Raw genomic sequence first — 72,089 nt, 5'->3', positions numbered from 1 at the left:
CCATGGACTCCTCTGCTGTTTCCATGGATGGCGCTATAAATAATGGGTCTGAAAGGGTGTAAGATTGTGATTTGCTCTTGCCCTGCTACAATGCTGCGGAGGACTGCATCACTGATCCCAATCCCTGCAGTATATCCAGACCAGTCTCCTCACGTTGCTCTATGTAGAACATGACATTAATAAACTCATATATCACAAACACTCTTTTATGTGGAAGCAGCTTGCGTGTTGGCCGCTATCTTCTCAGGTGTGAATTGTTCTGATAATGCAGCTGCCAGTATTCTTACCACTAATCCCACCACATGTGCTGCTATTATTTGTATTCTGTGACTGGCTTGTGTCATTATCATACCTGCAAAATGTAATTATCTTCTTATTCACCAGTTCTTAGGCAGCAGATGGAGCATTCACATCAAGCGCTGATTCTTGTTAAACCTGGGTGACCTGATTAAGTTCTGATTTCCTCAACGGCTGCGCAGAAGCATTTGGTGATAGTGGATCTATTGTCTGCTCACATTTTTTAAATAAACAGAATTTGTTTGTGCAAAGTGCTTTATTAAATGAATATTTAGTACCAGTTATCTTACATAAAAGATCTGCTAAGACCATTCACAAATATATAAGTGTAGCCCTCTTGTCCACCTGTAGGGGGTGCCGATGCATTGTCCCTGACATCTTTCTTTGGAGATCCTTATACGACACCTAGACTTACTGTAGCTCAGCCCTCCCTACCCAGGATACAGGGGGTGGTTACATGGATAGGTGCCCCTGCAGGTTCAGTAACAACTCTATCTATCTCATATCTATACACACAGACACACACACACGCACACAAACACACGCCAGAACCTACCACATTGCACTACCAACCCAGTGCTGAATGACACACCAAGTTCATTTGGTGATTAAATTTCTCTCGCAAACGCACAATACAAAATCTAATAATAAATGTTTGAGGTGCCTCTACAATAGCCTTACTGGTTACAGTTCATACAGACAAGTGGCGCTTCATTAGCAGCTCTGCTATTAGGCAGCTTAAGGCAACTGCCTAGGGCGCCAGGATTTGGGGGGGGGGGGCACCACCGGCGGGCAGGGGGTAAAGCTGGTGAACTGGGAGGTATGTGAGGGAAGAGCTGGTGGGCAGGAGGCATGTGAGTGAAACGCTGGCGGGCAGGGGGGCATGTGAGGGAAAAGCTGGCAGGCAGGGGGCATGAGAGGGAAAAGCTGGCGGGCAGGGGGGCATGTGAGGGAAAAACTGGTGGGCAGGGGGCATGGTTCTGTTCTGCAGTCTGGAGAGCAGAAACACACTGCTGTCTAGGATTCCTGAGTTTGCTGTATAAGTGGCAGCAATACAAAACACAACAAATGGGGCATGCACATATAAACCTGGCCCCAGACCAGGAGACGAGCCCTGTAACAAATTTTTGGGGTGGCTCAGCGATGTGGTCCGCCCTCCCGTTGCCCAAGATCTCCTCTTCTGAGCATGCGCAGTGAAGCCTCAAGACAGCAGTGGAGGAACTACTAACATTGCAAGGGGTACTTAATAACGTCAACATGCAATGTAATAATATTCTATGATCAATGCATTCCAGTGTTCCCTGTGTAATTCTTCATAGAGGACAATTAGTCTAGTCTGTAAGCTGCTCAAAAATTGATGTGCCACAGATGTAAAAGTTGTAGGAGGGCGTACATAAGACAGTAAGTTAAAGTTATCTGAAGGTACAAGACCACTTAAGTATGGATGCAGATGTAAAGTAAAATATATAATTTTACAGACTAGCAGAAGTGCGCAGCTAGGGCTAAATAACCTTTGCTTTCAATAAAATCAGGGCCCTCTTAACAACATTTTGGGCCCCCGGGCAAAGCAGTGCACCGGGGCCCCTATATATATATATATATATATATATATATATATATATATATATATATATGAAAAAAAAAAATGATTACATATATGGGCCTTGGCAGCCCAGGGGGGCCCGTCAGAGGCAGCGCAAGAAAAAAAAAAACCTGAAAAAAAAAACCCTAAAAATAAAAACCTGAAAAAAAAAAAGATGAAAATACTTACCTTGCGGTCAGCTGGCGATCCGGCTCCCTCCCTGGTCTCCTACTCCGTCGCGCTCCGCAATGGATGTCGGGCGGGCGTGATGATGTCACGCCCGACATGCACTGCGAGCGCCGCACGGAGGAGGAGACAAGGGAGGGAGCCGGATCGCCAGCTGACCGCAAGGTAAGCATTTTCATCTTTTTTTTTTCCAGGTTTTTTTTTTCTTGCGCTGCCTTTGACGGGCTTCCCTGGGCTGCAGCGCCCCCAGGCACCTGCCCATGGTGCCCAATGGGAAAGACGGCCCTGAATAAAATAAAATACAACTTGCAGAGTTTTTAAAATAAATACCTTTTAGGATAACATCAATTGCAAAATAAAAGTGAAAATGAAAAGAACAATTATACAATTCTTACCCTTAGCATTTCCCATGAGTCCGATTGAGTTCACTTAAATATTGTTACATATATGTGTTGTGAATAATCATGTGTTTGATATGTTAGGACATTAATCTGGGTTGTGAGTGTCTGGTCTCCGTATATAAGCTGTGATATAATGTAATTATAACATATCAGACTGTGAGGAGTCCTGGAACAGATGGAAGATGTTAGTGCGGAGGAATAGCAGCGCTTATTGTGATAAATAAAACACGCACACGCGTGATAGGAGAGGTGAGGATGATGCTGGAAGGAATGTCATGGGTGTGACACTGGAATATTCTGGATGGGGAGAGAAACACAGGCTGATATATTAACCCTTAGTATCCCAGCCGTGTCTCTGATTCACTCCCTTCAGCATGCAGTGAGTGAAGTGTATGAAGAATACAACACACAAAATCCTTTACTGAACACATTAATCCAACTTGCACTGTTGTCTTACTCTGTCCCACAGTGACGAGCTTGTGTGCTTGGTGTGGCTGGCCATCCATTCAGCCGTAGTGACGAGCTTGTGTGCGTTGTGTGACTGGCCATCCATTCAGCTGTAGTGACGAGCTTGTGTGCTTGGTGTGGCTGGCCATCCATTCAGCCGTAGTGACGCGCTTGTGTGCGTTGTGTGACTGGCCATCCATTCAGCTGTAGTGACGAGCTTGTGTGCTTGGTGTGACTGGCCATCCATTCCACCGCAGTGACGAGCTTGTGTGCTTGGTGTGACTGGCCATCCATTCCACCGCAGTGACGAGCTTGTGTGCTTGGTGTGGCTGGCCATCCATTCCACCGCAGTGATGAGCTTGTGTGCTTGGTGTGGCTGGCCATCCATTCCACCGCAGTGACGAGCTTGTGTGCTTGGTGTGGCTGGCCATCCATTCAGCTGCAGTGACGAGCTTGTGTGCTTGGTGTGGCTGGCCATCCATTCAGCCGCAGTCGAGCTTGTGTGCTTGGTGTGGCTGGCCATCCATTCAGCCGCAGTCGAGCTTGTGTGCTTGGTGTGGCTGGCCACCCATTCCACCGCAGTGACGAGCTTGTGTGCGTTTTGTGGCTGGCCATCCATTCAGCTGCAGTGACGAGCTTGTGTGCTTGGTGTGGCTGGCCATCCATTCCACCGCAGTGACGAGCTTCTGTGCGTTGTGTGGCTGGCCATCCATTCAGCCGCAGTGATGAGCTTGTGTGCGTTGTGTGGCTGGCCATCCATTCAGCCGCAGTGATGAGCTTGTGTGCGTTGTGTGGCTGGCCATCCATTCAGCCGCAGTGATGAGCTTGTGTGCGTTGTGTGGCTGGCCATCCATTCCACCGCAGTGACGAGCTTGTGTGCGTTGTGTGGCTGGCCACCCATTCCGCCGCAGTGACGAGCTTGTGTGCGTTTTGTGGCTGGCCACCCATTCCGCCGCAGTGACGAGCTTGTGTGCGTTTTGTGGCTGGCCACCCATTCCGCCGCAGTGACGAGCTTGTGTGCGTTGTGTGGCTGGCCACCCATTCCGCCGCAGTGACGAGCTTGTGTGCGTTGTGTGGCTGGCCACCCATTCCGCCGCAGTGACGAGCTTGTGTGTGTTGTGTGGCTGGCCATCCATTCCACCGCAGTGACGAGCTTGTGTGCGTTGTGTGGCTGGCCACCCATTCCGCCGCAGTGACGAGCTTGTGTGTGTTGTGTGGCTGGCCATCCATTCCACCGCAGTGACGAGCTTGTGTGCGTTGTGTGGCTGGCCACCCATTCCGCCGCAGTGACGAGCTTGTGTGCGTTGTGTGGCTGGCCATCCATTAAACCGCAGTGACAAGCTTGTGTGCGTTGTATGGCTGGCCATCCATTCCACCGCAGTGACGAGCTTGTGTGTGTTGCGTGGCTGGCCATCCATTCAGCCGCAGTGACGAGCTTGTGTGCGTTGTGTGGCTGGCCATCCATTCAGCTGCAGTGACGAGCTTGTGTGTGTTGTGTGGCTGGCCATCCATTCAGCTGCAGTGTCGAGCTTGTGTGCGTTGTGTGGCTGGCCATCCATTCAGCCGCAGTGACGAGCTTGTGTGCATTGTGTGGCTGGCCATCCATTCAGCTGCAGTGATGAGCTTGTGTGCGTTGTGTGGCTGGCCATCCATTCAGCCGCAGTGACGAGCTTGTGTGCATTGTGTGGCTGGCCATCCATTCAGCTGTAGTGACGAGCTTGTGTGCGTTGTGTGGCTGGCCATCCATTCCACCGCAATGACGAGCTTGTGTGTGTTGTGTGGCTGGCCATCCATTCCACCGCAGTGACGAGCTTGTGTGCGTTGTGTGGCTGGCCACCCATTCCGCCGCAGTGACGAGCTTGTGTGCGTTGTGTGGCTGGCCATCCATTAAACCGCAGTGACGAGCTTGTGTGCGTTGTATGGCTGGCCACCCATTCCGCCGCAGTGACGAGCTTGTGTGTGTTGTGTGGCTGGCCATCCATTCAGCCGCAGTGACGAGCTTGTGTGCGTTGTGTGGCTGGCCATCCATTCAGCTGCAGTGACGAGCTTGTGTGCTTGGTGTGGCTGGCCACCCATTCTGCAGCAGTGACAAGCTTGTGTGCGTTGTGTGGCTGGCCATCCATTCAGCCACAGTGACGAGCTTGTGTGCGTTGTGTGGCTGGCCATCCATTCCACCACAGTGACGAGCTTGTGTGCATTGTGTGGCTGGCCATCCATTCCACCGCAGTGACGAGCTTGTGTGCGTTGTGTGGCTGGCCATCCATTCCGCCGCAGTGACGAGCTTGTGTGTGTTGTGTGGCTGGCCATCCATTCCACCGCAGTGACGAGCTTGTGTGCATTGTGTGGCTGGCCATCCATTCAGCCGCAGTGACGAGCTTGTGTGCGTTGTGTGGCTGGCCATCCATTCAGCTGTAGTGACGAGCTTGTGTGCTTGGTGTGGCTGGCCATCCATTCCGCCGCAGTGACGAGCTTGTGTGCGTTGTGTGGCTGGCCATCCATTCAGCCGCAGTGATGAGCTTGTGTGCGTTGTGTGGCTGGCCATCCATTCAGCCGCAGTGATGAGCTTGTGTGCGTTGTGTGGCTGGCCATCCATTCCGCCGCAGTGACGAGCTTGTGTGCGTTGTGTGGCTGGCCATCCATTCAGCCGCAGTGATGAGCTTGTGTGCGTTGTGTGGCTGGCCATCCATTCAGCCGCAGTGACGAGCTTGTGTGCGTTGTGTGGCTGGCCATCCATTCAGCCGCAGTGATGAGCTTGTGTGCGTTGTGTGGCTGGCCATCCATTCAGCCGCAGTGACGAGCTTGTGTGCGTTGTGTGGCTGGCCATCCATTCAGCCGCAGTGATGAGCTTGTGTGCGTTGTGTGGCTGGCCATCCATTCAGCCGCAGTGATGAGCTTGTGTGCGTTGTGTGGCTGGCCATCCATTCCACCGCAGTTACGAGCTTGCACTAGATTTTCGCTGTTCTACTAGATGTGGGCACAAGGTTCACTGAAAACAATATTTGTCTGGATTTCTCCTGAATATAAAATAAACTAATGTTTAAAAATGACTCAACCAAATGTTTATCAAATCAACCATGTTTTAGTAGCATCTAAGCATGTTTCCAATGCATTTAAAGTACTTATTAGTGCAGAAGAATCGCTGAAATCGTACAGCTTTATAAGATAACGTTTATTATCAATCTCAATATGGAACAAATGTTGGAGCTATGGCACACAATGTGGAATCTTATTTCCTGGAGCACTTTGGAAAGTGGCAGTCAGGGTAGATGCCACAGAACTAACCCATCTCAGAATCACATTATTAAATTCCAATACACATTATAAAAAGACTGAATACTGTAAACTGTAAGGATATTGATAGTCACCAAGGAGTCCGGTGGCTATATAAAGATACGAGACTGAAGGCTGATTTCTTTTACACAGGTCATGTGCATCAGAGGTGACTTCTAATGTCCAGAATAAATTATAGTAGGTGGTGTGTTATTCTTTATAATGAACAAGTTTCCTAATGAACAATGAAATGATATTAGAACTCACCCAAGACTTAGACTGGCCCTGTATCTGGTGCAAGAGATACGGCAGAAAAACAAGTAACTTTGAGATGCCCAAAACTGGATTCAGACGCGGCTGCGTGCGCTTGGTACGCCCTTACTGTAAATTGACTACGGCCAAACGCCTCTTCTCCGCCCCGTTCACTCCACGCCTTGTTCACTCCCCGAAATCGCATGCGTAGTAAATGTCTTTTCCGTACGTAGATAGAGCGGACATGGCTGCAGTTACTGGGGTATGGTCCGGTTCTGGGCATCCACAGAGTGATTTTGCTCAAAATCAGCAGATACTTGTAGTTATTTACGGGTTATGATACCTGCTATAAAGTAGATAGCGGAATGAAAAATCCTTTTCTTTTTTAACGGGCGGTTTTCTGTCTCTTTTCCCTTAGTGTATTTCCGCCGTCTGTACCCAGCAGCTGATGTGCCCTCCAGGTGCCATTAACCTTACATATTAGCTGTGTAAACTGAATCACATCATGTAGCTTACCCTTGGCAGCGATCCAAGACTTAGAGCCAGAAGCACGTTGGCCATTTCTCTGCTAATCTTTACTCCTCCGATGAGAAGAGGGCGGGCTGCAGAGTGCGAGCTGGAGCAAGCGGCTGGAACCTGGACCTCGGATCTGCTTCACTCCCCCAGATTCCTAATGCATTCACTGTGAGATGTAGTCTATAACACCTCATCTTGGTTACGGTTTATTAAGAAGCAGGATGATCTAACGCTCGGAGGCCAGGCTTTGCTTTCTCTGTATGTTTACATTAGTTCACAAATAGAAATCTTTCCCAAATACAGGTATTATTTCCCCCCTCAATCTCAATAGCAGAAACAGTTCTACTGTTTATTAAATACTACATACAGAGTTATATAGTGAAGCAGCCCCGGATACTACAGCAACCCCGGATAGGCTACAGCGCAATGTAGCCCAAATTAAATTTGGCGGCAGAATAGGCCATTTGCAGAGACGCCAAGTTCCAGTGGTTCAGTCTTCAAACTTCGACATTCTGCGGAAAGTCTTTGTGCACTAGAGTTATAAACTGGCTTTTTGCTGAGGTTATAGCCTATGAATGAAGCTGCAATGAGGACAAGGATGGTCAGATGATTCTGCTGCGTGGTTGAGATAGGACCGAGAACACTTCAGGCCAAATGTCGCTGCAAACTGAGCAACGAAGCAAACGCTTCCCCCAACAGTTTCTCTACCGGACATACGGACAAGGAATCATTTAGTTGTTGTTTAAACTTCCAACTGGGACCTCTCCCCCACATCCAATGTTCTTATATTTAAAGAACATACTTGTACTTTAAAGAAAACAACTTGTTTTTTCATATATTAAACTTAACATATAAAAAATACCATTTGACCTCCTAACATTGTAGATGAAATCGGGATAACGTTTGTCTATGTCCTGATCCGCCCAGACTGATCCCTCTTTTAGCCAACCACGCTAATACTTTACTGTGAATGCTGCAGAACTGAGGAGCATCTTTTTGGGTGGCAAATCGTGACTGAAAATTGTGTCCATCGCAGTGTATAATGTGACCAGTATTACTGACTAAACCATGATTTGACGTAATTCACACGGGTCAGGAGCAAACGCAGGATTTGTAGAGGGGGGTTTCCACACCACGCCACCAGTGGGCGTGGCCAGCATGCATGGGGGCGTGGCTGTAATGTTAGACAGTGCTTGGCTGCTCTCCAACTCTTCCTATCCCCATAATATACATGGACAATGCTGCATGCACTACTGTTAGGTGCACGCAGCTCTCCCTTTTCAAGCAGAGCTGTGTGAAGCGGGAGCAGGGTCCAGCCACCTCAATTATACAGTGCCCCAGGCTTGGAGGGGGGTTTCCAGGCACTAGAAACACCCCTGTGGTTTGCGTATGTGGGTATAAGACGACATGACAGAGACATAGATGGTGATATAGTGCATTGAAATAATGAACAGAAAAATAAACCCTGTAAGCAATCATTAAGGGCTAACATGCTCATGGTATTCTAACTCATGGCTTCACGGGTGTTTGCAGATGACTCTGCGTCATGTTTTGCTTCTACCAATACTTATGGCCATTTTGTATTTCCCATCCAGTTTAAATTTCTCCACTGTTGTCCGTTTGCCAAGTTATTGTGGCAGGATCCTTTGCCCGCGGTAACCGGTCTGCTGGAATGAATACGCAATAAGCAAAACACAAATCTCCCAACCTATTATCCAATAACACCATAAATGATACATAAATAGTACGCTCAGTAGTTCTTGTCTGATACAATTCTGGAAAGTGTATCACTGCAGATTAACAGTTCCAGCTCTACAACGTATTTATGGGTTTATATTACACATAATGAGATACTGCACTTCCAGCCTGACAGGAGTCTGTTAAGGAAATTAACTGTAGGTTTTTGTTTCCAAGATATGTTTTATTTTACATTTTGCAGTCACATTATTGGTTCATTGACTGTGACAGTCTGACACCGCGTCTCGCTTCTTAGACCGTAGCGCCCTCTAGTGTCCAACGTGTAAATGTTCATATGGTAGAGATGCTGCTGGGATTTGTGAATCTCAGAGCAGACTTGGGGGCAGCGTAAACTCCCAGCCTTGTTCCTGCTGTGCTCCTCGATTTATGCGAGTGCGTCTAGATTTTTGCCAAGTCGCCTGTGATTTAATGAAAGGGGTAATTGTTAAGTGGCAGAAGGCTGAATGTTGGTGTGAAGTTCCCACAGTGCAGCTTAGATCCTTCTGCCTCTTCGTACACCTAGGCTCACTCAAGAGCAGAGGAAAAGCTGGCGAGGCCGAGTGCAGTACGTATCTAGTGCGCTTCGTAAATGAGGTTGTTATTACGTATTATTGTTGTTATTTATGTACGCAGAAAATGAGTTACCATTACCCATAGTACTAGCGTGTTAAAGAGACCAGACCCCCTCTCCCCTTCTTCTGGGAGGGGTGGCACTGGTTTGTGACATCATAGCCCAGCGCCGCAGCTGGAGGAGCAGCAGCTTCACATGTAAGAAGCTGCCGGCTGTCACTCCTCCATGACAGTGGCCGGTGCTCAGTGTGGGGGGGCCACAGCGTTAATAAAAACACTGAATGAGTTACAATATGTCACTCATATAGTATTTTGGCGCCCCCTAAACAATAGCGCCCAGCTTCAACTAGTTGTAACGCCGACCTCAGAGCATTGTTTACTGCGTAGCATGGGTGTAACTATCTGCTTACCAGCCCATCCGGCTGCTATAAATCCGGCAGTGAGGGGGGGGGACGCCTGGCGATGTGTATTCAGATGCTCTGGAGGACCCTGCTCAGGGACAGTAGAGCCCGGTTGTCAGGCGCCGCCTCCGCACCCCACATAGGAAACGTTCACCTTCTGTGGTTCTCTCCCATCCCGTTGCCTATCAACGGGGACGTCCTTCCGGCCTCCTGACAATGCAGCGCGCGCATGCGCTGCAACGGGACACGCTCTCCATAGCCGATGCTCAGCTGTGTCTGATCCCCGGAAATCCTCCCTCCTATCAGCATCTGTCCCCAGGTATTTAAACCTCACTCTGGCACCATTAGGGTTCTCACCACTCCAGCGTTCCTGTGTTTATTACTGCTTATTGGTTACTGATTTCGGCTTGCCTTGACTCTCCTCTTGGATTTCCCCTCTGTACCTTGCTGCCCGTACTGGACCGTTCCCGACAATTCACTCGCTTATCTCTGTGGTATCACGCTTCCTTGTTTCCGATCCGGTCTGTCTGACTACGCTTTTCTACGCTGCACTGGTGACTATCTGAGAGAACCGCGACCTGTGCACCTCACGCAGTGTAGTCCATACCTCCTTGCGGGGGTCCCTGGTGAACACCGGGGTGCGTTAGACTCCACGCCCCCCAGTTTAGTAGCGCCAACACCAGTCAATGGTAATTCCTGTGAAATACGTGACACCGGTCTTAAGAAATACAATAATTATCACAGCGGATCTAAAACCCCAAACACGGGGTGTATGAAGCGTTCAAGATCATTGGCTGAACTGGATTTAAACCAAATCCATGTCATTCAGCCCGTCACATTTGTGTCCAGTATTACGGTCATGGTGGGTTTAAACTCAGAATAGAAGCGACATAGCCCACTAAATCTGAACCATGATAGCAGAATAGAAATCCGTGAATCATATGGTATAAATATGCTACATAAGTGCATTGTAGAACTTTTATAATAAGAGGTGGAACCAGTGTTTCATCTTGGTATATTTAACACAATAAGGATAATGCCATAGGAATAACTGTAACCTACAATAGTAAGGTTACTACTAAATAATGTAGGGCAGCAAAGTATAGAATAAGATATAAACAACTATGAGGTGTTAGGAGCCGCAGCGGCCGCGGGCACTGCCGCCACTCTCTCTGCTTCTCCCCGACGTCTAGTCTTCCCCAGCCTGTGGGCTGATTAATCTGACACTTATTTAATTAACCCTGGCCTGTGTATGATTACAGGGCTGAGCCCTGATTGGTTGGTGTCAGTATATTAGGCAGAGAGGGCTTAGCCTCCCTGCCGGTTGTAGCGCTTACTTACCAAGTTTGCTGACCTGCTCCTGTCTGTCTGTTGGACCCAGTTCCTGTGGATACTCTGCTTTGGGATTTACTGTTTTAACCTTCTGCCTGTACTTTGGACCTTGCCTGTTTGTCCGTGATCCTGACCCTTTGGCCTGTACCTTGGACTCTGCTACTTTGCCTGTGACCCTGACCCTTGGCGTGTTTACTGACCACTCTGCTTGCTTGTGACCCTTGACCTCGGCTACCGTCTGACTATCCGCTGCCTCCTGGCCTGCCGCTACGGGCCTGTATTACCAACCCACACTACACCTGGAGCTAAGTCCTGGGGGCATCTAAGTACCGGTGAGCATATAAAGCTCTAAGAAAAAGACGGCCGGCCGCTGTAGGTGAAGACCTCTGTCATCTGTTCTGTGAGTTAGTGATCAGACCGTCAGCCTAACATGAGGATACAATATATAATTGCTGTTTCCCCCAACATATAAGGGCAATTCCTGATAAATTAGAACAAGTTGATCATACAATAAAATCTAAGGGCCTGATTCATTAACGATCTTAACTAAAGAAACTTCTTATTTCAGTCTCCTGGACAAAACCATGTTACAATGCAAGGGGTGCAAATTAGTATTCTGTTTTGCACATAAGTTAAATTCTGACTTTTTTCATGTAGCACACAAATATCAACTTTAAATTTCAGTGTACAAATAAGCTATCAAGTATTTGTGTGCTACATGAAAAAACAGTCAGTATTTAACTTATGTGCAAAACAGAATACTAATTTGCACCCCTTGCATTGTAACATGGTTTTGTCCAGGAGACTGAAATAAGAAGTTTTTTAAGTTGAGATCCTTAATGAATCAGGCCCTATGTTATTATGGTGGTTGTAACACAACGTAATAGAATTGATTAATACCCATTAGAGACATCCTCCATCACTCACAGTCAGGGCCGGATTAAGGGAATGGAGGCCCCTGGGCTAAGGGGGCCTCCATTCCCACGCGAGCCCCCCCCCCCCCCCCGTGATTCGAGCCGCCCCCCCTTCCTCCCCGGTGAGCCGAGCCACCCCCAAGGCACTTACCTCCTCCTGGTATTGCAGTCCTTCCCCGGCGCGCTGCATGCTCTTTACTGAGGAAATCTCGTGAGAGTGAGACTCACGAGATCTCTTCAGTAAGGAGACTACAGCGCGCCGGGGAAGGACTGCAGTGAAAGTGCTCAGCAGCATTATTCGCGCCGGGGACGCCCCCGCCCCTGACCGATCAATAATGCTGCTGAGCACTTTCAAGGGTCCCCTGGATGCCTGAGGCCCCTGGGCTGTAGCCCAGTTAGCCCTAGGGTTAATCCGGCCCTGCTCACAGTGCGACATGTATATGCGACATGTATACACGATGGTGCGGATGACATCATCTGGATTAAGCTAAATTTTATCAGAGAAAGACGATCACTAAATAGTGTGTGAAAAGCACAAATGGAATATATGACTCAGCGATAGAAACTGAACTGAGCTCCTTATATTAATAAGTGAATTTTATTCCTACACAACTAGTAGAGACTGTATTGATAGAAAAACTAATCCGATAATAAGATTCTTGCTATGGATTAATAAACAAATGAAAAGGCTTCATCCTCTAAGTATCAAAATTGAACATAAGAGTTAACAAACAAAAAAAGGATCTGTACCATTAAGACAGAAAAAGATCATATATAATATTTACTGATTCGAAATATTAGGAACCTCTAAGGTTGATGTTTCAATTATTATAATTTCACTTTTCTTTACTCTTTCATCACATTCTTTTCAACTATATTTTAAAGATATTTTGCAAATAAATGTAAAATTTTGAAAGTTTTTAACAAGTGTTAATAAACTTTGAGAATTTAATAATCAGATATTGTGGACTGAAAAGACTGAGACTATATCAGAACCATGTTACTCCTCCTGTACACAGGATGAAGTATACTACATTGTTTATTTGTGACAGCTGATACCTTCATTATAAGCCTCATCTAGGAGCAAATCCAGCTAAAGGGAGCAAATTTGCACCTGGACAAACCACGCTGCAATGCAAGGAGGTGTAAATGCATGCAGGGAAACTGTGGCAGTGTGAGCATGGGGCACACAGATACTGAGATGCTTTATTTTTATATGGCAATTTAGATTTAACCTAGGACAAGTTCATCCTCCCAACTCCCAAATCTGTCCACGAATTTTAAATTTGCCCCTCACAGTGCAACATTGGTTTTGTCAAGATGCAAAATTGCATCTTCCAGATGAGGTGTGGAGATGTGCCCAGCAGATGCCGTGTTCAGGAAGAGGGCGAAGAAGATGTGCCCCGAGGAAGTTCCCGTGAAGAGGGCGAAGAGAGAAGAGATTGAAAACTACACACCAGTCCTGCGTTCCAGTGGTGAGTACTCCTCTTGTCTTCCTGCAGGTCCTGGCAGCAGAGGGTGAGTGAGCCAATCAGGGCTGGATAGGTGAGCCAATTCGGGCTCACCTCCGGCCATTTAAATTGTTGGCCAATCAGGCCTCGCCGCGTTGCCAGCACGCCTGCGACTATTTAAGCTGCTGAGTGCCATCGTTTTCATTTCAGTTCGCCGGCGGAGCAGACAGAAGAGGATGTCAAGCAGCAAAGAAGCCAGAGACGCTGGTGGAAGTGGAAGGGAGTCCTTTTAAGGGTTAGGAGCTACCCTGTCACGAGAAGACGACGGAGAAGACGGCGCAGCAAGAGAAGAAGATGCCGCGCAAGTCAGAAGACGTCGCGATCAAGAAAAAGAGCAGATCATCAGCGGTAAGCCCTTGTAAGGGCTAAGAGCGCCCCTGCCAAGAAGACTGCGGGGATCGCCGAAGAGGCGCCACCGGTTGGAAGACCTGGAAGACTCGAAGACACCACGGCAAGTCATCATCAGCTATTTATATAGTGTCACTAATTCTGCACCGCTGTAGAGAGAACTCACTCAACTCAGTTCCTGTCCCATTGAAGCTTGCAGTCTATATTCCCTAACACACACACACAGTTCTAGGGTCAATTTGAGAGCAGCCAATTAACCAACCGGTATATTTTTGGAGTGTAGGAGGAAACTGAAGCACCCGGAGGAAACCCACGCAAACACGTGGAGAACATACAAACTCCACATAGATAAGGCCCTGGTTGGGATTTAAACTCATGACCCCAGTGATGTGAGGCAGAAGTGCTACCCACTGAGCTACCGTGAGGCCCATAGCTAGTAGCTAGCTATGGGCCTCACGCAAGAGCCTTATGGGCATAAGGCTTTTGCGTGTAGGTAGGGCGGAAGGCCCAGAGTTAGCTGGGCATCAGCCCCATATAGTAGGAGGGCAGAAGGAGCTCAGGTGTAGAGATTAGTGGCGCACGAGGCTCCTGATAGGATAGCAGGGCAGCAGGCCCTGATTGCTAGAAGGACGCTAGGTCTTTGTTAGAAGGGCATTAGGCCCTTGTGGTTAGAGGGGCATTAGGTTCCCTGTGTTGGTTAGGGCAGTATCCCTTTACAGTCTATAGTACGGCAATAAGCCCCTGTGGTTAGAAGGGTGTTAAGTCCTTGGTAGTGAAGAGGACATTAGGTCCTGGTAGTTTTAGGAGGGCACTCTGCCCTTGATGTAAAGGGACACTTGGTTCCTTGGGTAGTGTAGTGAAAGGCTGAGAGTGACATATAAGGCCCCTCTAACCATCCGAAAAGGCACATAAAGTTCTGAGCCCCAAGACAAGACGGGTTTAACACCCGGGGTCCAGGCTGTGGCCGGAGGCCTGCAGAGTTTGACCTCGACCTGGGTGGCCTAGGACATGTGAGCAGGCGTGAGGGGTGGCTTCCGTTCGTGGAGGAGACAGGTACGGTGCGTCTCGTAGTGGTCCCTCAGGATCGGGGGAGTACCTGGGGTGTCGGGAAAGGGATTGCAGTTTGTGTGACTTTGTCCCCCTAGCACTCGTTATGAGGCATTTAACCAGGGCCGCCAAGAGAAATTTTGAGCCCCGGTACAGGAACTTCTTGGAGCCCTATCTATAACCACTAAAGGGGAAGTGGCCACACCAGGTTGGTGACTCCTCCCACTACACAAGCAGACGTGGGCCCAGGTACTATGTACCACCTCCTCCCACCGATGGCACCCCTGTATGTAGCCTCAGTACAGTAAAGTACTCCCTGATAGTTTATACTAATAATATACACCAATCACCCACAACAATAAAACCACTGAGAAGTGAAGTGAATAACACTGATTATCTTGTTACAATGACACCTGTCAGAGGGTGGGATATATTATGCAGCAAGTGAACAGTCAGTTCTTAAAGTTGATGTGTTGGAAGCAGGAAAAATGGGCAAGTGTAAAGATCAAAGCAACTTTGACAAGGGCCAAATTGTGATGGCTAGGTGACTGGGTCAGAGCATCACCAAAACGGCAGGTCTTGTGGGGTGTTTCCCATATGCAGTGGTTAGTACCTACCAAAAGTGGTCCAAGGAAGGACAACCGGTGAACCAATGGGAATATTTGTGTAAAACACCCACAAATGTACATTGTGAGCACTACATATTATCCTCTATATAAAGCAGTGCCCAGCAGGGTGAGACTATGAGCCGAGTTTATCTAACGCAGGGGTCTTTAATCTATTTCAGCCAGGTGAATCAGCTTTGTTACCTCTGCTTCAGTTATTGGCTCGAGGGCAACTGGTGAACTCATGACATTGTTTAGGAAAATAAAAACAATTAGCCAAATTCCCTGGCTCTGAGATATAGTCACAAAATATTCATGAATTCACCTGAGGCTGCAAAACATTCAGGGCAGCTATAGTACAGTACCAACATTCCTGCACTAGCACGTGAATAAACTTCTTTCTAAGGCCCTTATTCAACAATTACTTCTCATGTGTCCATCTTGGTGCAGAGTTCCAAGGTCTGTAGTTACTTGACAGATTTCATCTCTTCATCAACAGCTTTAATCTACTTTGGCTTATTATACATAGGCAATCATTGTAAAATCTCCAACAACTCAGGTTGTGGTGCTGTTTGAACCACATAGGATGGGCGTTTGTTCCGTCTTGAGGATCATCTAGCTGAAAATAGAGGTTTTACTTCTCTCTCTCCTTCGATCGCTGGATCAATCAGTTCAATTTCAATGTTACTTTTATTTTCCTTTTATTCTGATTGAATTTGTTGCTCAGAATGAATTAATTGTGAAATCTAATGAAATTTGAGTGAGAATCTTCGTCAAGCACCACACTTCTGTCCTGTGTTACCTTTTTTGGTTTCTTGGTGCAGAATTCCGTATGCTTTTTGGCTCTTGCTGAAGCCTACTGGAATTCCTCTTTTTGCATGATCTTTCTGTTTCTGTTTTTCTTTTAGAACATGTACATAGGCCTTGCTTCCAAACATTCTAATATACTGCAAGTCTTTGTTTCATTGTTTGCATAGTTTTCTCTGTAGCCCTACAGGGTAAACGATTTTGAAAACAACAGGCATCAAAGAGCATGCGTCACCTGTTGTCACAGAGAGTACAGTTCTCTCTCTGCCCTATACTGTTGTGTTAGGGGGTTGTGTGGTACAGTGGTTCGAAACACAATTTTGTTCTTGTTACAGAGAGGTGTCGTGTTACCACTTGTGTAGTCAATGCTTTTATCGGCACATAGTATCTTTGGTATCTTGCCAACCTTGTTGCTTACTTCATTATTGCTGTGAACCAGGTAGAGTGACTATTGACTGATCATCAATGAATGCGAGAAAATACTTCTTCTCAATGCTTATTGGTTCACACACATCCCTGTGTATTAAGGCAGGAGGTTTGTCGCTCTGCTGATTTTTAGAAAAGATTTCTTTATTATTTTTCCTTTGAAGTAGCTAGTGCATTTTAATCATCTAGCTGATCATATAATTATATCTAATTAGCGAGCTGCTCTTTAGCTAGCTTCCTTACTGCTTTGGGGGTGCTACGTCCTAGACGTTGGATGCTGTTCATGTCGGTCCTGCTTTGCTCTGTTGACCACTTCTTTGCACTTCAGCAAGTGCAATTAATCAGTGATTTTTATACTTCTACAACGGTGTGACTATTCTGTGATGATGTAGTTATCATCTGTCTATGTCACAACATTACCTTGTGAGTTTCATCACTGACAACAGGTTGCTTTCAATATTAAGTTATAGAATACATTATTTATTGGTAGATTCTGAGGAGTGTAGCAGACACAGGAGAGTGACAGTAAAGGAAACATTACTCTATTCCTCCAGAGGTCATATATTGTCCATAGCAACTTTTCCCATTTATTTGGCCAAGGAAAGAGAAGAGGCTTTTAGCGTTAGTCACATGACGTGTGGCTCTATTGTCAATGCCCCATGTCTGCTTTGATGACGCATCCACACTGGTGTTAACGGCAATACCTGAAGTGTTGTCATCCTCTTCAAAAGAATTCTTGGCTTCCTGTTTATTTATTTTGCTTCTTCAGCTCGTATGTTCCAGCTTCAGACCTCTGAACAGGTTTCTTGCATACAAAACATTCCCATATTACATATTACTGAAATATTTCATGGTTCTAACCCCAGTCTTGTGCCTTCAAGGCTGATACTGCTCTGGGCACTTTGTCATTCCTTGCACGCTCTGTTTTCTGCTTGCATCCGTAAGTTTTACACAAGTTTTACAGCACGGTGGCGTAGTAGTTACCACTTCTGCCTCACAGTACTGGGCTCATGATTTCAATTCCCGACCATGGCCTTATCTGTGTGGAGTTTGTATATTCTCCCCGTGTTTGCATGGGTTTGCACCGGGTGCTCCGGTTTCCTCCCACACTCTCAAAAAACATACTAGTAGGTTAATTGGCTGCTAACAGATTGACCCTAGTCTGTCTCTGTCTGTCTGTGTGTGTGTGTGTGTATGTTAGGGAATTTAGACTGTAAGCTCTAATGGGGCAGGGACTGATGTGAGTGAGTTCTCTGTACAGCACTGCGGAATTAGTAACGCTTTATAAATAAATGATGATGATGATGATGATAGAGGGATTGCTGTCTCAACAGAACCCCATTGTAAGTGATGAGTAAAGGTCGCTTCGCCTTAGCGATAATTGGTGTTTTTTAGACTCATTTGAAGAATATAAGTTGGCAAATATTGACTTATTCTTTAGTAAAAGTTTAAGCAACTAAGCAAAAAAAATGAAACACTGTCATATGAAAGAAGAAACAGGATGGTTCAATGTTATAATGTGTCAAGACACCCACTAGATGGCGATATAGGCTTTCGGTCAGAACACTGGTCTCCACCTGGTAATTCAGACTTGTGAATGTAAATTAGCTTTAAATCGCTGCAATTGTACAGTAAAACTATACTGGCTGACTTCAAGAAAACAGACACCCATCCCCAATTCAGGGCACAACCTCTGTTTTTGGCCCCTCTAAAACCCATGAGCCACTCACCACTTACTGAACACAATTGCACAGTCCTAGCTAAAGTCCCCTCCTCAGCCAGTTAAGCTGGGCGCACACCTATGAAATTATGGTGCTGATCACATGATAACCACTGTTTGGTCAGATGTCACATTAGTGTGTACTCTCCCATCATCATGCTTTATCATTCCAAAGCACAATGTGTCGTTTGATTTGATCTTCTAAACTTCATAAAAATCACAATCAGTGATGGAACAATGTCAGACAAATATGGCAGTGTGTACGCACTCACATCCTGCAGTGTAGACAGATATCTGTAGAGGGTACAGCGTCACAATCTTTATCAGCAGATGGTTATGAAAGATGAAGATCACAGATCTGAAGGTAAATCGGGGAGGTGTGTACACATGAATCTGCTGCTCATCGGGACTTTCAGTCATTGGTGAATCGTTACAGATATTGCATCTGAAGTCAGATTGCATTAGTTTAATCTCAGAAACACAGGACTCTCCTGAGCTGTCTGGTGGAATCCTCTTGCAGGACATCATATGGACTCTTTACTGAGCTTTTGCAGCTTGTGGTCATATATACAGGGCTGCTTATACAGAGAGAGGGAAGTGTACACTGATCGGGTCATCGGGGGACAACCAGGGAATATATTATGGAGGGAGACATTTGTATCTATTTAGTATAACATTATTTTGCAATTATTTGTTGTTCATTTTATTTTAATACTACTATCTGGAACGGCCACTTACAGACTGTAGTGGAGGTTTATCTCTATTGATATTACACATAAATATGCACTGATTGGTCAGATAGGTCTAATCTCCAGCACATATATCAGCTATACGGGTGTAGGGTACAATACTTTCTTCTCCTTGGTGTTTGTTTCACTAAAGATCAGAGAGACAAACTGATCATCCATGTATCATGTACTTGGTAACTTATTATATACTATGTATTTATTCCACTAATCCAATATAAAGAATGGTCACAATTTTACTGTGAAATTAAGGCTAAAAAAAATCTCAGTATTTGGAAAGTGCTGAAATAATTTTAATGTAGAGAGCTTAGACAGGATAAGAGATCCATCTAAATTAGTTCAGTGGTTAGCACTTCTGCCTCACAGCACTGGGGTCATGAGCAGGGGCGGACTGGGCCGGGGGGCAGGGGGGGAATCGGCCCAGTCTGACCGCTGTTTGGGCCGGCCGCTCCCCCCCGTGAATGCAATATTTCCTGAATATTACCGGCGGCCGCATCACAAGACACGCGATGCGGCCGCATCATCAATATTGTGTAGACTGTAAGCTCCAATGGGGCAGGGGCTGATGTGAGTGAGTTCTCTGTACAGCGCTGCGGAATTAGTGGCTCTATATAAATAAATAGATGATGATGATGATGATGAAATCATTAGTTTATTATTTAAATGGTATAGGCTTCTTATTTATTCCCCAAGACACAATTTTTCATGAATAAGCTAGTCTGATGCTACTTTTTACCCTAAAAGCTAATTACAAATAAATACATTCAGTAACTAACTTCCTATTGACTGTGAAGAACATCAAAGATGACAAAACATTACATTTGGTTGCTTTAATATGTGTAGTTAGTCCGACAATCCTCCTGAGGACAATTACCTAACAGCCGAGCTATGGAATGCTGCGTCTCTCTAGATACTACATTGTTGTTCTATGGTTGTATTTGTGATGTAAAGACAGCTAAGATGTTACTTTATAATATGTGACCCCCAGCCCCCCAGCCCAGCCTGTCCCTGCTTTGGGAGCTGTGACTATCATCCAAAGTGTTGACAATCTATATATAACACAGCTGCACTGAATCCAGGATCTGGTGTTGGATTATTATTGTGGTTGATTAGTAATGTGCCGTAGCTCTCAGCACCAGACAATGGGGAAGGCAACAATATAAGACTGGGACATACAAGGTAAGATTGAGCTAAATCCTAAGGGACTTTAGTCAGATAACCCGGCAGCAGTCCAAACTCAGCACCTGCTTTCTCTTTTATTTCAATTAATTGATTTTTTGTCATAATGCTTTCTTTTATTACTAGTTCAATACATAGACTTTTTTCTAGCCCAGATATTAGGGTAAAGGTACACATTCCGGGCCTGATTCATCTACGAATGCAACGTGAACGCAACTTCCACTTTTTAAAACACGCACCTAACCTGGACTCGTGTTCACCTGTATTCAACTACAAACACATCTGGGTAATGACATGAATGAGGCAGTTTATTTGTCCTTTTATTGGGGCCTCTGATGAAACCGCTGTTTACGATCCAGTGGGCAGAGAAATGCGTCATAGACGCCAACCAGAAATATACTGCCGGTGCACACCCGGGGATCGCTTCACATCGCGGCTCCAAACGTTATATATTGGCATAGATAGAACGCTCTAAGGATCTCTATTTATCTTTTTCAGAACTACCAGAGACTTTAGACAGACGGTTACCTTCAATGACGCATTTATGATCTGGATTACTTTACGTTTGTAGGGTCTGTACTGCGGCTAAAATCCTTCTGGCATTATTTCATCCAGGTTATTGGGGAGCCTATAGACTGATCCGTTTTTTCTGTTCACCATCTTGGGCAGCACGGTGGCTCAGTGGTTAGCACTTCTGCCTCACAGCGATGGGGTCACCATGGCCTTATCTGTGTGGAGTTTGTATGTTTTCCCCGTGTTTGCTCCGGTTTCCCCCCACACTCCAAAAACATACTAATAGGTTAATTGGCTGCTTTAAAAATTGACCCTTTGTCTGTCTGTGTGTGTGTGTGTTAGGGAATTTAGACTGTAAGCTCCAATGGGGCAGGGACTGATGTGAGTGAGTTCTCTGTACAGTGCTGTGGAATCAGTGGCGCTATATAAATAAATGGTGATGATGATGATGATGATGATTATTATAAGCACACATATTACATATTAAGAAAACCTAAAAGGTATTTACATGTAAAGTAAGATGAAGTCATACATGCCTTGAAGGCTGAATAGATCTTGTGAATCTAGAGAAGGAGGATTGACGTCATCTTCCTCCCGGCCTGGCTCCCGCGGCCTCTTACACTCATGGAATCGCGCTCGGGACGGCAATATTGTGAAAATTCTCCCTTATGCATTGTAGATTGTTGGGTCACCTTTCAAATGATACATTATAAACATGATAAACATACTTACAGCTAACAAAGCTTTTGAATGTTCTCAGTCAAAAAAAGCAGTATAAAAAGCATTAAATGTAATTTTTAAAAGATTATATTTTTTATAATGTATGTAATTATGTATAAACTACATCACACAGACAACCTCATATTTGAAAACATAAAACCGCATTACTAATGTATGAAACTATGTCTAACCATTTGAAATAATACAATGCAATGCAGATTGTCAATTTTTTTCACAATAAATGTTTTAAAAGGGTCAGTCAGACAATAGGCTGATCAGGCAGCAGCCTGGGGCGCAGGATCCTGGGGAGCAACGTCAGAATTTCTACTTGTTTTTCTCCCATTGTTATTTTTCAGGCAGAGGCTGCCTGAACTCATCGGGGCCGGCCCTGGTCTAAATGAGGGGCGATGATAACAGCTGATGAGGGGGGGTGATGACAATGGCTGAAGAGGGTGGTGATGCTATAGCTGAGGGGGTATCTAAAGGGGCTAAGGGCATAATTAAAAAAATAGAGCAGCTTTCCTGGGGACGGAGGGGGGAGGGGGGGGGGGAATATGATCTCTTTATTGTGTGGCGGTTACAAGGATGCTCTCTGTGGTCTCTGCAGTCACTAGAATGCTAAATACCAGTCAGATGGGACTGGTAGATATTTGTGTTGTGATTCGCTTTGACCACAAATATTTATATAGGGCCTGATTCATTGAGGAAAGTTAAGCAAAAGTAAGTAAATAAGGCAAACCCATGTTGCATTGGAGGAGGAGGTATATTTAATGTGTGGTGGCAGATTTATAGTTGGGGTAGGGCATGTCCTAGATAAACTTTAAATATCAGTGTTCAAATAAACTATTAAGTATTTGTGTGCTACATGAAAAAAACAGACAGTAAATTCCTTATGTGCAAAATAATATACTAATTTGCACACCTTGCATTGTAACATGGTTTTTGTCTAGAAAACTTTTGGCCCCGCCCCCGTGAGTAAAATGCTGTTTTGTCACGGGGGCGGGGCCAAAATGACGCGATTCTCGGTGAATCGCGTCATTTTAACAAAGGAATTGCGGGATGCGGGAAAAATGCCAGCTCTCGCTGGAGTCCGGGAGACCGACCCGAATTTCGTGAGTCACCAGGACTTTCCGGGAGAGTTGGCAAGTATTCTTATATGATACGCTGAAATCCAACATATATCTCCCTATGGGCATTGATTGGTTGTTGTACATGTGCCGTACAGTATTTTGTTTGTTGTTCTATTATGAGGCCCCATACCCAGCCAATTCATGGGAGAAAAGATAAAAAAGCAGTTGTCATGAGCCAACAAGGTCTTATTCAAATAAAATGATAACTCATTTCTTGTTATTTTAATTAAAACAATAAACTTTACAAAATGTGTAAACTTCTAGTTTATTTTCTGCCTCGTACCTTCCAGACGATGTGTCTACAAAGTAAAAAGGAGAAACCTTGTGATCTTATCACAGTAATGGCTAAAACCAGAAATTCAGGTTCTGCGGTGAGTGTGTAAATCACTATCACTCCGCTTCTCTGAGGGAATTGTTACCAGGAAACAATCTAACCCAGCAGGTAACAGCATGTGGGGCACAGCTATTCCTTACAACAGAACAACGATGCCCCAATGCCCTATTGCTATCTCCTTGTCCAGTTAAACAGATTGGACTGACCGAACTGGTTAATAGGATTTACGTGGCCCTGGGACTTGCTCGCTTTTATTATGCGTCATGGTTTTGGCGTCCACAGCGATGAATCAGTAAAACAGATAAACATCTGCCAGTGTAAAGTCAGGGATTAGATTTAACATACAGCGACGGCCCTTTCTCTCTTCCACAGTGTAGCACAAAGTCCTGAACTCAAATTACCTTGTATAGAGGGGATATAAACAACCTTCACAAATATATAAGTAAACGTTTCAGGACCAAATCCAAACCATAGATATCGGACATAATGTTTCGAATGTGGGGGAAGATTTCATCCCAATGCATAACAGGCTTCCTGTCATTAAGCTTCTTTCAGTCTGAAATTGCAGACAGTAACCAAAATAAGGGCAATGGCTGTCCATTTTAAATAACAGAGGCATTGAAACATACAAGTACAAATCTTCAATTCTTAGACAGCCCACGTAAATCAGCCGGTAGTTACGTAGTCTCTAATATCACACCACCAGCTATTGCCAAAGTATTGTCAGGGCCACGGACAGCCTATGCCTGCAAGGGCAGAGTCCAATTAAAAACACCAGGTTGTACTCTCTGGCCCCATTATGACTTTGTAGCCCAGGCTTTAACCCTTTGAGTCCCACAGCTCAAGGATTTAAGACGTGGTTTTTCTCGGATTAGGGTTCCATCACTGATATTATACCATGGCTGGCAAACGTTCCTACCATGGCATCTTCAGTGGAGCCGGTTTCATATGTAGGTGCAGGTATCCGGCCTTCCTACACACATGGGGTCATAATGGCGGCCGACAGGAGAAGCTTCTTTTAGAAGATGTGTGATCTATTATATTCAAGCCTATGTTACTACATATTAACACATGCTATAAAATAAAATAAAAATAAATGTAAAAAGTTATGAAAATAACTAAAAATATTTCTATTTTATTATTTCCAAAAACATAGGCCAAACAAGCAATGTTATTCTTGTAAACGTTCCAGGGGGTAAATGTATCAAGCTACGAGTTTCCGGCGTGTTTAAAACGTGGAGATGTTGCCTATAGCAACCAATCAGATTCTAGTTATTTATTTAGTACATTCTACAAAATGACAGCTAGAATCTGATTGGTTGCTATAGGCAACATCTACACGTTTCAAACTCGCCGGAAACTCGCAGCTTGATACATTTACCCCCAGGAGCTGAATTAATAACATGAAAGAGATATTTTTTTTTACATTTTTATTTCCAAATTTTCCTTAGGCAATACCCAGGAATAAAAATATATTTCCTCAGCTATGGTGCCAAAAGAAAGCCCGATCTGTTCCAAATAATTATATAACGTGCGCCTTCCAGCAAAACCAATGCAGTATGAAAACACATAAAATTATTTAAATGGAGGAGACGATGACTTCATAAGTAAATACAAGTATTTAGAGAAATAAAGTTCTCTTTGCAGAGTAATTGTGTTTTATGTTACACAGAAGGGGTCTGATTCATTAAGGATCTTAACTTAAGAAACTTCTTATTTCAGTCTCCTGGACAAAACCATGTTACAATGCAAGGGGTGCAAATTAGTATTCTGTTTTGCACATAAGATAAATACTGCCTGTTTTTTCATGTAGCACACAAATATCAACTATGAAACTCAAAAAATACAATGTGTGCACAGTACATAGCATGTCAGAAACAAGTAACCATAACACCATGCATTCCATTTACTGTGCTCAAGTTACTGTAGTTGGAAAAAGTAAGTACACAGGCAGATCATTGTGTACCCGGCGATGTCGGCAATGTTGGATGGTTTGAAACAAGTATCTGCTCTTATTAGTTGCATACTTTGTAGCCACAAGTGGCTATGTATAATGTAATTAACTAATTTATTTATTTTTACCACTAGTGTGTCCTTGGTATATCGTATGCATGAGGTAATTTAGAACTGCGGAGAAGTACTGTCCAATCCGGATGAGGTTTGGGGCTAGATTTACTAAACTGCAGGTTTGAAAAAGTGGAGATGTTGCCTATAGCAACCAATCAGGTTCTAGTTATCATTTATTTATTGCATTCTAAAAAATGACAGCTAGAAGCTGATTGGTTGCAATAGGCAACATCTCCACTTTTTCAAACCCGCAGTTTAGTAAACATACCCCTTGGTGTTAAGCATAGTGCCACTTTGAACATTAGCACTTTTCTTGCTCTTATATTCATAGTGATCTATCGCTGCCCCACTGAAATGCAGCTCTGCTGTCATAAGACCCTGCATGTAATGTTTTCTGAGCATAAATCGCTCCAGTGTAACGTGGGGGGGTAATATAGCACTATGAATGCTAGAACTGCTCTCAGTGTTTAAAGAGCCTGCCTCACACCACACAACTAATATGCTGAACCTGCCACGGCCCAACTTCAAGGTTGTGTAAGCAACAGCTTTCTCACACTAAACAGACGCAGGGGCGCACGGAGGATTGTCAGGGGGGGGGGGGGGGTTCTCCCCGCCGACCCCAAAAAAAACAACCGAGAGAGAGCTGCTGCGCATGCGCAGCAGCTCCGTTTCGCCAGCGCTGTCCTATACAGCAGCCGCAGCGCTGTCTAAGAAGCGTCTGCAGCGGTGCTGTATACAATACAGCACCGCCGCGGACGCTTCTTTGACAGCGCCGCGGCTGCTGTATAGGACAGTGGCCACTTAGTTAGCGCAGGGGGGGGTTTCTAGAGACTCAGAAACTCCCCCTGCGTGCGCCACTGAGACGGAAGCAGGTTTAAAATAAAGTAGAAAGTAGCAGGAATAACCAGCCACTGTGGTATTGCTACACGTTTTGTACTCTCTTGATTGGTTACATATGATTTAGACCCGTGGTTGTATACAGTGCATGTAAATGAACAAGGTCCATATAGTCTAGCCGTTAGAGTGCATACTGAGAACTGGAAGCTGATGCCAAAATATATTATTTCATAAGTGAAATAACAGCTGGTCTGGATGTATTGAGTCATTCACTAGGTCATCGCGAGGAAGGGGCTGTTTGTAATTATGCTATATTTCTTTCATATTACTCAAGTGTTACTAAGTATTCCATCAAAGAGGGAGCATATATGAAGACAATACGTGGTATAGTGATAGTGAGCTACATCGTTACATCATCGTTACATCATCTCTACAGCGTGTCAAATTGATAAGAAAAAATTAAAAATGAATACACCTACCTATGGCAATTTGGTGTTTTGCTTGTCAATCTGATAATTTTGCACAGTACAATTGGCAACCTTATATAATATTGTTTATTTATATAGCACCAGCTTATTACGTAGCGCTGTACAGAGAACATTTATCATTCACATCAGTCCAACAGACAATTAACCTACCAATATGTTCAGTGTTCACCCCAGAAAATTTTGCCAGCCGGGGGGGCATTTAGTAGTAGTCGGGTGGGGGCAGTTGTAATACTTTGCAATAATATTGAAAAACATTGGAGGTTACTTCCCACATCTGCCAGATCTGGTCAGAGGTCTAACACACACTGCTGGCTGCAGTGCTCACATAGTGCCTGTTAAAACAGGAGAAACAATGTTTTATTATATTATAATAGGACTCTGTTGGGCCCCAAGAGCCGGGTGGAGCACCTGGGAAATAGGTGCTGGAGAGAACAGTGATGTTTATGGACTGTGGGGGCACCCAGAGGAAACCCTCACATTCATACTCCACACAGATGGGGCCCTGGTCGAAATCAAACTCATAACCTCAGCGCTGTGAGCTGGCAATACTAACCACTGAGCCACTTGTTCAACACAAAGCCACAAACAAAGACAAATTAATTAAAATGAGGTCTTAATTTCAGAATGATGAGGTTTCCAGCAACTGTAAGTGGGAAATGAAAAACATATATTGCTGAAATAGAAACCAAGCGAGGGCACAGATGTAGCCATCCCCAATGATTGATACAGGAAACCTTCACACTTCATACAGACACAATACCTCTGCTAATGTACAATCCCAGAAATATTACACTTATGGATGTAACCACAAGTCTCTGAATGAAAAGTTACTCGTGCAATATGTCTCATGTAGAAACTAAATGACTCATAACACGATTGAGTTATGAAAAAGTATACATGCACTTTGGTCTTTCTGCTGTTTGACTGGTAATTTTGTGCTATTAAATATAAAAACCATCTATGAAACTGTACATTTCTATACAGATTATAACAGATATTATGTGTTATAGCGCTGGGTTCAGCTGTAATTCAGTCATTAAGGGCCTGATTCATTAAGGATCTTAAATGAAGAGGTATCTTATTTCAGTCTCCTGGACAAAACCATGTTACAATGCAAGGGGTGCAAACTAGTTTTCTGTTTTGCACATAAGTTAAATACTGACTGTTTTTTCATGTAGCACACAAATATCAACTTTAAATTTCAGTGTACAAATAAGCTATCAAGTATTTGTGTGCTACATGAAAAAACAGTCAGTATTTAACTTATGTGCAAAACAGAACACTAGTTTGCACCCCTTGCAATGTAACATGGTTTTGTCCAGGAGACTGAAATAAGAAGTTTCTCAAGTTAAGATCCTTAATAAATCAGGCCCTTAGTCTTTAACATGCATTCCCTCTTGTTTGAAATCATTTCTTTACATTCATACTACCCATATACACAGTGCATCATAAACGTTATCTTCCTATACTTCATCATCATCATCACCGTTTATTTATATAGCGCCAGATTCTACAGCGCTGTACATAGAACTCACTCCCATCAGTCCCTGCCCCATTGGAGCTTACAGTCTAAATTCCCTAACATACACACACAGACAGACTAGGGTCAATTTTGATAGCAGCCAATTAACATACTAGTATGTTTTTGGAGTGTGGGGCAGCACAATGGCTCAGTGGTTAGCACTTCTGCCTCACAGTGCTGGGGTCATGAGTTCAATTCCCAACCATGGCCTTATCTGTGTGGAGTTTGTCTGTTCTCCCCGTGTTTGCGTGAGTTTCCTCCGGGTGCTCCGGTTTCCTCCCAAAACATATATGTACATGAATAAAGATACTTACACATATGCATTATGTACTGATGAAGAAGCAGAAGTTAGTTGTAGATCTATCTAAATATTAAAGGCAAATATGTCAATGTTTATATGCAGGAATAGGTCATATACTCATACTGCACCGTGTACTTCCCAAAATAAATTGCTCCATAAGTCTTAGTTTGGAGATTACTTGGTGTCTGTGGTCAAACCTGGTACCAGCTCAGGCCTGGATGGGTAATCTGATATAGATATGTTGTTCCCTTAGCGTTAGTGTCTTCTCCAATATCCCTACTTCTTTTTATCCTTTTCCTTTTAAAGGTTTTTGACATTGGCAAGAATTTAAATGAGTTCTTCTATTCCTGGAAACAATGACCAATGGATTCATTATTTTGCTGTCCTGTTATAGTGTATTTATATTTAATCAAAGAACGAGTCTGCTAATATGATTATTTATAAACAACAGTCCCACATGGAGTCGAATAAAGAAATTTACTGTACAATACTGAACTGTGTTCTAACAAACACTTATGCGGCAGATCCTATAGGGGACTTCTGTTATCAATCATTTTGACAGTTCTGATATGATAGTATCGTGCACAGCATTATCTTTAGTGTACGTTCCTTGAGTGACATGTTTTTTAAATCTAATATTTAATGTTTAAGTACTCTTAGATATTTTAATTTACTACTCCGTCCATACTGTGCTTTATTTTTCAATATTATTTTTATAGAATTAGGTAGTTCTATTGCTTAGATCAGTGTTTCTCAAACCCAGTCCTCAAGGCCCCTAACAGTGCATGTTTTCCATATCTCCTTGCTTCAGCCCAGATGTATTCATTACTGACTGACACATTTTAAAAGATTCAGAGGTTGTACTAATTATTTCACTTGTGATCTGGAAAACCTGCACTGTCAGGCGTCCTGAGGACCAGATTTGAGAAACACTGGCTTAGATGACAAAGTCTGGGCTGCAATTTCTGCAATTAAAGCTCTAGAGAACATTTATGAAAACTGATGCAAAGGTGACATTGTATTAACTGTAACACATGTTAACCAGATACTGCCATTTTTCTAGTAAACTCTACACAATGAAAGCAAATTCCTGTTTGCTCCGAGTTACAATTCTATTTTTGCACAAGGAACTGTTCACCAATATTATATAACGTTTGTGGGTCACTTTCTGCTTAAGTGTTTTTTCGATGTAAAATGCTCTTACAACCCTTCATGTATACATCATGCATGCAGAATTTAAATCAATGGCCAGATGGCCTCACGTCACAGTAACATACTAGTATTGCAGGAACAAGTCATGTTATTGTAAGTTACTTATACTTGTTATATATAAAGCAAACAAGAACATTTTATACAGTAAACATTGTCTCAATGTCCTGCAGCAGGATTTACAGCAAGTAGGCTAAGCAGCATTTGATATACGATATATATAACGTTAATATTTGATATTAGTATTAAAGAGACATGCTTTTTTTTCAATTCTACATTAAGAAATGCAAGTGTATACATGTACGTAACCCTTTCAATGCTATTAAGACATATCTTTAATGATAATATAAAGCAGCAATCTTCCAAATACAAATCTTGGGGATATCCATATTTTGCACAAGTTTTGGAGAGATCGTTCCCACGAACTATAAGAGAAAATGGTATTTGCAGATCTGAATTTTCTGCAAGAGACAATGCAGAGACCACTAAGGCTACAATGGCAATTTGCTTGCTCATGAAAAACCCAAATATTATGAGGTGGGTGATACACTGATCTGCAAATCGCTTTGTGGACGGCACTCTCGGATCCAGAACTTTTTTTATCCTTATTTTTTTACAGCACATAACAGCTCCTGCTCTCTAACCCCACAATAAAAATAACAAGAAGTTGTAAAATAGCAAAGCAATATCAATCAGTCTGTCATTTTCACATTATAAAATTTCTATTTATGGGTCAGGTGAGTCAGGGAAGGGAGGTAAATGAAGAGTGAAGGAGGTAAGAGGGGATGGACCACAGAGCCGTAACTTAGAATTCTAGCGCCCTGGGCGAGAAAGACAAATGCCGCCCCCCTAGCCCTCAATTTTAACAAAATTAACCTAAAATATTCCTAAATTGCACCCCCCTTCAGCGTTGCGCCCTGGGCGGTCGCCCCCGTCGCACAGCCTAGTTACGGCCCTGATGGACCACTCAGTACAGTAAGATCACCAGGAATGGTTATTTAAGCATCACCCGAATGTCCCTAATGTTGCGCTGGAGAGGATTGCAATGGTGCAGGCGCAGAGTTAGGGGCACATATGTGCAATGAGCATAGCCGTGGATAAAACCAGAAATTGGTCTTATTATTATAAACTCTTCGAAGATAATTCTATATTTCTCCAAAACACCATCTATTATGGCTGACAAATGTGGCGATAAGAGATGCTACTTAACGGACTAAAATCACAAATATGAATAAATAGGGGCCCAAATGTGAATATCCCCCCCCCCCCCCCAAGTTTGGATGAGTTGTTAGGGTTCAACCAACCCCAGATCCTGATTTCTTGAGATGTTAATGTGCAGGACGACCATTATCACACGAGCTACAGATAAGGACACGGTTTTATCATTTATGCTGCTTTATTTAAATGTAACGTGCAAATTTCGGTTTGGATTTTGCACAAAGCATCCCTGACAACTCCGGGGTAACTTGTATATAGTATAGGGTTGTAATTTAAGCATTGACCCTTCGTAGTCCTTTTCTTTTACTTTAGAGGTTGAATTTTGAAAATAGACCCTAAGAGGGATATTTACTAAACTGCGGGTTTGAAAAAGTGGGGATGTTGCTATCGACCAATCAGATTCTAGGTAGCATTTATTTAGTACATGCTACAAAATGACAGCTGGAATCTAATTGGTTGCTATAGGCAACATCCCCACTTTTTCAAACCCGCAGTTTAGTAAATATGCCCCTTAGTGTATATAATGACCCTGAGCCTATGTTTAATATAACAGAGTGTATCTAACACCATCCACTGTCTGTGCTGATGGTCTGCAGCCCCTGCACACATCGTCCCCTCATAACATTACCCCCCCTCATTATCCTCCTCCGGACAGTACAGGCTCCGGCTCCGGCTCCAGCTCCGGGGTTTCCGCAGAAGTCACCGTTGTAGGGAAGGAGGGGGCGGGGATCAGTGGGCGGAGAAAGAGAGACGGGGGAGGGGCCAGGCACTAGGAAGAGACGCCCGGCCCGGCTAGCCACGCCCCTGGCTAGGTGAGGGAACAACCGGTCGGAGCAGCGGAGACTCCGGACAGCCAGCAGCTCCCGTGTCCTCCCCTGTGCCGCAGTGACCAGCACCACTGCCGGGGCTACATGTGTGCTGTGTTACCTGTCAGCTCTGTGCCCCCTCAGCCCTGTAATCTGGCACCCCCTGTACCCCCCTCACCCCTGTAGCCTGGCACCCCATGTGCCTCCCTCATCCCTGTACTCTGGCACCCCCTGTACCTCCCTCACCCCTGTAGCCTGGCACCCACTGTACCCCCCTCACCCCTGTAGCCTGGCACCCCCTGTACCTCCCTCACCCCTGTAGCCTGGCACCCCATGTGCCCCCCTCATCCCTGTACTCTGGCACCCTCTGTACCTCCCTCACCCCTGTAGCCTGGCACCCCATGTGCCCCCCTCATCCTGGTACTCTGGCACCCCCTGTACCTCCCTCACTCCTTTAGCCTGGCACCCCCTGTACCCCCCTCACCCCTGTAGCCTGTCAGCTCTGTGCCCCCTCAGCCCTGTAATCTGGCACCCCCTGTACCCCCCTCACCCTTGTAGCCTGGCACCCCATGTACCCCCCTCACCCCTGTACTCTGGCACCCACTGTACCCCCCTCACCCCTGTAGCCTGGCACCCCATGTGCCCCCCTCACCCCTGTACTCTGGCACCCACTGTACCTCCCTCACCCCTGTAGCCTGGCACCCCCTGTACCCCCCTCACCCCTGTAGCCTGGCACCCCCTGTACCCCCCTCACCCCTCTGCTGATCCTGCAGATCAGGCTGTGGTGATGGAGGACACTGCGTTGCCCTCCGGGTTACTGGAGATCTGTGTCCAGGTGGGAGCCCCTGTGGAGAAGATCCGGGAGATTGACAAGGTGAGTGCTGGGGGTGATAATGTGAATATCCCGATTTCTATCCTCCCCTGGGGTATTTATCACAACCAATAATGCAACTACTGCTGGTGCCAATAATTTACCTTTATTTAGCTTCTTCACCCCATGTCCCCACTGCCTGCATTTCAGGGAACACTGCAAAATGTTCAGCCTACCACCTGTTTTAGCTCTCCTCATAGTGCCTCACATGTGACAGAGTGTGAGCAGCACTTTGTCTGGGTCAGTTAGATATGTTTTTTTTTTTAAATTATTTTGGGTACTCAAGTTTCTCCCCCTCTCATATGATTGAAACATGCCATGCATAGAGACAGCTAGTGGCAGCAGAAGCACAGATAGTGATGATGTTCAAGCACCCACAAATATGAACCTCCTGGTGCAATCACTGTGAGGAGCTCTGCCAAACAGTTTGATGAGAAGAACAACATCTTGGGCATAGTAGAATAATTAATTCCATACCTGTATAATATGTTTTCTCACCATGTCTTACAGTAAATATTTGTAATGAATTTACCTGCAACTGAATATGAATTGAAAATAATTTTGTAGCTGGACATAATTTACATGATAATTCCATTAATGTCTGATGGATAATGCACCAACGTGGATATTGTATTACCAACAGCTTACTAACATTACCTGGATTTATCCAAACCACTGTCCAGACGTGAGCGCGGGAGGCGCTGGCACTAATACTTGTGCACGTCTACTCGTTATACTAAGAAAAGATATTACAAGTTACTCAGATACATAGGGCCTGATTTATTAAGGAACGTAAGTCCAGTTGTGTGCAGTATCTTGCATGAAATTGCTCTGCGCATGCTCTGAAACGAACTTCACGCCAGTGACCGCAGTGCATGCAATTAATCTGTGAACGAAAATGACACTTCTGACTGCCTACGATTTAAAGGGCAGAATGGGGGGGGAGGGAAGAGGCGTATGCACGTAGGTGATTTACAGTAAGGGCCTAACAGGGACGAGCGCACTCACATCCATCCGATTTAAGCTCTGAGCATCTCTGGGGTACGTGATTTTTAGCCGTATCACTTGCACCAACTATACCATACATATTATTATCATCATCATCATTTATTTATATAGAGCTAACATATTCCATAGCGCTTTACAATATAAGGAATATAAAGTATCATCAGAATGTACAGATGGAAATAATAAATAAATAGAATAACACCTGTTTAAAAATATAATCATTAATAAAAATACCTCCTACGATCCGCCCTTAAAATCGTAGGCTGTCGGAAGTGTCCTTTGCGTTCGAAGATGAATTGCATGCACTTGGGTTCACTGACATATTGTCTGAGCATGCGTGGAGTAATTTCATGCAAAGTGCGACACATATCAGGACATTGCCTTCCTTAATGAATCGGGCACTAAATGTTAATTTGTTTAGTTTTTTTCATTCAAAATAGATCAGGTCTAAAAGAGAAACCGTAGGGCTGGAAACATAGACTGTGAACTTGTGGGATTTTTGAGGTGGGGGGAATCGTTGTGTAATCTATAGGGAAGAGTATGTTCTTTGTGCGGTGGTCTTCTGACACTGGTGGTTGGATCTCTTACCGTTACAATTGATTTATATGGAGAAGTCGCGGTTTTGCTCTCATGCAGGGCTGGATTTAATTAAAAATGAATTTCTTTTTCATCGCCGGCATCGTTGAGGCACACTTAAGGCATGCAGACCTCACATCTACCACCCAACTCATTGTATCTGGGATAATGCCCTCCCTGCTGTACATGGCATGGATATTAGGAATCGGAGAACTTTCCTTGAGTTCAGATATCCATAATAATTGTCAGTAGCGTGTGCATTAGTTCACAATGGACTGTGAAGTGATGACATCAGAACCGTCTGATTATACAGATATTATTTACAGTTATCTATATAAACAGCACTTGTCTATTATGTATAATATAACACACACAAGACCAAGGGCTACAAGTCACATATTATGTCAGTAAGAGTGGAGGGAATTATCCATTAAATTTCTATACATCAGACCTAAAAGAGGAACAATAGGGGACAATGAACTTGAGAGATTTTTGGAAGATAGGGGCTTAGTGGGGAAGCTGTGGTGATGACCACGTCTGTTATAGAAGTTGTGACTAGTATACAGGATACAGTGAGAAGAAGACAATGGCATTAGTTATCACATGGACTTCTTCACACTTTCAAGAACTGACGCTGAGATCTGTGCGGAGATCCCCTTCTCTTCCTTGTTGCTGATATATCTCAAGTTTGACCGCAACTCACAGCTGCTGTAAGATGCTGTGTTTTATTATACAAATAGAACAGATGTAAGCCTATATCTGCAAGAGCGTGTTCTTGTATGGTGGCCTTCTGATGGTTGGAGCTGTTCTTGTTGTATTCTACTGGGTGGGTTTATATCCTCTGCCCCCCTCCGTCACCCCTCTCACTATTGCTGTGCCCTCTCATGCCAACGTGGACCCAAGTTCTCCACGTCCCATGTGTATAAAGCAGAATGATTGGATGTGGTGCATTATCAAAGTCTGCTCTAGACACTGGTTCTTTGCTTTAGAAAATCTCTGGGAGTTTGTAAACATTGTAATTTTCTTCAAAATTCACCATTCCTCTTATTTCCTTCATGTGGTGCTCTATAAATGCATTTGTTTCTGCTTATGCTGAGAAGACGAGGGAAACACTATTAGAGATTTATAGTTTACAGCATCTTGGCTGAATAAGCGAATCCTATTTAAGGTTCCTTATTGCAGAAAGACCTTTTGAGTCTGTGTTTATACAGATTTTAGTCACAGCCTGCATGTGTCCTAATGCTTCACTGAACACACCTAAGACAGCAATGTCTTCTATTACAAAAACTTCTGTGTCTTCTCTGCAGCCGCTGTCTTTGTGTCCCCCTGACAGCTGCCGGGCTTCCATCTTTGATCTCCTGTCACACGGCTTGGCTACTAAATAAACACAGGCAATTATATATAAGGCTTCAATAAACTCTCATCCACCTTGGAGATTACTCACCGGTCACATGACCGTGCGTAAAGAGGATAGAAGACGTGGAATGATTGGTTCCAGATCTACAGACTGGCATCTGAGTCATTAGGAGTCACCTATTAATCATTACAACTACCATGTGTTTCTGCAGCGTAATAGTTTCACAGTGCTGTACAGAGAACTCACTCACATCAGTCCCTGCCTCATTGGAGCTTACGGTCTAAATTCCCTAATATACATACAAAGGCAGAGAGAGGGAGAGACTAGGGTCAATTTGATAGCAGCCAATTAACCTACCAGTATGTTTTTGGAATGTGGGAGGAAACCGGAGCACCCAGAGGAAACCAACGCAAACACGGGGAGAACATCCAAACTCCACATAGATAATGCCATGGTCGGGAATTGAACTCGTGACCCCAGTGCTGTGAGGCAGAAGTGCTAACCACTGAGCCACCATGCTGCCCACATCTTTTAGTTTAATTATGACACCCTAGATATATATATTAATATATCTGGATGATGTTATCGCACCTAATTGCATTTTTGCAATGGTCATTGTGGACTTCTATAGAGATTCCCGAGAATGTTTCCATGTCATGAGTCTTTCCACCTCTGTTATTCAGAACCTGACCTGGGATAGTTTCAGTAACCATAATTCCGTCACTCAGTACTTGTGACTAAGCTGTCATACACAGGTATTTTGTGCAACGAGGAAATTAATCATGTCTTGCAAACTTACGTCAAAAAGAGTCATTATATTTACACGATGGCAGGTTCTGGTTATGTGCTGAAGGTACGTACAGTACTCATAGCTCTAATACTAGCAGGGATTGTGCAATATAAACAGAGCTGTCACTGCAGACTTGTAATACTACATGCATTCAGATCTTTAAACAAAATCTATTGTTAGGCAAAAAACATGATTGAACAAATCAAAAAAATAAATTAATTTTTTTTTTTTTTAAATTTATTTAATGAGCAGAGTTATCTAATGCAATGACTGCAATCAAGTGGTTCCTATAATTCATTATCCGTCTTTCACATTGGTGTGGAGGAATTTTAGCCCACTCTTCTTTGTAGAACGGCTTTCATTCAGAAACATTGGTAGGTTTTCTTGTCCTTCCGCAGGGTTTAGGTCTAGAATTTAACTAGGCTCCTCCAACACTTTAATGTTACTTCTTTTCAGATTTGTTTGTGGATTTGTGGATCATTGTCTTGTGCATGACCTAACAAAACTTCATTTACAAGCTAACAGACGGATGACAAGACTTTCTCCTTAGCAATTTTCTGATACAGGGAATAATTCATGGTTCATCCAGTTATGGGGAGCCTTCCAGGCAAAGCATCCCCACACAATCCCACTACCAACACCATCTTTGATGTTCTTACTGTGGATTGCTGTGTTCGCTTTCCGCCAGAAATAATGGGACCCGTGTTGTCCAAAGAATATCCTTGATCATGACGTGGTTGTCTAATTCTTACGATGGCATCATGACTTTGATGGTAAGGGTCAAACTAGGCGAGGTTTATATTGAGGAGATCTGGCTGTGTTTAGTCCACTCACTAATCATCTAAATTACCATCTACTAAGTATATTTTAGTAAACTTCTCCCTCCCCTATCTGGAGCCCTTGGGGGCGTCATAGCCAGGGTTCCTCCAGTTCTTTGCTCAGCCCCAGCTCAAAAACGGGTGGACCAATCATGAGTTACAACCAAGGAATTGTGTTTAGTGATTGGCCCTCCAGCGCACACCCTCTGGTCTCCGTTTTAAAGTAGTGAATAGAATTTGCAGGTCTCCTATCAGGGCAGGGAGAAGCTTAGTACGGCTGATGGCATATGGGGTGCTGCAGCTTTAATTGGGGTTGTTTATCTAGAGGGCAATCACTTTTTCACACAAGCGTTGGAGAACTTTGTTCATTAAATACTTAAAAATAAGTAAAAAGAAAAAAGTGTTATTCGTTTGCTCAGATTGATCTGATATTAAATTGCGTCAGCTCTGAAAACATTCAGTATAACAATGACAGGAATCAGGAAGGGACAGATCTGTCGGCCTACATTGGGCTGTGCAGTGGAAACTATTGTCCATTGCACGTCGAACATCCCATTCTGTACAAATACCCGTTCTGTGTTATTTTTCATGGTACATTATCCTAAGACTGAGGACTAGGCTACTTATTGAATGCATGAAACTCACTGTGCAAATCTAATGGTACACACTCATCCTCCAATCTTAAAAAAAGTTATATTAAAGTTTGAATTCACTGACACCTATCTAGACTATATATATATATATATATATATATATATATATATATATATATATATATATATTGCTATATGCTGAACAGAAAATAATTTTAGTTGATGGCATTTAATAGATCTCTTTCCTAAGTAAATAGTCTTTAAACATTGATCTAGGCGTTAGTTCACACCTATATGTTCTTAATGCACTTTTCCAGCTACAGACAGCTGAAAAATGCATTGATAAATGGTTTCTGATGGACTGGTCTCCTCCTTTGCATCCTAAATTTATAACTCCACGTTTAAAGTTTTAGTACACAGCAATGCCTGTTTTCTATGCAATCATGCACATTTCCAGTTCAGTAGATTGTATAGGAGAAAGTAAGACAACGAGTACAATGGTGATGCTTCAGATGGGCTGTTCACCTTCTGGTTGTAGCAGACGCTGTTACAGAATGTACTGAAACTCTTCCTCCACCACGTTTTATAAATATATTTATAATATATTAGTTACATTATGTGTGTAAGCATTAGAAGACGCAGAGATGTAGTTGGTAATTTCGGTGATTAGGAATGGCGGTGGCCGGCGGAGGGCGTTTGAACCTGTTACGTCCCATGTTGGTAGTGACCGTGGTTGTGACAATTGATCACGTGAGACATTAGCAGAAGAACTGGTGTTGCTGCCGTTCCCTCGTCTGAGATGTGAGTGAGATTATTCCGCTCAGATTAACACTTACAGAAACCTTGATTTAAATAGTATTGTGCATTTTGTTATTCTTGTCTCCCTGGAGCTTCTGCTCTACGATTCACCCTCTCTATGGACTGCAATAAGTATATCTTCTGCTTTAGACCCTGATGGGTTACATTGTGCTGGTTGCATTGTAATGGATGAACAAACAGGGCAGCCTGACATGTACAATGTGCATGGAGCGAGCAAACCTGTGTCCTGATTCTTACTTCTGTTCTTGTACTGAGGGTTATTGCTGTAATAAGCTGCTAACCACTACCCCGGTACAGTGCAATACTTATCTTGTGCTGGCAGATACCAGCTAATGAACTCAACTTTTTGCCTTTCAAAGTTTCATATACATCAGTAAGGAACTATCGTATCTGTCTTGGTGTGAAATGTTTATTTTTCATGGTAATAAGCTGCCAGCTTTTAACATTCGTAAGCTTGTATTCTCCAAAGTTAGAGGAAATTTAAAGTTGTCGATCACCCACACAGAGGTAGAAGCCCCTGCCCCCAAAAACCACTTTGTGCCTCATGCTTCCCTGTGTTTCCTTACTGAAAACTGACATTTTTAATACAATCTTTACTAGGCAGAGCCTCTTTTTCCTGCATGGAAACTGCTATTGATTCAACGAACACTTATACAGAAGCCTTCTATATTGCAGACTCTTAGGTGTTAGACTGGTGGACAGTATGGAGACAGGAAGTTGTAAGGGACTTGCTAAGCTTGACTATTTTAGCTTTTTGACCCATTTCTGCACTGTTTTATTTGCTCACTTCAGTTTGTGAGTCTATCTTACTCAATCACTTTTTCGCTTTTAAAAAAAAACCAAAACTTTAGTAGGAATTCAGAGTAAGCTCTTGTTTTGTGTTTTAGCTGCATGTTTCATAGATATAAATTTCAGAGGTTTTTTCTTTTTTAATTTTTTTACATGTGCTATAGCCGGTTTGTATGATGTATGTGTATAGTTCACCGCTGTACAGCCCCACTCGGCCAGCCGCAGATGTAACAGTTATTTCAGGACACAGATGTAACATTCAAGTTTTTATTTATGTGACTAAATCAGTTGGGAGATATAAATAAACTTGTGGGTGGAAGTTTTAAAGCTTTTTTTTTTTTTTCTTCATTTAATTTCCAGTTAATTTAATCTTTGTAAATAGCTACACACGTGTCACATAGCTATTTAGGGCACAGGACTGCTGCAAACATCATTGTATTTGCAATTTTTTTTCCAGATGACAGTCTGTTGAGTGATTTGAACAATGTTACATGTGACCTGACAAAAGGGGAAGATATATTTGCTCAAGATTGTTGTGGGGTTTTTTGGTATGGATCTTACTTCCTCTTAACCCTGATTTCCAATGTCTGTATCTGCAAAATGCTGCATTGCAATTTCTTAGAATCGAAAAATTTACTTTCCAAACATTGCAAAACATGTTTCTAGCTAATTGTGACCTGTCCTAACTTGCTGCCCAGTTTCCTCTTCCAGGTAACGCAGTAATTTATGCAGGATGCTAAGAGATGGGTGTTTCTAAAGATCCTGTCATTGAAATTCCATGATTTATTTTTCCACAGATTGATTTATTTAAACTTGCAGTTTGTGTAAGGTGTAATTGAAATACATCCTGTAAATACAATCACAGGACTCCACAGTTGCAAACAAGACTCCTGACACACATTCTGTAGAACCTCTGTGACCATAGCAATTCTACTAAAGGAGAGCGTAAGGAAGATTACTCATTAGCTTATGTTAATAAATTAATAAATGCAGTATATTTCCTATGGAGAACAGATATCAGAGAATATGTTTGACCTGATTCAATTACTGCAGGAAGAGAGAAATCTTAGTTTGGTTTGAATCAGAAACGTTACAACAATCCCATAGAGCAGAGTAAGATTTGGCAAACTCTGGATATAATTACGGGTGTATATGAAGGACCAATCGGGACAACCACTCGAGACCATAGTAATTATAATCTGTTTTTCTAGGATGTTCTCCTATAACTCAATCCTCTGTTTGCACAACCTCTCTGGAGACTTATATGACCATAGAGTCTCTGAGCTGGAATTCATTTGAACTTCAGCACTCAAGCTTGTTACTGTTGAGAGGGTCATCTAATTCTCCAGTCAGAGCCCTACCTCCATGGACATAGGAAGGTGTTGGGGGATTGTGCTGTCAACGAGCAGGCTAAGAGAGGCTTTCCATAGCGTCTCTACTCACTACACAATATGTCATGCGACTGTGGTTGCCATGGTAGTCCCATAACACTTCATTGTAAATTTACCTTCTGGGTCACAAACCTTATATAGTCAATAGAATCAGGGATGTATCAGATTCCGAATGACCACACGTCATTCGTGGGAAGAAACAGTATGGATCCTACTAATGTGTTTTATCTAAATATTTAGAGAAAGATGACTAAACAGAGTTTCGTCAAGGAAGAGAAATTGGTCTTTATAGGTATGGTAATAAGATATAGCTAAGGCCCTTTTCTTCAGATAGTTAACTGGCATTACGTGATAGAAAAATATTTTGTCAGAAAACATTATTAATCCTTTGTAAATAACAGCATATTGTTTGATTCTGAGTAAGAAAGCTAACAATCTGTTTGCTATGAGGGAAAGGATGATTACAGAGGTAGTATAATAACATAGCTAAACTTAAAAAAAAAAAAGCAAAAGCTCTAAACCATTTTAACTAAATTTTAAAGGCATCGTGCCACCTGGAATTCCCACACCCGGAGCCTGGAAAGCAATGGGGATCGTTAGGACACTTTTTGCGGCCCGCGGGAAGCAGAGCAGATACTGGGAGACCCAGGACAGAAATACTATGCAGCATTTTTGTCACACGTCAGGATGTATTTGTCCCACATTGTACAAAGTCTCTCACTGTGGCTGTAGCAGACCACCCCCAACATCCGTCAGTGAGGTCAGCCCATGGGTATCTCTGGACTTTCTGATCAGAATTGAGGTAAACGTATGTCTAAAAAGCTTACTGAGCCTGGAATTATGGACGTAGCTCATGGGTTAATTGTACATCTGACCTTGTACCATCTTTCCATAGAATTTTTAAAATGTGCAACATGTGGTATTATATTATCTATTCTACACTTTTTCGTAATACCAGGTCAATCTTCTTAAACAGGTTGGTTCACTATAAAAATACACTTTGAAACATTCATAAATCTATACTTTAGACACCTATCTCTCAGCTTTTTCAGTTAGGGAATCGGGACAACGAATCCACCACCTCACTCTGGGTAATTCTGCACAGCAAGTTAGGCAAACTGTCATTCACTCTGTGTCTGTTCTGTTAGAGAAGCATCTCTCTCTCTCCTGATATGTCAGCCTTCTGTTGTGAAGATATATATGACATATTAAGTCTAAACACTCCAGTTATTTCATATATAGAGTTCAGATCGTTATATATATATATATACACATATACAGTATGTTGGTCAGGCTCCTCACAATGTGCTTCTGTTTCCGCTTTTCTTGCTGCCAGGTTGCTCAGAAAGGCATAAGAAGTTTACAAACAATCGAACCAGAGATCACATCTGTGTTCGTCCCTCCGTTCGTTTCAAAAGAGGAAACGCAAAGTACGTCGGCTGCTCCGAACAATTTCCAGAGATTGGCAAAGAGGCGCTCGTTCCGGAAGAAGAAGGAGAGGCCCAAGGTCGAGACTGAGTCTGGTGACAACACGAACCATAGAGAGACAACTACAGAGGAAATTAGCGTTCCCCAAGACATCGATCTCATCGGTTTACCCCAGCTCTGCTTTCCAGGTATTTTCTCCGGAACAATAGAGAAATAGACGGATTTGCTCTTTAACGGGTCCTCATGACTCGGTTCTTACCACCACCTGGTTTTTGTTTTTGTTTTTAATTCAGAAGTTTTGTTTTTTTCTTGGGATGAGTTGATTTGCTCTGGTTCCAAATCCTGATATGTTTAGATCAATATTTTACTGTGTTTCAGACCAGAAAGGCTTTTTTGGAGTGGAAAAATGTAATTACCGGTATGTTTTAGAAGACCTATTCATGTAGGAGGTTCATCCTGGACTCGACTGACCAGAAGCAGAGTGTCACTGAAGGCAGTAGAGTGTGGGGGGCATTCAGTGCAGCAGAGGCAATTTAATGGTTTGATTGTTTGGGTTCTGCCGAGGATCCTTGTGTGAAGCCGGGATTGGCATTTACCGATATTGGTTGATAAATCGCTTAGGAATATTTGTTTATTGATTTTGCTTTTAGAGTGTCTTAGACCACTGAGCAGTCTGACCAGTCCTGGCAGGAATGGGTAATAACCTCCAACATTTTTCAATATTATTGCAAAGTATTATAACTTCCTCCACCCGTCTGGCAACATGTCCTGTGGAGAACGCTGATGATTACATGCAAGTTTCTTGTTAAACTGTTCTAGTCCTGTCTGGCTGGATTAGAATCCTATACCGGATACCTGTTGGACAAGTGTTGCCCCTTGTTGTTTTGTATAAACAAACATTTCACATCTAACCTTTTCCCTGGTGTAATATGTTCCTCTAACTTTTTGCAACAGAAAATATCTGCTTTTGGAAGGGAAAAAGGAGTTTCCGACACATGACATATCTGTAAATGATCAGATTTCGGCCTCCCATATACAGTAAAAAAAATAATAATATATATATATATATATATATATATATATATATATATTACTTGTTAATTGATTAATTTTTCCCTAACAGGGGGTCTGCAAGTAACCTTAAAACCAAAGGAGCAGCATTTTCATTTCCTGGTTTTCACGGATGTTTTGGGGAACAGAACGTACGGGGTTGTTGCTCAGGATTCCAGGTCTATTCAGGTATCTTATTACTTGTAGAGAATCAGATGCTTTTCTAACGTGTAACCTGTAATCACCCCGACCTGTCATTACATGAGATAATTAAGGCTTGTATTGTTGTCAGTCTGCCAGACCGTCTGTCTATGTGAAAACATGAAATATATTTTTGTAGGTAACATTGTTTGTGGACAGGATGGAAGGAACTGACCGGTCCTTGTATAAATAGATCTCTCTTTATTCCTCCAGGACACGTTGCGGTTGTCCGATGGCCACGCCTACTGGGACTCCTCTACTAGGGACAAAAAGACCTATGAAGCGTATATACCCTTTGCCCTTTGCGTCATATCCCGATATCCTTACTACAATGCCCTGAAGGACTGTCTGTCTTGGTAAGAAATCCTTTGCATAAGATCGTACAAAGATCAGCTGTTGTAATGTCTGAGCGAGAGAGATGTCTCGGGTCAAATTGTCTTTTAGCGTTGGGTGATTCTGCTGCCATTGCTTAGCCCGTGTGGTGCGACTTCTCTGTTCGTCATGTTAAGTCTAACACCAAATCAGTCACAACCTCTACTTCCAAAATCCACCCATGTGGTCCCAATATAAAGGACAGGACAATATCCTATCCCTATCTAATAGACTCCTGCCCAATGTACCACAATAATACAAATATAAGTAAATCATTACACAATAAACTTTTATAAGATAAAAGAATCCCCCAAACTTTCACTCACCGCTTTATTATATATAAAATAAAATCTTAATTTCTTCTTTCTTAACATGCTGTATCAAGGGGGGGGGGAGAACAAACAAAAACAAACCCTGGAAAATTACACCTCCTAACCCCCCCTCTCCCCTGAAAAATAAGTCACCGGCCCCATCATCATCATCCCCATTTATTTATATAGTGCCACTAATACCGCAGCGCTGTACAGAGAATTCATTCACATCAGTCCCTGCCCCATTGAGGCTTACAGTCTAAATTCCCTAACACACACACACAGACAGAGACTAGGGTCAATATGTTAGCAGCCAATTAACCTACCAGTATGTTTTTGGAGTGTGGGAGGAAACCGGAGCACCCGGAGGAAACCCACGCAAACACAAGGAGAACATACAAACTCCTCACAGATAAGGCCATGATCGGGAATTGAACTCATGACCCCAGCGCTGTGAGGCGGAAGTGCTAACCACTGAGCCACCGTGCAGCCCACCATATGAATGACTGGTACGAAGCAATGATATTTAAGTAATTGAGTTCTTAATATCTGGTCCTTCTGGGCAGTGTCCTTTGTCCAGTTTTGGTGATGTATAACTGATCATCCCATAGATATAACGTGTCTGGTACCTGCTTTTTATGATCGGTGTGATTGGCCATCTCTGTTTGGTTAACGTGTTAATGTATTCTTTCCAAAATAAAACATTATTTAAAACAAAAACAACAGATCAATACATGGCTGCTCTTAAGCTATTTGAAATTGACCATATTCCTATTAACCGGCTGAGTAGAAGCTGTTGTCCTCTTTAATCCGCTTTAGCAGACTTTTAATTTGCTCTCGGCAACGTTATAAAGCCGATTACTGACCATGATGTCAATATTTAAACAATATTTTATTCTACTCTAATCACATGATTGATTCAGTTCCTGCACTTTTTATATATGTTTGTAAATATCATTTAACGTAGATTGTGATAAGTTCACCAAGAAATGTAACTAGAAGGAGGAGCTGCAGCGCAGACATGGCGTACTCTGGGTTTTGGCCACTTGGTGGGGGCCACGGTAACGCTTAATGGTGATTTCAGAGTCTCTTCATTGGTAACTTTTACGTTTTATGTAGTCCTGATAGACTTCTGTGCCGCTAAATTACTATCTATGTTCTTTTTGCATCCACAAGAGGCCGGCGGCGTAGCTCCCCTGAGCTTATGGCATTTCTGGAACTAGGACATTAATGATGGCATTTGGTTACATGAACAAAAACAGTTTTGTCACTAGTAAAGAATGCTTGTCCAATGTGTACGTCCGCTTTGAGGCTGCCAGGAATACCTTAGATGAGGATGGCGCCCCTCTTATGCCCCCTACAGTAGAAGGGCTGGCGCCCCTCTTTTATATATTCCCTGCAGTAGAAGGGCCGGTGCCCCTCTTATATATATCCCCTGCAGTAGAAGGGCCGGCGCCCCTCTTATATATCCCCTGCAGTAGAAGGGCCGGCGCCCCTCTTATATATCCCCTACAGTGTAAGGGCCCGGCGCCCCTTCCATGTACAGTACACCAGTCAAGGTCCTTAGCTACACTACTCACTACAAGTGGCTCTTTAATTTATAATATATTTTTTTAGTAGATTGTTTCGCTGCAGTTTCAGTATTGATGTTTGTGTAACGCCAGTGTTGGATCTACGGAATTTACCCAGGCTGCTATATTTAGCCTTGGAAGAGCATTGTGAAGTGTAGTCACACAGGGTCCCTGAAATTGTGAAAGTTTATATAATATATTCATTTAAAATTTTTTTTTTCTGAAAAGGGAAGTATCAGATCAGTGGTGAGAATCATTTGTTTTCCTGCCGTATACACACACGTTGTGGTGTGGTAATATCATTTCACATTTCTTATAGAACAAGGTGCCTTTTTAGAATTCGTAAAAGGAACAATTGTTAAAGAAGCGAAAGAAGTATAGTAAGATATGTTGTAGGAAGGCAGGAAGGTTACCAGTGATCCGTCTAATGTAATGGTAGAGAGAGCGTCATCATAAGCTTTGTTACATTGTTGCAATAGTCTCCCAATATTTTAGCTCTTGACTAAATTGAAAAATAAAAATCCACGGCTCGTCAGGAAGTCCATTTAATAAAGTCACTTTGAGTCGTGTCCACGGCAAGTAATGATCTATTCAGAAGTCACAAAATAATACAACCTGTGCAAATTTCAGTTGAATTTGACAAATTTCTTAGAACGTTGAGGAATTTGTGGTTGAGATGCTACATTGTTCCTTCACGTGACCATCGTGCTGGACTGGAAACAAGGAGAACTGGATGATTTGAGTTTTTTCCGCTCTGTTCCTTGAAGGTAGAATAAAAGCCCTTCCAGAGATGTTTTCTAGGCTGCAGCACTCGGTGATTAATGCAGATGACATTTCCTGTGAGTGCGGGAGAAGGTTCTGACCTTTTCTGGAACCTGAATAAAATGCATCTCTTCAACAGGCTCTAGGATTTGTGATTTGAAGGTAAACGTTCCCCCCCTCTGTAGACTGCTGTGAGAGCCGATATCACCACAACTGCTGGGGAGCGGACAAGTTCTTTATTCTCAGAGAGTCACAGAGCAGAAAACTAAAACCTCAGCGTAAAGCAAGCAGGTGTGAGACCTGGCTCTAAGCACAGACCTGTCTCTCGCTTGCTCTATATTCCTTGTGCAACTTAGTTACATATTTATCCTGGAATTAAAATACAATCAAACGGTCATTTTACATTTCCTGACTTTTTTTTTTATTCTGGTTTCCCTTGAGAAACCTAATAACTAGCGAAACGCGTGTCTGGGATTACCGGAGATTCACTTCAGCTCCCAGAATATAACGAACCTTATTTGTGCAATCCCAATCTAACTATATATGAATGATATTCTGTAGTATATGCTTTGGAATCTGCCCCCGTGTGTAGGAGGGAGAGATCAGATTACTATCGCATGTAAGTATGATCAGTGGGTGTATTCTAAAACCTACATGCTAATAAATTGTTCTGACATTTAAGGAGATAAATATACTGAAATGCCTGAATACAAAAGGTCTTCATTTAAAATCTTACAGATATTATATGTGCTGTATGGATTTGACATTGAAAACTACAATTCCATCATACCCAATTATACAGGGAGCATTAATTGTGAGAAATAATAAGATGCATAATATAGGAATTTCATATACTATAAATAAAGGAGACGCACAGCATTGCAGTTTATACTACACATTTTAATTCACAAGTAACACAATTTAATATGTTTTCACCCATTTTATTTTTTGAGATATAATGAATACGAATCCTGATATGTTAAAGACCATTTTAATTGCGTTTAGTATGAGTGTATAACTTATAACTTAAAAAAACAATTTGGGCTCTCAACAAAAATGTAAATCATTATATAAAAAAAGCTTCGTTTTCGAGCTGAAGTAGAATAAGAGAAATCTGTTGTAAAATCTCTGCTTCAGCAGTACTTGTATCTGCACTACAACAGCAAAGAGCCAGAGACCTGGGTACAGATGCCTGCCGTTGCATACACTGAAGCTGCTGCTAGGTAATACACTTTGCACATGTCAATGACTTCTTTCCTTAGACATCCTCAATAAACAGAGCTGCCATGGACAACTAGACTGTGCAGCTCACACAAGGGATGGTACCAAGCTCAGTTCTGCTTCGTCGGTGCTTGTACAGCTGCCTCCCAGCTAGTGCAGTGATCCCTTGCCCGCCCCTCTGCTCCCTGACATCGCCCGCGGCTGCTACCAATTCCCAATCTTGTCCATGCGGGGATAATACAACAGCTATATGGGTGTGACCAGGGGCTGTGACATTACTGTGCCGTGGCTTCAGTTATAGATTAAAGTCCAGTACAGTCGATCTCCATTCATTGATCTACCACCACCGTGGTCTAAAGACGGCACAGAAACGGCGTCTGAGCCCCAAGTTGGACAGATCGAGTTGTGTGCAGGATTGTACTTACTGCATCTTATACAAGTTATTGTAAAGGATATTCAGTACCTGGTGCGGTTGGAATAGTTTTTTTTCCCTCTTATCATAGTACCTGGAGGGCAAATTAATGCAGATTTCAGGATTTCTCCCCCTACAACACCCTTTATTGGCCCCTGGTCAGTCATCCCAACATTAAGCCGTCTTCCTTGTGCACCCCCACATAAATAACTAAATAGGAAGTCACCAGCTCCCCCCTGTGTTTGATCCTACAGCCGGTAACGTTATGTAATTCAGTCTCCTCGCCAGGATGGGAGACGCTGTTTAATGAAGGTGGCGTCTGTTTGAGTTGTAGAACATTAATTATGCAGCTCTGCATGTGCTGTAACGAATTGTTTATTGAGCTGTTGAGAACTTTGATCCTGCGGACACTCATTGTCCTGATTCAGCCGATGGTTCCAGTGGGAACAGAGAGCATTGGGGACAACGTGCTGATAGGAAGAGTTTAAAATGTCATTAAATCTGTAATTTGTGGAGAAATTGTCAATTGTTGTTTGTTTTTTTTATTGTGTGTGTTTTAATTCACATCTATCACAATTTCCAGCCTCCTGGTGCAGCTGAAATCCTGCAGATTTGCTGAACTTGATGAACGTATTAAAGAATTTGCGGCAAAATTATCCCTTATACCAAGTCCACCTCCAGGACCCCTCCATCTGGTAATGATTTTCACGGACCGCTAAACATATTTATAATAGAATTTATCTCTGGGGAAGATATTTCTTTCTCTCTCTGTAGATATCCTCTGGGACAGCGAACAGTCCAGGTTTTCAGGATATACCTGTTTTGGATAGATGCTGTAAGAGGGTCATTCAAACAAGCTCTCTTAGCAAATCATCTTAGCATTTGTTTGCACTGTCGGTTGCCTCTAGAAGAGGTTGTTTTTGTTTGTTTTTTTTTAACCAATACGGAGCTCATGCAGAAATATCCTGAAATCCTGTAACTCTGTGAATTACATGCCTGGTTGTTTTAAAAAAAATTTTTTTATGTGTTTTATGACAAATATTTCTGTTATGTGGTAGCAGAAGCCTTTAACATTTACTACAAGCTGATAAAGGTCGTGAGCTAATCTTAGACACTGCGGTTTGTTAATCGGTGAATGAGCAGATTCTGACTGCAGGGGATTGATTGCTGCTGTTCCTAGTTTAAGTATTTCATGTAAAAAGAAAAAAAAATGTTTGAACACATATTTCACAAACAAATTATATTATTAAGAGTTTTCAATTTCATATAAAAAATATATATATATTTTTTTCCCATTGGTTCCGATGGGAGTTTACATTGTACATATTCATGTGCGTATCCTACATTGTGTTCTGTCTGTATACTGCAAGTAGCGTATAACCAAATGGAAACGTTTCTTGAGGTCAGCTCGTAATTTAATACGGGCATACGTGTGTGTGCAAGTTACGTGCAGGTTTTCTAAAATGCTAGTTGCGTTCAAAGCTGAATCCGGCCTGTGGTGTGTTCTTAAATATACAAACATTTACTTATAAGTAAGATAATCCTTCAAATGTGATTTAACTCTGTATAATGAAACCGATCACATCATCAACATTTATATATCGCCAGCAAATTCCGTAGCGCTTTACAATTGGGAACAAGCATTAATAATACAATACTGAGTAATACATACAGACAGAGAGGTAAGAGAACCCTGCTCACAAGCTTACAATCTATGGGAGTTTGAGTTTGTAGCACAAGGGCATGTGCTACATCATATTGCACACTGGACCAGCTAGAATGCAAAGGTAAAAGTATTGAGTGGGCTGTGTGATCAGTCACACAACTATGTTGGTCAGAGGGTTGTTGTCTTGTGTTAGCTGTGTAGAGGGTGGTAATAGGGTAATCTAGGGAGAGTAAGAGGGTGGTTGAGGAATATCATAACCTTGTCTGAAGAGGTGGGTTTTCAGAGAATGCTTGAAGGTTTGAAGACTAGAGGAAAGTCTTACTGTGCGAGGGAGGGAATTCCACAAAGTGGGTGCAGCCCGAAAAAAGTCCTGTAACCGGGAATGGGAGGATGTGATGAGAGTGGAGGAGAGACGTAGATCTTGTGCAGAACGGAGGTGTAGAGTAGAGAGATATTTCGAGACAAGTAAGGAAATGTATGTCGGTGCAATTTTGTTGATGGCCTTGTATGTTAGTAGAAGAATTTTATATTGGATTCGTTGAAATACAGGCAACCAATGTAGAGACTGACAGAGTGGTTCAGCAGAGGAAGAACATGTAAAACTGAAACCTTTTTTTTTTGCTTAGCTCCAGTTTTATGAAATTGGAAAGATAAGTTACTGATGGGATTAGTCTGGACTGCCCATCTCTCCTAAGCGTTACTGGTTAAAGTATCTGCATTGCTTACAGCTCTATCATGCACCCGTCACATTCACCCAGTGGAAGCCGCCATTTTGTGGGCTGTACCACTAGTCCGGAGAATACAGCCAGTGACGTGACTAAGACATTGGTTCTGGCTCCCTGTGAGTTAGACAGCTGCATTCTTATCAGGATTGGTTCTGCCACAAGATGGCTGCCGCGCTGCCTCTACGACGCAGGTTCTCATGGTTTGGAGAAAACAGTGTCTTTTATCACAGGGACTAGATTTAATCGTCCGGTCTGGCGCAATGAGGTTTTATTTGTTTGAGTCTTGATATGTAATAAAGCCAATTTCTTGGATAATTATTTCAGATGTGTAATCATGACAACAGTGTGTTACACCTATAGTCACATACATCAGTATGAGTCAGAGGGGTAGATACAACTGGCTGCGAGGTGCTGCCGGATATCGCTTCAATGTCCGACTGGGCACCTTGGTGGCTAATACGGCACAGAAATCTTTGATCAGAGATTTTAGTAGAGACTCTGTGGACTCTTCCGGAAACTCATCGCGTCGCCTCGCGCCAAATTGCCAATCTAATTGTTTGTGCTTGTGACACACACAAAGCGACTTGTTATAGTCTGTATTTACCAATGCTGCTCAGAGGTACAAATACAGCGACCAATCAGAGATTTTCTTTCACTGTCTGTCACTTCTTGACGGAACCTGTTGTTAATAAATAACCTGAGAAATGTAACCATTGGGCAGACGTACATGTAATGTCGCTGACGTCCGTCTGTAACATTTGATGGATGATGTTTTACATTTCAAGGGTTACAGAATTCTGTTTCCATTCGCATGGGCGGCCTTGTTGGGTGTTTTCCCAGATTTTACTCAATTAAAATGAATTATTTATTTTGCTGAGAATATCTTATAATCGTTTTTATTTTAAATTCATCATTCCCGTTGCTTGAATTGAAAGTAGCTGTTCACACAACATGTAGTTCGCGTTTCTACTGTCTTGTGGTGGAAGAGCAACATTTAAACGAAGTGGCCTCTGAATTGTTAATGACCTAGTATTATTTTTTATAACTCTTTGTGAATTTCTAAATTAAAAGTCCTGACGCAGACTCTTTTCTTCCTAGGTGCTCAGCATGAAACCTCTTCAGATCGTTTTTCCATCACGGAAGGATCCCGATAGTCCAATAATCGACTTGGATCTTCATCTTCCGTTCCTCTGCTTCACTCCTAAGCAGGTGTTACAGGTAGGTGTCACCAAGTGTTGGCACTAAGGATAGTGACGTGTGGGCACGTTACCAGCTTAATCGGCGCTCATGGCTAAATTTGATAGCAATTTTATTGCAGTAAGTAAAGCGAAGTGCGACCACAGCTCGGTGCCTAGAATGAGCGCTTAGAACGCTCTGTGTCACACGGTCGGCTCACACAACCAATGGAAATCCGTTCTAACGTCTTCACTGAGTGCTTTGGACACTTGGCCAAACCGCTGTCTGCGTTTTAAAAACTCAGCGATTTATTATCTACTTCTAGTTATATGAGTGATGTATTTTGGAGCGATTCGATGCTGTGCTTTAAATGTGATGCCACCATAATCATCGTAACCGTTGACCCTACTCTTCGTTCCTCAGATCATGGCCTGTATCCTGACCGAGCAGAGAATAGTCCTCTTCTCGTCGGACTGGGCCTTGCTCACTCTCCTTGCCGAGTGTTTCATGGGTTTCCTCCACCCCATCAAGTGGCAGCACACGTTTGTGCCCATCTTGTCGCGACACATGCTGGATTTCATCATGGCGCCGACCACCTTCCTCATGGGCTGTCACCTGGATCACTACGTGGAAGTCTGCAAGGTTGGACGTTTGGGATGTTATCCATCAAACTATAAATATACTTTATGTCTTCTATATGTGTCTAGCTGGTTTTATGGTTGGCATTGACGGTTTCATGGGGGTGGTATCGATACTAGTTAACCCACATCCCTAATCAATACATGTTTGAATAAACCTCATTATTGGCTTGTATCGGTAGATGTTCTGCTAGGTGGTGATGGACAGGTGGTTGTGGGTCTGTCTCCAGGCTGAAGATCCTGGTCTTATGGTCACATATGCAAAATAGTCTTTTTAATTTTTTTTTCTTTTTCTTTTTTATATTTACTGAGTCCTTTTAATGATGATTGGGTCAGAACTGTGACATTTATGGAGTAAATTTGACCTCATTAACTTTAACGTCACACTTTTTGCTCATCCTATGAGACTGCGATAAATTAAACGTAAACTGGAGTGGTTGGGCCAAATTGGAATTAAAAGCGGAATCAAACACACACACAGAATTTAAATTCTCATTTAAAAACCTTAGTTTTTGGGACTAAAGTAGAAAAAGATAAATTGATTCTAAGATCTCTGCTTTGACAGTACCTGTACTTGCTGCACAATAGCTGTGTATTGAAAGCAGCCAGAGAAACGGCTAATGATACCTGATGTTGTTGCATACACTGAAGATGCTACTTGGTTATATACTTTGCCCATGTCCATGACTTAATTTCTTAGACATTACTGGAGAGATTCAATTGGCAGCGACATGGTGTGCACGGACATCACGACTGCGCACATTGTCCGCACTTATGGTAGGATTATCGGTAATCGCGGAAATTCCTGCCACAACATTGGCATGTCGTGTATCAGCGGACGGTCCAGAGCCGTCTTGCTCTGAATTGAATCTCTCCCCCCCCCTATAAATTGTTTTCTCTGTAAACAGATCTACCGTGGAAAACTAGACCATGCAGGTCACACAAGGGCTGGCCCCTCGTCGTCGGTTGTACAGCGGTTTCTCAAGACCACTCACCTCCTGTTCTCATTACCTATAACCTTTGCTCACCCCTACACTGCCCATCTCCTCCTTGGGCTCTCTGCCCATTGTCTCCTCTCCTCCATTGTCTATACACCTCTATCAGTGGCTCTAACCCTGTCAGTTGTTGTTTGCCCTTGTACGGTGCTGTGGACCTCATGTGGCGCCCTGTAAATAAAGATTAATCATAATAATAGTACATTATACTGTAATCACCATACCAGCTTATATTCCACTTTCACCTTTCTTATTTGTATTTCTCTTTCTAGGAAGCAGAAGATATGATCTTAATTAACATTGACAGCGGCATCATTTCCTACTCCTTGAATGTGGATGAAGACGAGTCTGATGTTCCGGATATTCCCGTACAGGCTGCGGAGACGTTCTTGGGCAGGTAAGTGACTCCGTAAGGGTGTCGTGATTATACATTGCCATAACTACCAATGAAGTGCTCTGACGTGGGGAAGCGGTTTGTTAATTGTCGCTGGAACTGGGTTAAGGTTCTTGGATATTAGTTATTTCTCAATTATACCCTTTCTTGCTGTTATCGAGTCTGCATCTCTGTCTGCCCCCTACTTGGGGTGCCATGGCAGAGATTTCACGGCAGGTCGTTTCCGCACCCTACGCGGTCTTTGTTGGCTGTGGCTGTGGTTACGATTTTCAGTCCGCAGGGCAGCCCGCACTCCCATGTACAGTGTGGTCTGGTGTATTCTTAGACGTCTGACCTATAACTACACACATGAGGAAAGCGGCGTCTTGGAGATTGCAATCCATATCCCTCACAGTGGCTCCAGGGGTAGATGTATGAAATCTTTCTACAAAAGTGGAGGTGTTGCCCATAGCAACCAATCAGATTCTAGCTATCCTTTATCTAGAATGTAGTCGATGAATGGTAGCTAGAATTTCATTGGTTGCTCCGGGCACCATTTACATTTCAACGCTTCTGTACCAACAAAACTGAAAATAAACATTAACTTTGCATTTTAATTTTATCTTGTTGATTTACTAGGGATGGATTTGTATTTAAAAGCAAAAACTACCAAGTTATTAACATGTTTTCCTTAAATCAGTAAGTTCCTACTTGTCCAGTCTTACTGTCCGTTATTACTCTGCTGTTACGTAGGGTGGAGAGTCTGCAGCTGCACTACGACCTGGAGCGGTCTCATCGCTCATCATCGCTGGATATCGGGGAGCAGAGGCTGCGGAGGAGACTGTGGCAGCTAAACCTGAACAGCGAGATCCAGGAGATCGCCCTGCAGCTCATTGTGGATATATTCCGGTATGTCGCTTCTGTGTAATGTCTGTAACCAGCTGCTTGCGGCCCTTTAAAGAAATCTTCCAGAAGACGGTTGGGTTGTGGGCGCCCTCCTGCAAATTTAACTAACTACATAACTCCCAAAAGAGATAAACTGAGCAAGTACTAATGTGCTCATATTTTATTATAATTACAGCTGCTATATTATAAGTAATACTGGTTATCAATACATGGGCTATATGTGTCTTTCAGTTAAGTAAAGGTGGATTAGTTCTACATTTTAAAAAATTTTTTTCTTTACTTTTTTTTTATGAGGGTTCCCAAAGGGTTATATATCGCCCCTATGCAACCACATTGGTTATAGACTGAATCCAACTAGTTGCTTTTCGGGGGAAATGTCTTGTTCTTCCTTGGTCGGGCAGTCCCCACAGCGGCATCGCACAACGTCGTTGGGTTAGGACTGATTAGCACAAAATACTTCTTACGCTTGTTGGCTCAACCTCCTGACATCGGGCAAATGACGCAGTTATGGCTGCTAAAATAACTTTTGGATCTATTTTGCACTTGTGCCCCTTAAAAATATACGGTGGACTTTAAAGAGACCAGAGGAGGAGTCCGCAGAGCAGGAAGTCAGAGGTGTTTGTTATTTTGTTACAGGGACAATATGCTCAGAATAGTTCTTGTAAAAACGGTACAAGTAAATAAAATGAGGTGTCCTATGTAACACACGTATTTATGATTTATGTCTTCCTTGCTCTATACTTGGCAGGGATGTGAAAGCCCACCTTAATTATGAACACCGAGTATTTAACAGCGAGGAGTTTCTGAAGACCAGACATCTAGAGGACCAGCCGTTCTACAAAAAGGTGATTGTGCCAAACTCGGTCAGTGTCCCCAGCGTGTGGAAACCTGCCCACGAGGATGGGGATGTGGCCCCTTTGTACTCAGACTTCTGGTATTTATGTCTAATATCCTCTACCCATTTGACTTATTTATTTTTTAGTGGGCGGAAGCGAAGTGGTAACTATGTCTCACGTTGGTGTCCTGATTGGGTTCTATCTGTCATAGGATGCAGCTTGGGATTGGCTGGGTGGCACCATGTGACAGGCAGCTTGAGGGATTGGCTGGGTGGCAGCATGTGGGAGGGGCTGGGTGGCAGTATGTGACAGGCAGCTTGAGGGATTGGCTGGGTGGCAGCATGTGGGAGGGGCTGGGTGGCACCATGTGACAGGCAGCATGGGGGATTGGCTGGGTGGCACCATGTGACAGGCAGCATGGGGGATTGGCTGGGTGGCACCATGTGACAGGCAGCATGGGGGATTGGCTGGGTGGCACCATGTGACTGGCAGCATGAGGGATTGGCTGGGTGGCACCATGTGACTGGCAGCATGGGGGATTGGCTGGGTGGCACCATGTGACAGGCGACTTGGGGGATTGGCTTGATGGCACCATGTGACAGGCAGCTTGGGGGATTGGCTGGTGCGGCAGCATGTAGGAGAGGCTGGTTGGCACCATGTGATCGAACGCTGCATGGGGATAGGCTGGGACACGACCAGGTGCCTGCATTGTGCTGTGTATACTTTATGCTCTGTAAAATCTAACTTGGGTTAATCGGAATTGGAAAGATACGAATGAAGGAGAGGAGCTGTAAGTAAACCAAAATTTTCAGCATTTATCATCTGTAAAACTGATGACCCACAAATTTGATTGACCAAAAATCTTGTTGACATCAATCAATGCGTATGTAAAGTAATTGGGCGAATCACAGCACAGGAAGCGCAGATTGGCCAGAGGGATATAATGTGCAGCGACTGGGCAGCAGGATCTAAGTTGATTACAGCATGAGGGGGCTGCTTCCTGAATGTATTGGTGACTTCTGAAAGGACCAGATAATGATTTCTGTGTATATTCCTGTAGGTTCTGGGCACGTACATCTTCCACTCGTTTCTTAAAGCTCGCCTGAACAAGAGAATGGACGACTTTGCCCGTGTGGAGATGGACACAACCTCTGAAATTGATGGGTAATGTATTGGATTTTTAATATGATCTATAAGTGCACAGAATTGTACACACACATGCGCAGAAATGGTACTGTAACCTATAGCAGCCAATCGGGTGTTTGCTTTCATTTTGCAAACTGCCAAAAATCTCTGACATAGTTTGTATTATATGATTCATCTCTATAGTGGTTTATAAACTGCAGGGGGAGCTGTTGCACATGGTGTAAAGGAAGAGGTTTAGCCGACTATTAAAAAGCTGTTTATCGGCTGCAACAAACTTATGAGTAACGTCAGAACAAAATGTTCAATATCATCATCATAATTAAGTTTATAGAGCTTGTACCCCCTAACGTATTCTGATTGACCTATAAGAGAACATTTATGGGCGAACAGCAGCTCCTAATACTTCACTGGTGTTTGCAGGAGGTCAAGTCTGTTTTTTGAAAACCAGCGCCGACGAGCCACTGAGAAACTGAAGCGTTTTCGGCCGGAGCACATGTTCAGCAAGAAGCTGGTTATCAGTATGCCCAATCTGCTGGACATCAATACGGCCGACGTCCCACCAGGACCACTCTCGCTAAGGAGACCCCAGCAGGAGAACGGTGAGGAGGGGGCTGGGGACGTTTACATGACGTCTTGCTGGGATAAAATCCACAAACTGATTTGGACAGGCCGTACAAATTTTATTATAGTTTGTTTCAATTGTTGGTTTAAAGGTCGGATTTGTATCAGGTTTACACACCAGCAGTTCTGTGTTACATCTAGTTGTCAAGAAGATCAAATTTTCTACCCAAGCAGCTTTGTTTTGTAAAAATGTCACAATGCTTTCTTTTTGGGTTGTGTAATCGCGACCATAGCGCACAGCTGATACACCCCTGTAATCCTGTAATGTTACATGTCATTCTCTCTTGGTTCAGAGTGGAATATAAGCGTTACTCTGCATGCAAGCGTCTCTATATGTGCGCTGTATTCAGCGTTGAAGGTGCATCCGCTGGACAACATCCGCACCTCTCAGACACTTACGTCCAATTTACAAACCTCTACCAAAACCTCATTTATGTTACAAATACAGTTCCTATGAAGCATCATTTAAACTTGACTAACCTGGCTAATAGAGCAGGGACAGGTACCCGTCATTCACACACAAAATAATAATTTTTTACTTTTGATACAACACACTCGGCAAATCCTAACCTAGGGCTGAGCGACTATTGAAGTGTCAATAAGCATCTGTGAATCATTCGCAAACCTTTAATTACAAGCAGCCCTTGTGTTCTTTATCATTATCATCAGCTACTTATCCTGCCACTGACCATCTGCAAATAAAAACTTTTTAAGTCATATCTTTGTCTATGTCCCAGTCTGAATTCTTGTGTAATGGTTTGGAGAGGCCCTTACTGTACATTGCTTACAGTAGAACCTCTCTACCTACGTAAGTGCCAAAAATTCGAAGGTCTGAATAGCCGCAGTTGCATCAGTCACAGACGTTCACTTTCTGAACATGTACAAACTGGTGAACGTCTCTGAATCCGGCCCTATGTCTTTAATTGCCAAGTGTCAATAGCCTGTTCTAATAGTGCGCTGGGAATGGGGAGTACTTGGTATCAGGCTGCTGTAATTCTTCCTGTGGGGCATAGCCCAGTGTAAAATGTTTTTCTGGTGGGGGCAATGTAATATATTTAATGGGGGGCACAGACTATACTGTGCATAGGCTGCTGCTCTAGTGTGTTCTGTAATGTATATAAAGAACGGGCATTTGGGTTGTTTGCTATATTATTTTTGCAAGCAATAATTTACTGGCATTTTTACAGGAAAATAATCTGCTGTCTCCTAACGCTCACATATCTCCCGGCCTGATAGAATAACCAGCTTACTACAGGAAGCTACATCTAGGTGATCAGACCACACCCTGTAATGTATTTATAAACTAGGCTCATCATTTTTATATTAAAACTAGGAGAGGAGAACGTGTTAAACCTGAACTTGCACCTGTCCGATCTGTCGGTCTCTCGATAGGTACTCAATAAACAGGCTCCACCTACTGATGCTCTATCACTTGTGATAGAATGTACGACCAGCCGGTAACATTGTAATGAGTGCAGGACATCTGGGACAGAGCACTTTGTATAAACGTTCTCTTTGTACTGTTACAGGACATAAAGTAGCCGGGATGTCTGTTTCCACTTTCAAGCTGCCAGAAGTCCACTTCCCCCTGGTCCCGCGCTGCGTTCAGACGTATTACACGGAGCTGAACACTTCTCTCAGTAAAGAGATAAACGGCCTGCCCCCCGAGAACTCCGCTCTGCTGGCTCGGTACTACTACCTCCGAGGACTAGTGTGTCTGATGCAGGGCAAACTGCTCAATGCTCTGTCTGACTTCCAGAACCTGTATAAAACGGATCTGCGGATCTTCCCGGTGGAACTAGTAAGGAAAGTCGTCCTCTTGTTGCCAGAATCGGACCGTCAGCAGGCGGACCGCAAGCCGGAACTGAGGAGGCTCCTCACCCAAGTGTTAGACAAGGAAAGGGAAGTGACTCGGACTGACGACCACGTCAAGAAGTTTGAATTGCCCCGGACACACCTCCATCTGGAGGATTTTGTGAGGAGGATCCAGGAATCGGGAATTGTTAAGGACATTGATACAATAAACCGCTTGTTTGATGCTCTAACAGTAGGTAAGTCGGAGATTGCCTTTTACTCATTTTTGGTAACTGTAAAGCACGTAGGCTCACACCATTACCCACCAGTTGTCGCTATGCTTTCATTTATTGAGGCAGAAATCCTACGACAATGTCAGGTGTGTTTTTTGTTTCTTTTGTTTTTTTTTAACATAAATCACTGTGGTAGACAGAAGAAGCAGTTTTGTAATTACCATTTTCCTTTGTTTCTTCAGGCTGCTAGTAATTTATAATTTCGTACAGTGTTATGTGACCACCATGGTAACCACAGTCATGTGGCGCATGATGTAGTGAGCAGAGAGGCTTTGGAACACCCCTCTGAGCTCTAATTGCACTGTAACATCCCCCCCACCACCACCACCACCACTGCCACAACATGACTAAGGGTTTGTGAGTGTGACTGGCAGCCTTACCTGTCTGCCCCCCCAGTGTGATTTTGAAGATGCAATAATGATTTGTAGAAGGATAGCTAAGAAAAATGAGCATCTGTTGAAAATTAAAATGGTACATGAATTGCTGTTTGAATAAAAAAAACTACTATGTGGAATTGATGCTTTAATCTGCAGTACTTTGTTGTTTTTGTTTTTTTTATAAGAACATTCGCCTCTTGTGGCAGAATGTCCTATAAAATGTCAGAATACTGGATCGTGCTTTTACAAATCAATGATTGTTAAGCATCTCAGACTGAATGGTTCTCTTGTTTTATTCAGAAATACAGTGTGTGTGTGTGTGTATGTGTGTGTATATATATATATATATATATATATATATATATATATATATATATATATATATATATATATATATATATATATATATATATATATATATATATATTATACAAATAACAGATACCACAAACAAGGGGCCGCGTAACCCAGTTCTGTATGTAAAGTCACTGGAAAAAATAGTTACACAGAATCCAATTTACAGGCGGCAGCCAGTTCCAAAACAGATGGTGAGTCTGGGATATCTAAAAAGGAATGAAGGAAACACGGCGCCACATAGTGTATTACCACAATAGGTTAGGCAGTAAGGTGTGCTATAATAGGTACACACTCAGAAATATTAAACAACTCTCCAACAAGAAAGTAGAACCAGAATGATAATTGGGTATATGCACACGTGTAAACACACTAGATAGATCCAATCCCACGGAATAAATCACCAAAAATAATGTATCTGCGTACCAGATTAAGAACTTGAAAGGTATATATACGTCAATAAGTGGTGTCTCCAGCGCTGTTATAATGCTGCCAATATCGCCACTCATACAGAAGGATTGTCTCGTCAAAACAGGAACCTCAGCATCATATAGGCAAATAAAACTCAAATAGTGTAATACTGCATATTCCAAAATTTAATGATAAAAAGTAAGTAGCACACTTACATAAAATCGGATTTAAAATTCATGTAAAGGTTTCTTTACGATAATCATCTGGGATGCATTCAAGTATATTGAACAATAATCAGTCAATACCGGGTAGATCTCCACGGCAATCCCACCACATTAATACCGCATAGTCCAAAACAGGAAATATTGTACCTCTAGTACTCCTCAACGCGTTTCGTCCGTGAAAGCAATGGACTTCATCAGGAGGGAAAATGTGTGTATATATGTATATGTATATGTGTATATATGTATATGTGTATATATGTATATGTGTATATATATGTGTATATATATATATATATATATATATATATATATATATATATATATAATTATATAAATTTTTATTAAAATAATAATAATTATGGTGTGTGTGAAATCCTTTAGTTTTGTACATTAATACAAAATATATTATACTCTAGAACTAAAGAGTTGCTTCCCAGTGAAGTACAAAAGAGTGAAAATTTGGTCTGGTCCTCCAGGGCGGTGTTCCTCCAGACATTAAGGGGTTACTATTCATTTTATCTTGCAATCATTTTAATTTTAATTCCATGATTAAATTGTTCAGCAGTTGTATTTTAATCTCGTTTTTGGAGAGTTCCTTTGACCCCGTCTGACCGCGTCACCTTCTGATTCTTCCCCCAAGGTCACCAGAAGCAGATCGATCCTGACATCTTCCGGGATTTCTACACCTGCTGGAAGGAGACGGAGGCGGAAGCGGAAGAGGTTAATCTGCCCTGTATCGTGGCCAAGAAGCTGGACCAGCACGAGTTTGTGTACAAATTGTCCAGTTCAGTAAAGACCAACCTGGGGGTGGGCAAGATCGCCATGACCCAGAAGCGGCTCTTCCTCCTGGTAGAGGGGCGGCAGAGTTACGAGGAAATCGCCATCTTTAGAAACATAGAGGTGAGAGGTCGCGGGGCGGACGTGAGACATGGGGGTGTCAGACCGGTCTCTGCGCTGCATTTATGCTGAAGTGTTAGGACTGTGATGAGATTCAGTATGAATTTATGTGTTGCTGTTTCATGTTACAAAAACATCAACATGTAATAGACATGTAATAGAAGACATGTAACATGTAATGTAAGATTTCTAGAATGAAAGGCCATAAATATGTTTTATATTCCGTTATATTATCTAGAGTACATTTGGTGTAAATTGTAACGTAATATCTTTTTTGCAATATGTTTCTAAATACAAACTTGTTTAGCTTTACACCTGTTACAAGTATATCTGACCCTGTATTACACCAATGAATGTAACTTTACAGACTGAGATTGTATAAGTATAGAGATTGTTGCAAACATTTTTTTTTTTTTTTCAATGTTTTTGTTTTCTGAGAATTCTCAAATGTTTTGCAAAAGTTTTTACCTAGTTAACAGGAGTTGGGTATAATTTAATATACCACAAAATTAGCTTTTATTTTGCTATTAAATATACCAGAAAATTGAGTTTAATCAGGGTTTTAATAATAGACAAATGTTAAATTACACATTTGCATTTAAACATGACAAATTCAAAAAGTTTTCTCCATGTAAAAGTTATTTATAATCCTTTAAAAGTATTTAAAAACAAAAAACAGACTAACGCACATTTTTGTTGATTTAAAGCCGCCACATTCGGGAAGCCGCCCTGACCGTTTGAACTATTTTACTCTTTTTCTGTAGGACGTGAAGATCTCCACCTCTGCCTTCCTGCTTCTAAGGATTCCAACGCTCAGGATAAAAATCTCCTCCAGGAAAGATGTGTTTGAAGCCAACCTGAAAACGGAATGTGACCTGTGGAACGCCATGATCAAAGAGATGTGGGCTGGGCGGAGGATGGCCGACAGCCACAAGGTCTGTGCCGCGGGGGCTCTACTTGTTGTGGGAGTGTTGACTGAAGTTCTGCCAAGCAAAGGTTGTTCCACACCCGTTGGCGAGCCACCCGTTGCCTATCTCTGGTCTATGGGAATTATCTGTAGGATCAATGTATTATTTCAGTTATTGGTACAATTTGGAACAGCCGTTAACGGGATTTTGTCGGTCTATGCTCTGTTTTCCTTCCATTCATTTCCGTTAGTGGGTGCAGTTTAGATAGTTTATAGTCCATGCTCGTGGTCTACTTGAGTCTTGTTTCTGCCCTTGTTGTCGGATAGTCTGCAGCCACCACATTGTACCTCTGTCCCCTATAATATGTGAGGAATGCGGATATATGTACTTACCATGAAGCCCGTGTCCGAGGACATTCACTGGGAGATAGACGTCTGTCTCACTCACTAGTTGATGCCACGTATCTTGGTTTTCTTCTCCTCCAAGTCCCTGCTTTGGACCAAACGTTTTAGCTCTAGAATTAATAGAAGTAGAAGCTCTAGAAGTAATTATAAAGAGCTGGGTCTCTAGCGAGGTGATTTTGCTGACAGACATTTCCCCTGTACTGTGCAGGATCCTCAGTATGTGCAGGAAGCGCTGACTAACGTCCTCCTCATGAACGCCGTTGTCGGTGCTCTACAAAGCACCAAGGCCATATACGCTGCGTCCAAACTCTCTCACTTCGACAAGATGAAAAATGAAGGTAAGCAACAGATTGCTGAGTGTTGCTGTATTGTAATGTGGCCGCGCGCTGGGCGGAGTTTAACCTGTGGTAATAATCTGACGTTGATTCGGATCTTATCGGACGTGTTGATAAATGCGGTTGGAGTTTGGCCTCTATGGTTATCTCCTCGCAACACCGAGAGAGACCCAGCTGCTTTGTTATTTGTTGAATGGGATCATTGTGTGGGGAGCTGTCACAGCCAGCAAGTGAGCGGAGATTTTAATAAAATTGGTGAAATTTTAAGAATTTTTACTATTACATTTAGACACCTTACGGAGCTACAATATTCTAATATAGTATCAGAATGTAGCTTGGATTATTTATAACTCTGTTTCATGCTATATTCAGGAAACGCGTTGCATCCCCTCGCGGCCTATTAACTACCCCCCCCCCCCCCAATCTGTTTACAAGCTCTGCCGGCCTCACTGAGCCCAAATTCAAGGATCATTTGATTGTCAATCCACGTAACATCGCAGATCACGCGTTGGTCGGCGTACTTACCACAGCTGCCTCTGTCTTCCCCATAAAGTGTTGTATCGCTCTCTAATAAATCTTAAAGCTGCACGTTTATTTACAGTACATTAACAGCAGCAATACGTGGCATAGTTTGGGGAAAAGTAGGATATATGTAGAAACCGTGATTCCACATCTTAGTAGCAGAGATCTGGGGGTGTGATGAATGTGTCGCCCTCCAATCAGCGGCGCTGTGTTATAATGACCACGCAGCGTATGATCCAGTCTACAAGACAGCGCTCAGTAATGTAACCGCAGCTTTGTCCTATAACGGAATGTTTTACAATGTGGTGGATGGACAGTAACGACCTTCTCCCCTTCCTGTGGGGTCTATTGATCTGTAGTTCCGATGATGATTCCGAAGACCACTTCCGAGACCCTGAAACACCGGATCAATCCCTCCATGGGGGAGACCATGGCTCAGTCAGTGGATGTTCTGCTCTACACACCAGGTGAGGATCTGCTACCAGCAAACTACCCCCTCCTGTAAATTATAAGGATATTACAAGTCACCTGCTTTTATATAGGTCGTGGATCTCCGAGTCGGCTTCTATTATCTATAATAAATTACAGTAGGGAGCGCATTGTGCCTTATATATAATATACCATGATGGTGCCTTGTGAAGACTGAAATAATGACATCAAAACTCCGATATTATATACAGCACTTTATATTGATATTAACGTCACTGGTGTATTATATAACACCAATCTTACCCTTTGCTGTCAAGTTATTTCATGCAATATAGTGATGTCGTCTGTATAGTTACTGACACCGGTTCATAGAACGCACCCACATGAAATCTCTTGTCCCTGGTTTATACAGTGGCTCACGGGTATGCTGGGAGTTGTAGTTCCACAGCAGCTGGAGAGTTACGGGTTGTCCAATCACAATATAAACCAGTAAAGAGTCCTGATCGATGGTAGTTTTACATTGTTCACCAACCACCAAGTAATACAGCGGCTCATTGGTCATTCTTGGTAAAGTAACATATAAACAATTACATATAGATCTGACCTGTGATGTGTAACTGATCGTTATTAGTGATTATAGCAGACAATGGTCCCATGCGTACAGGGCTTCTCGTGTAATATGCCCTGACTACCAGGCGTGTATGACTGGGACATACTAATAGTATATGGCGGTGTAGGTCAGATTACACGAACACCAGATTATATTTGTCTGTTTTTTTTTTCCCTAGGTCAGCTCGATGCGTCGGGAAAGGACGACTCCCCTAAACTGTGGTGCGCCCTAGGCGAGGGGAAAGTGGTCGTGTTTAACGCCTCCACCTGGTCCATCCAGCAACACTGCCTCAAAGTGGGGAACGCTAAACTGGTGAGCAGGGGACGCGCACCATTATAATGCACTCTTATCTGTTGTGATGTCCGTTATATAGAGGGTATTTTATACAGAGGTAAAGTATAACATTACAGCTATATTTACCTATGATTATTTAAATTGGTTGTCACATTTCATGTACCTCAAAGTAGCATGTGAGCTGAGATCTGTAAATCGTGAGAAGAGTAAATAAGTATTGCATAGAATTATTTCCCCCCCCAGACCCCAATAAAACCCCCTGGAACCCACCCTCCTCCTTTTTTTCATGGTTTCAATATATCTAAGTTTGACATCCTTAGCTGTAGTCTGACCCTGCTCTGTGTGTAAGATGTGACGTGTGTCGCCCTCTAGAGGTGCATGGTGGGAATAGAACAGAGTCAGGTATGGATCGGATCGAGCGACTCCATTATCTACATCATCAACACACACAGCTTGTCCTGTAACAAACAGCTGAGTGACCACCGGGCGGAGCTAGTGGACATCGTGCTGGACAACAGCCACGGCCAGCGGAGGTAATGATCAGTTCTGCGCACAGACAGCGCTGAGCGGAGCCTAGATCAATGTGCAATTATACTCCAGTTCTGAGTAATGATATTTGTAGAGTAAGAGCGTCTTCTGCATATCATAGGTTAATGCTCAACAGCCTTGTGTCTTCTCTGCGTGTCTCTGGCTGAACTGTAATATTAGTCCCTTAGCATCAATATAAAGTTGATGGATAAAGGACTTGTAGCATCCCAGTTATATGTATTCATGATATCCTGACAGGACACGTTATAATGTAGAGCTTATAATGAACGTTTTACTTAAACATTTCCTAACAGGGTGTCCGGTAATCTGTGCTGGGTCACGTCAGATTTTTGGGGATGTTATTTTCAATTATTATTTCTTGCAATACGGTAGGAGAACAGGACCACATCTTGCAGTTATGTAATGTGTTATAAATATTAGACCCTATTTCCGGTGCTGTGGAGGGTTGTTTTGTTACCTCGTTGTTGTTTACACCCCACATGGCGCCTCTCACCCGCCGCCCTGCGTGTCTCCTGTGCAGGATCGCCTACTCCTGCAGTGCGGATGGCGTGGTCTTCACCTGGGACGTTAACACTTTAAAGATACATTACCGGTTCCAGCTGCCGTATCGGGACATCACGTCTATGAAGATGAACAATGACCTTCTGCTCTACTGTGAGTAGCACAGCGCCCGCCCTCCAGCATGTTCCAATCCACCATAGCTGTAATGGGCATATGCCAGTCTTCTGTCTGTGCAACTCAATGGCTGCACTGTGTATGTCCCACAAAGGAGGGCACAAGACACTAAATTAAAGCAATCTGAAGGTGGAAATCCATTGTCATGCATACTGTCAGGTGATGATGTGGTTAATTCTACATTTAGAGTTGAGCTAGGACATGACCCCCCAACTCTATACCTGTCCGCACGTGTTAACCCCTATCCCGCATCACAACATGATTTTGCCAAGGTGCATCCGGTTATTGAGGTCGAGAACATGTCTCAGAGCTAGGAGTGACCTTGTCTTATTTGTGTAGAATAGAGGAAAGCTACTGCTGGCTGGCATGGTATGCTGGGACTTGTAGTTCCACAACAGCTGCATAAAACTGGGCTAGAATAACGCTTCATAATACAATACATACACAGGTAGTTATTGACATAAGTAATAATTTTCCTTTATCACAGGTACAAAAGACGTCGTCCTGGTAACTGGAAAGAGAGGTCAGCCGTGGAACAAGCTGGAGATCACCGAGAACCTGCGCAAAATCAGTTCAGCCTTTTACTCCATCCAGCTGATGTCCGAGGTGACGCGTTGTCCTCTTGGTGGGGGAGGGTCTGGGCATGTGACTTTGTCTCTGACCGCTCTGTTTTCTCCGCTGTGTTCTAGAAGGGGCAGCTGTGGGTTTCCTGCAAGGACTGCAACGAGATCTGCGTCTTTGACCTGAGCAATTTCTCCCGAGCGCCTCACAAGATCCGCCTGCAGGACTGTACGGCCGTCACCTGCATGCTGAAAGTCAAACAGCAGGTAGCGGCCAGTCTGTGCGCTGTAACTGTATTATCTATCATTGTGCGACCCTGCAGACGTGACTTAATGCAATAATCACAAACAGTATTTCTTGGTACCTGTATAATAGATCCACGTAATTGAACCTGCTCAGAAGGAATATTGTAATCAGAGAGAAGACAGTCTGAACTGTCAGTCATACAAGGTTCTGGATGTTATGAAATCTGTTTATAGAAAATGGTGAATGTGCCGGGAAGGGGGGTGGGGGAGAGGTTTATGATATAATTAAATACGATATACAGTGTTTTTTAACCACCTTCTTTCTGAGTACGCCATAAAGCTATTGAGTGTAAAGAGGACATAAAAATGTACCTCTGTGTTTAACATGCTTAAAGCTTTGCATTTTTTTTTTTAGAAGTAAATGCAATGTATTTTTCTATCATTAGATCTCTCATCCTCCATCAACCTAGGTCCCCCGTCCTCCTACTTTCCTCGTCCCCGTCATCCTAGGTCCCCCGTCCTTCTAGGTCCCCCGTCCTCCTAGGTCGTCCTTCCTTTTAGGTCCCTCGTCCTTCAAGGTCGTCCATCCTCCTAGGTCCCTCGCCGTCCACAATTAGGGCCGCCATCAGGGGGGTACGGGGAGTACTGTTGTGCCGGGCCCGGGCTCACCAGGGGGCCCGGTACAACAGCTCAGCACAGACTTACCTGGGGCCCGCCGCTGGTCTCCGCTATTCTGTCTTCAGCCTGGCTGTCACCGTGACAGCCAGGCACCAGGATCCGATCGCAGGGGTGGAGGATTCATTCCCCCTGCAATCGTGTGCTCTGCCTGTGACAGATCACATGATCGCAGGGGGAATGATTCCTCCACCCCTGCGATCGGATCGTGGTGCCTGGCTGTCACGGTGACAGCCAGGCTGAAGACAGAATAGCGGAGACCAGCTACCATGATCATCCAATCACAGCCTGTGGGCAGTCTATCTACAGACATCTCTGTACTGGGTTATTATTTGAAAGCTGATTGAACGAGCTGCGTCTGTGATTGTGAAGGATCATGGAAGCTGAGCGGGGGGCCGTCCAAGGCACCCAACCTCCCAGCTTCTACTATGTCAGGGTGTGGTAATTCTGGGGTGTGAAAGAAAATGACCTGTTTCTCCTTGATAAGACCTCTTATGTTTTTGTCATAGATCTGGGTTGGCAGCAAGGGAATATCCCAGGGTAAATCCAAAGGGAAGATCTACGTCATTGATGCAGAGAAGATGACTGTGGAGAAGGAGTTGGTGGCACATGTTGATATAGTGAAGTCTCTATGTTCTGCAGAGGACCGATATGTGCTAAGCGGATCTGGAGAGGAAGAGGGGAAGGTGGCAATCTGGAAGGTGGAATGATACCAAGGAGACGTCAAGCGTTTCTCTTCTCTTGCTCAACAACTGCCTTGAAGAGCAGAAGATTAGGTTCCACCTCCGGTTTGGGCTTTGATCAGGATGGTCAGTGGCAGTGAACAAACAGGAGTTGTTGGAAAGAAAGAAATTCCTTAAGTTTTAGGGAACGTATTGAATAATAGAGGTCACTTTGGTCAAATTCCGAAACCTGTCTCACGGTTAACAGTTACAGTACCGGTACTTTGCGTTGACGGTGCTGTAGGTTGTTAGGACCTACGGTACATGACCAAATATCTTTACCCGTTATTAAAGGACCTTACTCCAATTTAAAGGGAAATGTGCAACTTTGTTAATGCAAAACACTCCTGTATTATAGGATCAACTTCATTTAGCAATAAGAAAGGACAAATAAGAATGAGGATCCTGTTCCGTGCACTAGAGACCATTATATTAGATATACAGACAGTACGAAGGACCTATAGATTCCATAGTCTGATCACTACAAGGTGCAATGATTTTGGCTCCGCTAATATCCCAGTGGAGAAAATGTCAGCGGATGGACAAAGCTGGTTGTAAATGGAACACCAGAAATGTATCCTCTAATTGTCTATATATAGTAGTCCGGAGCCCGGCGCGCTGTCCTTAGCGGGAGACGTCTGGCAGTCTGTGCGCCAGAGGTGTCACTGGGGGCGTGGCTTTGATACAAGGATATAGCGACACATCGTAAATGCAGCGACATATCCATTCCATTGGCAGGAAGAACTTAGAAGGACGTTTAGAAAATACACCCTACAGTATTTATACATGTGGTTAGAAATGAAACCTTCATTTTGCTATTTATTCACTAATTTTCAGCAATCTTTCTCCAAGCTATTTATATTTCAATGTTTAGAAAATTACACTACCTATTTTCAGTTTTGCACACATTGAATAGATCACGTTTTTTGAATTTGGCAAATTGCAATTTTGTCATTTTTGTCTACGACTTCAAAAGATGATTATCATTTGGGGAATTTTTTCCGTATTAATAGCAGAAAATCTTTGCCGAACTCCGTCTACAAAATTAGACAAAACTCCCGTCAGTGTTTTATTATTTTCTTATTTTTTTTTTAAGTAACATTATTTTAAAGACACAAATGATAAGATTTCTACATGTTGTTGCAATTTATTTCGTCTTACTTTTGAAGCTTACCATGAGGTTTTTTTATGTTATCAGCAATTCCAAAGTCAATACCTAATTTTTAAACCTGTAAAACAAATTGGTTTTACAAACTACAATACGCTCTGAAATAAATGGCAAAAAAATATTTTGCGTTACATGAGAAGTGTAGAACACAATTTATTTTGGGAGCATTACGTTTAATGTATATTAAAAACTTGTCCAAAAATACATGTTTTTTTACGTCTAGAAAATGCACTTTTACATATACCTCATTTTCCAATCCTTTATTTCCGAATACCTGTATTAATGTTAAAATTTGTAGTGATAAAATCACTTTGTGTTTCTGTTAATGTCTGTTTAGAAGACTCATCCGTCACAGTTTTGGAACTTGAAGGAAACGTAAATATCACTTTTAAACATTTTCATAAATTTCTACAAAATTTCAGTTTTCAATATATTTAAGTTCATGATGTTGCGTCAATTGAACATTCGTTGTCTACGTCATTGGTTTCTTCTCCCACCAGGGGGCGCTGGAGGAAAGAACATAGACTACATTAAAGCTTTAATAATCAATTTACTAAGATAACACAGAAATTCCAAAAATATAGAACGGCATGTAAAACTGTTTAAGTCTATTTTCATAAATGTGTATTTTTCTCTACAACGTCCCAGTTCTAATGGGAGAGAACGTCTTTTCCAAGTTTTGATAAATATATGGTTTACTAGTGACTATTTACAAGTATATAAAGTATTTTACACACTTGTATCATAGACTTCATAAAAAGATGTTGTACAGTATAATTTAATGGTAAATAAATATTTTTGAGTCCTACTGGATTATTTTTATATATATATTTTTTATTTTGTATGAATCATTTAAAGAAGTTTTGTAAACCGATTTCTGCCTAAAGTGCGTCAGCTTAAACGTTTCGGAGTCTTCTGTAAGAGATCCAGGTTAAACAGAAAACGAGAGGTGGAGTAATACTGTGTGTCGGTCTGGACCTTAATGATTTCCCCGGTTGAGCTGTTGGACTAAAATATATGCAATACTTACCCATAGAAGATTGCCTTAGTCTAGCGTTCCTTGTCAAGCTGTTGTTGGAGGCGCATCTGATTGAGGTCACCTTACTGGACGGTCATCCACAATTATATCACAGTCTGATCCAAGACCCTCATGTTGCAGTATATTAATAATAATCACTGTGATCGGGATAGGTGGTCACCATCACACGGATATTTCCTGTACACAACATTATCTGAACACGAATAATATATATATTGAAGATTATAAAAGCAGCAGTGGGCAATGGGAACAAAATGTGTTAAGTTTTCATGTAAATAAATATTTCTGTCTTCCTTTGGGGGACACCCAGGACATTGTGGTATAGAGTAGGGACAGGGCGAACTGGCACTTTAAACTTCTGTTTAACTAAGCCCTAGCTCCTCCCCCTCTATATCCCACCTCCTGTCCAGCCTCAGTCTAGTTAAGTGCCCGGTGAAAGGGCCGTGTCTGGGCTGCTCAGCAGCCTTCTTCTGTTATTTTTATTATTTTATGGCAGGAATCTGCAGCATGCGGCAAGCGCTGTATGGAGGGGGGGGGGGGGATCGGAGGTGCCTCTGTTGCCAGCCTCCCCCTCCCAACGTTTTTACACCCTCCTAGGAGCCGCGCACAGTCGCCGCAGGCTGTGTCCGTCCTGATCTGACAGTCAGACTGCAGACACTGCGTGTGGAGGGGTGGCAGAAGGTAAGTGAAACCCTCTCCCAGCACAATGCTGAGAGAGAGGGCTAGAAAACCGCAGTGTGTCCCTGAGCAGGCTGCTTCTTACTAGGAGCAGTCATTCTATGAAAAAAAAGAGATTCTATTTTTAGCTCAGGAGACAGGGTCAGGCTGGGTCACTAAGATAGTGAAGCCCTGCTAGGCACTGGATTGTTACCAATTCAGTGCTGGGCCCTGGGGGGAGTGGTGTTTATTCTAATTACACTTCCTCTATGGTAGTCTCTCAATATTATGTGTGCAGACACCAGAATAAACAGCCATTTTATAGCTCCCCTTTTCTGTCCCGAGTCCTGATAGAAAGGTTTGGGGATTGTTATTTTCAAAAGTTAATTTTTACTCTTTGGGGCTTTTATTGGCTGTATTGCAGGCTCACTTTCTGTTCAGTTTTGTGGGCTGCTTGTTATTTATATTGTGTTTAATTACACTGTTTTGTTTGTGTTTTGTCCCATCTGTTAACATGTCAGAAGGGGAAAAACCATGCGTGGTAAAGCTGGTGTTATATCAATGTTGAGTTTCACCTGGACTGTCTGTCACGTAAAGCTACCATCATGTCAGTCAGGCGCGCAGCCTGCCGGCTTTCAAAGACCATACCTTCCTCATGTTGCACAGGCTCCTCTCATTGCACGGAAAAGAAAAAAAAAAATATTTTTCCTGGCTTCTTCCTTATTGGAAGATTTGTTGTCAGAGCCTTGGACTTCCTCAGATAGCAAGTTCCAAGTATTTCGGTGACTGCAGTCGCTTTATCCTTTTTCTCCTGAAGTTTTTTGCTAAATGGTAGACGTGCTTCCACGTGTGGATGCTGCAGTTACAAGGTTAGCTAAGGTAACTACTATTCCTTGTCCTAACATAGCCACTCTTAAGGATGGTACAGACCATTAGGTTAAGGCCGTTTTTAAATTCATTTTCGTGGCAGCATGTGCCTCTTTCAGGCCTGCTTTGGCATCTGCGTGGGTTAACACAGCAGTAGAACGCTGGTCAAAACACCGTTTTCAAGGTTTGTAGGCAGGCAGGCCTTCCTCTGAACTGCT

At 43.0% G+C, this 72,089-nt stretch overlaps 1 protein-coding gene across 1 annotated transcript; it reads left to right on the top strand.

The window, feature by feature from the left end:
- Nucleotides 1–31,413: 31,413 nt before the first annotated feature.
- Nucleotides 31,414–70,116, top strand: DENND3 (DENN domain containing 3). Its single transcript, XM_075211659.1, has 24 exons — nt 31,414–31,962; nt 32,167–32,313; nt 41,788–42,067; nt 43,003–43,118; nt 43,344–43,486; nt 48,363–48,474; nt 51,269–51,388; nt 51,770–51,988; nt 53,252–53,376; nt 54,106–54,261; nt 55,007–55,103; nt 56,155–56,258; nt 56,661–56,839; nt 58,391–58,912; nt 60,955–61,214; nt 61,976–62,146; nt 62,732–62,861; nt 63,740–63,847; nt 64,598–64,731; nt 65,086–65,246; nt 65,783–65,916; nt 66,425–66,543; nt 66,627–66,764; nt 67,928–70,116. Exons 2-24 carry the CDS (start codon nt 32,227–32,229, stop codon nt 68,126–68,128), a joined length of 3,816 nt encoding a protein of 1,271 aa, XP_075067760.1. The 5' UTR covers nt 31,414–31,962; nt 32,167–32,226; the 3' UTR covers nt 68,129–70,116.
- Nucleotides 70,117–72,089: the final 1,973 nt, after the last annotated feature.

Source organism: Mixophyes fleayi, chromosome 5 (assembly GCF_038048845.1).
Source record: "Mixophyes fleayi isolate aMixFle1 chromosome 5, aMixFle1.hap1, whole genome shotgun sequence".
Lineage (NCBI taxonomy): Eukaryota > Metazoa > Chordata > Amphibia > Anura > Limnodynastidae > Mixophyes > Mixophyes fleayi.
The sequence above is the reverse complement of the archived record's forward strand: the minus strand, read 5'-3'. Positions and strand labels throughout refer to the sequence as shown.

Coding starts and splice junctions, on each gene's coding strand:
- DENND3 (XM_075211659.1), top strand. CDS start 32,227: ATGGAGGACACTGCGTTGCCCTCCGGGTTACTGGAGATCTGTGTCCAG. Junction 32,314..41,787: donor AGATCCGGGAGATTGACAAG/GTGAGTGCTGGG, acceptor TCTTGCTGCCAG/GTTGCTCAGAAAGGCATAAG. Junction 61,215..61,975: donor CCATCTTTAGAAACATAGAG/GTGAGAGGTCGC, acceptor CTTTTTCTGTAG/GACGTGAAGATCTCCACCTC.